This window comes from Dasypus novemcinctus, chromosome 6 (assembly GCF_030445035.2).
Source record: "Dasypus novemcinctus isolate mDasNov1 chromosome 6, mDasNov1.1.hap2, whole genome shotgun sequence".
NCBI classification, from domain to species: domain Eukaryota; kingdom Metazoa; phylum Chordata; class Mammalia; order Cingulata; family Dasypodidae; genus Dasypus; species Dasypus novemcinctus.
This window is the reverse complement of record NC_080678.1, coordinates 60,751,327-60,823,415: the sequence shown is the minus strand read 5'-3', so window position 1 is coordinate 60,823,415 and position 72,089 is coordinate 60,751,327. Positions and strand designations below refer to the sequence as shown.

The 72,089-nt window shown below is 36.1% G+C and overlaps 1 pseudogene; it reads right to left on the bottom strand.

Moving 5' to 3' along the window:
• Positions 1-42,507: 42,507 nt before the first annotated feature.
• On the bottom strand, positions 42,508-58,960 carry LOC101446187 (Y-box-binding protein 1 pseudogene; annotated as a pseudogene).
• Positions 58,961-72,089: the final 13,129 nt, after the last annotated feature.

Below are 72,089 nucleotides of genomic sequence, written 5' to 3'. Positions count from 1 at the left end.
GTTTATATATTAAGAGATTTTATTATAAGGAACTGGCTCATGCAACAGTGGGGGCTGACAAGTCTCACATTTGTAGGGCAAGCTGCAGCTGTAAACTGATAAAACTGATGCTGAAATTGAATTTGAATTCCCCAGGGGAAGCAGGCTGACTGAAGTTGAAGCAGAAATTCTTTCTTCTGATTTCTGAAATCCTAGTTTCTGGCTTTTAAGACCTCCAAATTGATTGGTGAGGAGATCCTCATATTGCTGAGGGCCATCTCCTTTGTTCAGTATAGATGTAAGTAGCCATGGATGTAATCAAATGATTATAGATGCAAATCCACCTATGAAATATCTTCACAATAACAGGCCAGTGTTTACTTGACAAAAACACTGGACACCATAATCTAGCCAAGGGCACACATGAAATTTACCATTAAGGGAGGGAACAACAAAAAAAGCTCATAAATTAATCAATTTCAGAGTGTCTTAAGTGATATGATGAAAATAAAGACAGGGATATAGAGTAAAAGAATTGCAGGAAATGGTATTCTAGTTTATATAGCGAGGCCATCTGTGAAGTTTACCCTTGAGCTGAGTTTTGAAACTGGCTTTGGGAGCATTTAGGATATTTGGAAGAAAAGAACTTTGTAGCAGAAAAGAACACATTGTAATAAAATGTAATTGAGTGTACAGGAAGAAGAGTGTGATGTACTATGGCATTTAAGTTGGATAAGGAAGCAGTGTGGACTGGGCTGGGTGAAGGCTAGTCAAAAATTGGTGCATTGTTTGTTTTCATGTTAAAAGGTTACACCTGGTGTAACCAGATGGTACCTGTGCTAGTGGACTTGAGGGTCAAGGCAAAAGCCCCTTAGACAAAGTCCCTGATATTTACCATCTTCTGAACCATGTTTCAGATGAAAATCTACAAGTACCCAAATTTGAACTAATTTTTGAAGTTAATTAAATTAGTCAATATGCTCTTAGGCAAAAGATTTTTTTAGTAATATCTGTCCAACACATTCTCATTTCATGGTAATGATTAGTAACCAACCTTAGAACAAGATAATAGTCATTTTTAAGCAGAATGAAATAATCCTCTTAGTATACAGAATACCACAAAATTCACAAAAACCAACCACAGCACCTAGGGCAGGGTATGTAAGAGAGATGAACCTTAGTAAGTGCTTGTGACTAAGAAGATTAAAAGCCAATTGTATAAAGCACCACAATGTTTATTAACAGCAAATGCTTTCCTATATGCTTTCTCACATAAAACCATACACCAGGTATTTGGTGTCATCAAATACCTGCAGTTGTTTAAAAATCTGCAGAAGTGCCTGATTTTTCACTTTTCACTTTAATGTTTTGATAGTAAAGGACTGTTAAACTTGAGTCCCTGAGAATTTCAGTTAAAAATATAAAAGCCTACTTTTAGATACTATGCTGAAGGTGGTTCTGAAATATCTGATTATTAATTACACACATAGAAGGGGAGGAGGTGGATGACAAAGTTAAGAACAAGAAAGGCCAGAATGATGACTACTATTCCACATTTTTTTTCATCTCCGTATAATTTCCATTCATTTCTTCAGTGCAAAGTAACTCTACCCATTGTGGAGAAAACTGAAGGAAACTTATGACTTTTAAGACCGGGATATTAAAATAACATTTAGCTGAAAATCTTAAATTAGCACCTCTTCCCCCTCCTAAAAAAGCAATCATACCTCGATTTGCTCTAAAAATGGATATTTATCAAGAATCTATGCTTTCCGAATAATAACATTAAGAAGAGCTTGTCCTCTAAGAGGGAATTCAACGCCTTAATAGGTAAGAACCAAGAAATGATATAGGGCCATGTGTATGAGTGGAGCTTCTAAGAATTTCAAGGAAAGAGAAAGACTCTTTCCAAGCGAGGTGGTCAGAAAAGCTGCTGAGATTAAATGGAATACAAGCTATACCTGGAGTTTTAACTATCTCAGTTATTCTAAGGAGGGACCAGCACACTGGTAAATTTTTTAAGATTTTTAGGTGCTCTTAGGCTGCTAAAGTTAAGAATCACTGAGCTTCAGACAGAAAGAGAGGCAAAGAAAAATCATATGTAAGTGTCTAGAAGATTAATTTGGGGAGCTTGTTTAAATACATATCTATGGACTCTTACTCAAGAGATTCCTAGTAGATCTGGGGTGAGGTCTGGATCTGCATTTTAAGCATGATCTTCAGTTGTTCTGATGCAGTGGAAAATATACTTAAAATATCAGCTGTTCCTACAGGTTTTATAGGAAATTGTTGAGGTATCTGCTGACTTTGATGAAGTATACATAAATCAAGAAATATTTGCTGAATACTGTTATATGTTGGGCATTATTTGAGATGCTGGATATGAAAGTATGAAAAGGTTAAGGGCTTTAACCTCAAGGAACTCTCAGTCTAAAATGGGGAAACTCATATATAATAAAGTAACAACAACAATAGTAGTTACCAGTTATTTTTGGGAGTAACTAATATTTTTGGGTGTTTTCCAGTATATATACCAGGAATTAATGTTAGCACATTTGTATATTGTTATATTATTAATTTATTTATATAATTTTACTTTTTTTTTTTTTTCCTCACAGCAGGATAATAAAGTAGGGACTAATTTTTCCCTCTTATTTCCCTGTAAGAAACATAGGAATCTGATCCCAAAGTTTCTGACTTTGGTTACTAAATGGACTCTGATGCCACTATATAGTAATTGAGGTATGGGAAAGAAAATAATGACTTCATTTAAAAAAAAATGTAGGTTTAAAATTCACTTAGATTAATGGCCTGGAGCTCCATGGAGTATCTGGGCTGAAGATAGTATTTTGTTTAAAAATGCCACTACTAGGCTTTTTTCTATCTATGGAAACACTGGCATGGTTCTTAGAGGATTTAAGTAAATTAGTCAAGCCACTCTTAACTCTCATAATTGTGGGAATTTCCCTATGTTTATTAAATTTTCAAAACTACTGTTTTTGTGTAAATGAAGGCATACAGACTTTTATCGTGGAACACATGATCAGTGGTGGATTTCTGTATGCAGGAAGTGGTGAAAAAATATTTAAATATTGATAAGAACCTTAATTTGACACCTTTACAGCTGACAAATATATTAGCAATGTCAAAAATGCTATCAATCAAGATGAATCTCTTTAGACAGTAGTTATTTTAGTGTGTGCATCCCAATTTTTGGTATTTTATTTCTAATAACTGAGAGATTTTCTTTCATTATAATCTGTCACAAATAAGGTTACCCCCATTTCTCGTGATATCCAGATAATTATACTGCTATACACATTAATGATTAAATTTTTGAAAACCTAAATTATTTCACAAATCAGATGAAATGAGCTGACAGACATTGACTTTAAGAAAAATCATGACAGGAAATAAAGGTCATATGTCAGGTAATTTATTATTAAAGATATAGGACCTTTGAATAACCAAATCAAAATTCTCATTGTATGCAAACTAGAAATTTTACCAGCCTAGGGAAAATTTCCAGCAAAGATGATCAGGAACATACCTGCTATGTTAGGAGATGGTAGAGATAGGTATGGTGAAATGAGTCTAGAAAAGTCAATTTCCTTTTGTAGGGAATTTAAAAGTTTTTAATTAAAAATAGTGTTCCAGAGAGAATAGCAGAAGCTATCCAGGTACTATGAAGTAATTATTTGCCTTAAAAAGAGGAGTGGCCAATATTTTGAGAGTCCACTTAGAAGTAATTTTTAAAATTATGTATTATTAGGTTATCAATAGTTTTAAAAGGGCATATCCTCAATAAAAGAACAGTGTGTCAAGCTGAAAATAAAGTACTAGAAGAAACTGTAGAAAAATTAAAATTTTTTATCACATATTAAATATCCATACTGTCACTATTCTAATTCATATTGCACATGGTGACTTTTTTTAAAACAGTTTTTTTGAGATAAAATAGATACATGAAAACTAAGTATACAATTCAATATGTTTTGATATATTAATACACCCATGAAAGCATTACCACAGTCAAGATAGTAATCATATCCATCACCCCTTGAAAACTCCCTCATGCCCTTTTGAAATCCTATTTCCCACCCTTTGCCTTTTCACCCTTTCCTTTGAATCCTAGGCAACCACTCTTCTCCTTTTATTACTATCAATAATTTGTGTTTTCGAGAAATTCATGTAAGTGGAATCATATAACCCTTCTGGTTGCACTGGCCAGAGTGCATACAATGTTGAATGGAATTGGTGAGACTGTAAATTCTTTTCTTGTCCCTGATCTTAGGAAAAAAGCATTGTTTTTCATCATTAAGTTGATAGCAGCTGTAGGTGTTTATAGTTGTCTTTACTCACATTGAGGAAGTAGTCTTCTAACCTAGTTTGCTGAGAATTTTATCAAGAATGGATATTGAATTTTATGAAATGTTTTGTGTATTTCTATCCAAATGATCATTTGGTTTTCCTTTTTAAATGTATTACTAGGGGTTATAACTGATTCTGAATATTAAACCAACAAAAATTCCTGAGGGGGGTGGATATGGTTGTGGTATTTTATCTTTCCTGTATAGTATTGGATTAAATTTGCTAAATTTGTTTAAAGAATGTTTGCTTCATAAGAGAAACTGATCTGTAGTTTTCTTTCCTTGCAATTGTCTTTGTCTGGTTATAGTATCAAAGCAATTCCGGCTTTATAAAATGGGTTGGGAAGTTTTCCCTCTTCTTCCATTTTCTGAACTTGGTGTATAATTGGTATTATTTCTTCCTTAAATGTTTGGTAGTATTCATTAGGGAACCCATTTGGGATTACATTTTCTTTGTAGGAAAGTTTTAAAGTACATATTCAATATATTTTATAGATATAGGAACATTCACGTTATCTATTTCTTCCTTTTTTTTAATAGCTCAGTTTTGGTTTTATTTTATTTTTAACACTTTTTAAATTAAAGTTAATACATCACAAAGAACATTACATTAAAAAACATTTTAAAAACTTAAAAAACATAAGAGGTTCCCATATACTCAGCTCCCCACCCCATCATTTTTGTAAATTGTATTTTCTGAAGATATACACATCACAAAAAAAGTTACATTAAAAAATATATCAATAAAACAAAAAAACAAAAACAAAACAAAAAACAAAAAAAAACAACAAAAAAATATAAGCGGCTCCTATACACCCCCCCCCCTCTTCCAACACCAACAACCTCCTCCATCATTGTGGCACACTCATTGCACTCAGGGAACACATTCTGGAGCACTGCTGCACCACATAGGATAATAGTTTACCCTGTACTTCACAATATATGGATTAGAGTGAACTTACTGATATTCTACTATAAAATCTTATTTCTTCTTGAGTGAGCTCTGGTTGTTTGTATTTCTCAAGGAATTTGTCCGTTTCATCTAATCTGTTGCTTTTACTAGCAGTGAATTACTCATAGTATTTCTTTGTTTCCTTTTTAATGTATGTATAATCTTTAGTGATATCACCTCTCTCACTCCTAATATTGATAAATGGTGCCTTCCCTTTTTTTCCTAATCTATCAAGCTATACTTTTGTCAATGTTATTGATCCTCTCAAATAATGAGATTGAGGTTTTACCAATTTTTCTCTCTTATTTTTCTGTTTCTATTTCTTTGATATGTGTGGGATTTATATTTTCTCCTTTCTTCTGTTTATTTAGTCTTCTTTTTCTTGTTTCTCAATGTGAATGCTAAGGTAATTGATTTATTTCCCCTCCCAGAAAATGGCTTTTGAGGCATTTACAGATTTTGATATGTTGAGTCTTCATTTGAAATCTTAATTGGGGTTCTCACCTTGAAAACCTAAATGTGTCCTATCCACATGACTTGAGCTTCCTCAGAACATGTCTGAGTTCCATTCATTGACTCTCAGCCAATCAATATTAACATACACTGGGCAAAGAATATCATTAATCATTTTGCTTACCTAGGATCCAAAGGCTTATTCCTGAAAGAATTCTTTGGCAGGAATAAAGATGAAGTTTTCACTGCATGACATTTAATATAGCCCTTTAAATGAAATTTTCAAACAGATGAGATGTCTTCAGGAAACTGCAGAAATCATACTTTTACCTTTGTGCAAACACATAATTTTTGGTTTAATTTATTTACAGTAACAACAGCACACTTATTTTCATTTATTAAAGTGAAAAGTGGCTATCCACTAAGACTTGCATCTTTTTGCCAAAAATCTTTAGTGGGTTTCCTTAAAAATCCTGACACTTATGCTCCTGACCCACTAATTCACTGAGCATTTGCCTAGCTGCATGTATATAACTTCATCTATATTGTTCATTTCCATGATTTTGTTTCTTTTTTCTAGCAGAATGTATGTGGGTGGGAGATTTTTAGCAAAGACAAATCCTTCTTTGACCTCAAATATAATCTATTTGGTAAAATTAGTACCAGTATATGAAAATTACAGCATACCATAAAACAGATATAATATATACAGATATATTTTCCAGTAGTCAAAGGAGTATAAAGATGAAATAAAGACTACTCTGGAAAATATTCACTTCCCTGTCACTACAAGTAGGGTGAAATTACTCTTCTGTTTGCTTAATTAGATTATCTAATCCTAAGGCAACAGTTCTTAAATTTTACCAGTTATGAGACAGATTTTTAAGAAAAATGTACTAGGACCACCACCCAAAGATTCTAATTTAGTAGCTCTGGGTAGGTCTGACCATGCTTATTTTTATAATCTCTATAAAGACTTTGAAGCAATCCAAAATTCTGGAACATTTAAATTAAAAGTAACATAAACTGAAATGCATTTTCAAGTATGCTTAGTGGAGCTTGTCAGAAAATATAGATTTTTTAGTCATTACTTCACATCAACCAAATCAGAACCTCTCAGGGTAAGAGCCCCATATCTCTACTTTGACAGGTAGCCCCAGTTGATTTATTTGTATACTACAGTCATAGAATTTTTGAAAAAAACATTTAAAATTGGCTACTTTACTCTTAATATTTGCCTAAAACTAAAGGATAAATGGATCAAGAAACTGGTATAATTAAATGCTATTCATTTTTATATAGGTTAAATAAATAAAATAATATGTGGTAGTTCTTTATACAGTCCAAGAAATAACTATAATCTTAAAGAGCCAAATTAATAAATTCTTTGAAATTTTTAAAATTCCTGCTGTCACTTCACATCTTTCATCAGTTTGTTTAAAGAAGAGTCATGATGAAAAGGAAATTCTACATGTCTAGAATCACCTCAATATTTATATTGTGTCAAACCAAATCTAGTGCTCTAAAAAGTAATCTTTCAGTTTTACTGAATACCCTAGGGATTGAAGTAGATATAAATCAAATCAAACAAAATAAAATTAAAATAAAATTAAAATCAAATGAAAAGGACTAGAGTGTCTCTATATTATCTTTTACATAACTGCATTTAATTCATGTATGATCAATTCAAAAGTGGTATATATGTCAGAAAATTGAGGTTCTGTTTTAACTCAGATTTTTCCTACCTGTAAGAATGAATATTTTATTGATCTCCTTAAAGGTCTGGATTTGGGTTTTATTGATTTTTCTCTATTATTTTAGTGTTTATGTATTTTTTGATGAACTCATTGCCACAAGTAGAGTGGCTAGCTCTGGAATATCTAATTTTTACTTTCATGAAAGCAGGGGTGGTACTGTTCAAATTCATAAAAACAAGACAATAATGTATTTATAATAATTTTAAATATAATATTAGACTATATAAGCCTCCAAATCCAAATTGTTTATGAATTTTTAAAAAATTTTGACTTCAGTTGTGATGTGTTCGTATATCAAAACTTGAGTACCCATTATGTTAAAGGAGCTGTATTCTTCTCTATCTTTAGAATTAACTTCCTCTAGACAAGGACAGTTCATTTTTAAGGGTCTCAGCTCACTGAGAACAAATTGAGGAGAGGCCAAAGAAATGTAACATCCAGTCACAATTTCATTGCAGAGACAAACAATTGGAAATTGTCCAGATTCTAGAAGTATGTATTGATAATTCCACAGCATCATTTAATGGACCAAAATTTATAGAAGGTCACATTATCTTTTCATTAGAAAAAGAAATGTCTATTATACACTAAGAGAAATATTTAGTCACTGGTGCTGGTATGACATTCAGAATGGTTAAGAATTATTTCACATTATTAAATACAGGATTAAGTGCCTGGAACACAAACTTATGGAGCTAAGTTTAAAGAAATGATTTGAAGATTTAGAGATTACAAGTCCATTTTTGGAGAGATTATTATACCAACTTATAATTCCAAAAAGTCAACTGCATTCCCAGATAGGATTTGCAATACATTGATAGACATACTTCTGTTTATCTTCCTAAGACTTTCCTCTTCCTTTATGTGTAAATAAAAAAACAGATATTATAAAAAGAATTAAAACACCTTTGGAAAAACACACCGTACAACATGATAGGTCTACAAGGTGGAGAATTCTAAAAGAAAAATATATTATTACTAGAAATTGAACTTCATGGTTGACTAATCTGATGAAGAAATGTTTTTCTCTTTACAAAAAGCACATAAAAATGATGAGTAAAAGTAGCCATTTTCAAAAATGAGTAAATAACCCAATTGTATGATTTTTGCAACTCTTCTGAGTCTAAAGTGATTGCAACATGCAAAGTTAAGGATTAAAAAATACTATAATAATAATAATTAATACTTTAAGCATTGTTTCAAAGATATATGTAAAACAGCATAGATGACAAATGGAAAAATTCCTAACAATGTCTGAGTCTCTGATTTAGTTTTTTCTAAGTTCCCTCCATATTTCTGTCTTTCCATCACTTAGGACACTCAGATATTCATCAATGATTTCCACTCATTTCAACATTTTCAAGATAGGTTTCCACTATTTACATCTAAGGATTAAAACTAATGCAAATGAACACATTTGTGTATGAAAAGTAAAATCCATGCTTTTAAAACAAAGTAACACCAAGTTTAAACTACTTTTTCCACCTGATTTTCTATAACTTATTAAAAACAGTCTTTACATGGGACCACAGGTTGAATGCAAATGATAAAATTGGATAATCATTTATTTATTCTATTTTTTTTTTAACTTAAAATTGTAGAGTTAAATTAGCTTAAAGAGAATTGGTCCCATACTTACTTTCTTAGGGATCTTGGAATATTTTGCTAGTAATATTCCACACAGGATTCTGTGTCTTGTGTCAGTCAAGGAAGCAAGAGAGAAATGCTCTAGTATGGCTGAAATTTTGATCAAATTGTGAATAATATATATTAGCATTTGAAGAACTATGTTTAGAAACTCAGTATAAAGACTATATTTACTATTTAATGCTGCCACTGATTTGCTGTAAGATTAGAAGATAATCACTTTACTTCAAACTAAGTCATAAGGAACCCCAAAATGAAAAACAGGAAAAATGGACCTGCATTGTATGACAAACCAAGGGTTATGGGAACTGAACCTCAGACCACTGAGTTTCTCTTCCTGACCATGGCTCCTGAGGCGATTCCATGATGTCATCAGGGCTGCAAAGAGCACAGTTTACAACTACTGAAACTGACTAGCTCTAACTCTATCTGTGAGTTTATATGCAGAAATTAATAGTAATATATAGATAATTAAATAGTGAAAATAAACAGCATTGTAATTTTACTTGTTTGCTTGGTAATCATATTGTTTCTGACCTTGATGGAACAACAAAAAGTAAAGCCAAAGGCTGTAACTCTTATGAGTAAAAGTGCTTTAACTTCCTGAATTAAATATAATAATATTGTCCTAAATTAACTTCCAAGCATTTATCTGAGGGAAGGCCCGACAGTGCAGCCGTCCAAGCCATGAGACTTGCGCTACAAGGCACGGGACTCTGAGTAAACTCTAGCCCCCACATGCCCCTGAGCAAACTCAGGGAGGGTCTTTAAAGCACTGAGTCATGGGGCGAGGACAGTGCAGCATGCGCCGAGCCACCATTTCATCTCCTTCCACCATTTTGTCTAGTAAATCTATAGGTACCATATATAGACATATTGCTGTCCCAACCAATCAGATAATGTTTCCGCGTTCACCATATATAACTCCCATCCGCCACCCCCTCCCTGGACTCGCTCGCAGATCGCGCATCAGCCCGCACGCCCCGGCTCCCCGGCTTCTGCCAATAAAGCTGTCTACTTTTCCTGGCCAGTGGCTGGCGTGAGCTTGCAGCGCTGTCCCCTTGCTGACTAGCAGGCCCGGTCAGCAGTCCCTGGCACATGGCTGGTGAGGTGTGTCGACAGACCACGGCTCATGGAGGTGGTACGAGGAAGGCTTCCAGCAGCCACGGCAGCGGAGAAAGCGAAACCAACATCCATGCCGGCCGCGCGACCTCCCCCCTCCCCCGCCGGCATTTATCAACACAGACTTCCATTATGTACGTAATTAAAATTTTTCTCTATGAACTGGAAGAAATTAAATTTATGTTCTCCTTCTCCCTATAAAAACACAGATAGGGAGCTTGAATGCAAAAAGAAAGGAAATACTGTTACATATGTTTTATTTTATTTTTTCATTTTTTAAAAATTTATTGAAATATAACACTCATACATAAGCAATAAGTGTATAGTAATAGTTGTGAACTTACAAAACAAACATATATAGTATCATACATGACTTAACTCACCACCACCAGTAACTTGCATTGTTATTAACCTTTTTATTTTTTTAAATTAAAAAATTTTTTTTCTTCTTTATTTTCTTTTAAATGTTACATTCAAAAAATATGAGGTCCCCATATACCCCCCACCCTACCCATGCCACCCATCCCACATCTACAAACTCTTCCATCATTATGGCACATCCACTGTCCCTGGCGAACACATTCTGGAGAACCACTGTAGCATATGAACAGTGGTCAGTATTGTAGTCCACACTCTCCCTCAGTCCACCCAGTGGGTCACAACAGGACACACAATATCCAGCATCCATCCCTGCAGCACCACCTAGGACAACTCCAAATCCTGAAAATGCCACCAAACCATACCTTTTCTTCCCTCTCCCAACCATCAGCAGCCACTATGGCCATCCTCTCCACATCACTACTAGTTCCTTCCCTTACTAATCACAATAGTTCCCCAGCAGAACACCAGTAAGTTCACTCTAATCTGTACTCTCTTTCTCCATCTTGTGGATCTGGGATAGCTATATCCAGTCCCCCCTCTACATCAAGAGGGGGTTTAGATTCCACATGGATGATGGATGCAATTCTCCTGCTTGCAGCTGTCTGTAGGCACTCATGGCTCCCTGGTGTCATAGTTGACGCTCTTCACCTCCCTGTCAGCTGGCCAGGGTAAGTCCAAGAAACCAGAAGGTAAGAGCTGCCAGTCTGCTGAGGCCCAGGGCCTGGCTATCATATGGACAATTCAGAGATTCAGGTCTCCTGAGTATATACTAACCCAAATACCAACCACAGGTCCAGTAAAAGTGACAGAAGAGGCATGTGTAGAAAGGTTATATCTGAGTCCAACTCCATCACACTCAGGAAAACAAACTCCAAAGTAGGGCCAACTGATATGGCCCTAAACTCAAGAGCCATCTCCCTTGACCATAGAACCTTTGGTTCCCTCCAGCCCTCAGGAGAACCAGCACCTGGGTTTCCATCTACCTTGGCTGTCTCTGGTACCCTACTGAGGCATGCATAAGCATCACTCCCTGATGACCTCCCGACTCTTTTTTGGAGACTCTTAGCCATATAAACTCACTTGTCCTTTCCATTTCCCCCTTTTTATCCAAAGCCAAAAAGAAGTTTTTAACACTTGATATTACATGTAGGCTGAGATATTCTGCTGGTCTGAGGTGACCCCTTTGTTCATGGTCTTTTTGTAGTTACATCATCAGCTGGTGCTTGGTAATAATCCCTCCATGCCAGGGAGGTTCATCCTCTGGAGTCATGTCCCATGCTGGGGGGAAGGCAATGCATCTATATACTGAGTTTGGCTTAGAGAGTGGCGACATTTAAGCAACATGGAGGCTTTCAGGAGGTAACTCTTAGGCACCCCACAGCTATAGGCCTAGTTCATATTTCAGGCGCATGGGCTCATAATCAGAGCCATCAGTATCAAGGGCTCATTGCTGGATCATCCATCTTTATTGGTCTTTGCCACTGCACTTGGGGGATTGTTGTTGTCCCATTGGGGAATATGATAGAGCTCCCCTGGTCCGGAGATGAGCACTTTCTCATCTGTCATTTCCAACTGAAACCACTATGAAAATATCCAAAACTGTATACATGCCCTGGAGAACTCCCTCCCAAACATGGGCAGCCCACCAATGACACCCCACACAAGTGTTCCTCCCCCACCACAGTTGAACCTCTCTGTACTCCAAAACTTCTTCAAAAAGGAAGCCCAATATATTGCTAGGCTCCCTTAATGGAAAAATGGAATATAGTGATGGGTTTAAAGGTTAGATATAGAATACATAGAAATTTAGAAAAATTAAATAAAGGAAAAATAAATTGGGGTATCAAATGAAAAAATGAAAAAGCTTTGTTTCTGACATTTTGCCTTTTATCACTATTACAGGTGTTGCCCTGTATGTACAGTGGCAAAGAAATTTCTTCCATTTCTTCCTCAGTGTCAACCTCCTTTTTTTCTTTCTTTCTTTTTCCTGATTATTAAGTTTCTCTTGACATAATGTTTAGGTCATAGTAATTCACATATACAATATATGTTACTCCCACATATCCAACATCAAACTCTTTGTCCCTTCATATTATATTTGCTGCAGCTAATGTACAGATATTGAAACTATAGTTTTCAAACATATAAACCTTTTTAAATGAATGATTAAAGAGCACTGTCAAAATATTACTACTAACCAAAGTATTTTTCCCCAACCCACCCTATTATTATTATTTTATATAATTTATATATGAACATACATAAACAATAAGTGTATAGTAAAAGTTGTGAACTTACAAAGCAAACATGCATAACATTATACAAAGGTCTCATACATCAACCCTCCACCAATACTTTGCATTGTCTTGAGACGTTTGCTACAAATTATGGAAGAATATTGTCACAACCTTACTACTAATTGTAGTCCTTATCTTACCTTTTGTATGTTTTTCTTCCAACCCACCCTATTATTATTTTTTCATTAATTAATTTATTTATTTTTAATGTTACATTAAAAAATATGAGGTCCCCATATACCCCCACTCCCCTCACCCCACTCCTCCCATAACCGCCTCTTCCATCATCATGGGACAGTCGTTGCACTTGGTGAATACATCTCTGAGCACTGCTGCACCACATGGCCAATGGTTCACATTACAGTTTACACTCTCCCCCAGTCCACCCAGTGGGCCATGGGAGGACATACAATGTCCAGAAACTGTCCCTGCAGTACCACCCAGGACAACTCCAAGTTCTGAAAATGCCCCCACATCACATCTCTTCTTCCCATTCCCACCTTCAGCAGCTACCATGGCCACTTTCTCCATCTCAGTGCTACATTTACTTTCATTACTAATCACATTATTTCCCAAATAGAGTATCAGTAAGTCTACTCTAATCTATACTCTATTCCTCCATTCTGTGGAGCCTGGAATCATTATGTCCACTCCACCTTTGTATCGAGAGGGTGCTATGATTCCACTTGGATGATGTATGCAATTCTCCTGTTTGCAGTTGTAAGCACTCTTGGCTCCCTGGTGTAGTGGTTGACCTTCTTCACCTCCCTGTTAGCTGGCTGGGGTAAGTCCAATAAACCAGAGGGTAGGAGTTGAAAGTCTGTTGAGGCTCAGGGCCTGGCTATCACATGGAGAGTCCAGAGATTTAGGTCCCCTGAGTATACACTAAACCCCAGCACCAACCACAGGTCTGGTGAAAGTGACAGGAGAGGTTTGTGAACAAATATCACATCTGAGTCCAACTCCATCACACTCAGGACCACAAACTCCAAAGTAGGGCCAACTGACATGGCACTGAAGTCCATCTACCATGACCATAGAACCTGTGGGTCTCTGTAGCCCTCAGAAGAACCAATACCTGGGGTTGTATCAAATTTACCTGTCTCTGGGACTCTGCTGAGGTATGCATAAGGGATAAGGGTGACCCCTCTGATGACCTCCCAGCTCTTTTTTGGAGACTCATAGCCATATAAACTCATTTGTCCTTTCCATTTTCCCCTTTTATTCAGGGTCAAAAAGCATTTTTAACTCCTGATATTACATGTAGGCTGAGATATTCTGCTGGTCTGTGTTGACCCTTTTATTCAATTTTTTAAATATATATTTTTTTATGGTAGAAGTTGTAAACTTATAGAACAATCATGCACATGTGCAGATTTCCCAAACTACACCCTTTATCAACACACTACACTATGGCGGAACATTTGTTACAGGTAAGATAATATCATCTGATTTTTACTATGTCCATGTAACATATGTCCATTTGGCTCACATTTTCCATACTGTCCCATTATCAACACAGTACATCCTTGGCATAGATACAAGAATTTTATATTATTACTGTTAACCACAGTCCATAGGTCACTCCAGCTATATTTTTCTGATGCTTCTCCACATTCCCACCACCATGGAGTAGGGATATACATTTGCTCTAGCTCATAAAGGACACTCTTCCATCCATACCACCAACCACAATTCTGATCCACCTCTTAGTTTATTGTGCTATTCAGTTCCTAGATTATTCTCTAGTATTCTGTCAATACCTAGACTACCATTTTCAGCCATACCCCCATTTATAAAATAGCTGTTACTCACTGTGTGTTACCATCTACTCTCTACATTTTCACACTTTACAGTAAAGATAATTAAAAGTCTATATGTATTAGACATCAGCAGTCCATCTCAGTCCCCCTCTTATCTTCTTTAAGAATCCATCACCTACTGCCAGGTCTTGAAGATATTTTCCTACAATTTCTTCTAGAAACTTTATGGTTCTTGCTTTATTTTTAGTTTTTTTATCTATTTGAGTTAATTTTTGGATAAGGTATGAGATAGGGGTCCTCTTTCCTTCTTTTGGGTATTGATATCCAGTTCTTTCAGCAGCATTTTTTGAATGGACTGTTCTGCTCAAGCTGTGGGGTTTTGGCAGGCTAGTCAAAATCACTTGACCATACATGGGAGGGTCTGTTTCTGAATAATCAATATGGTTCCATTGGTCTATGTGTCTGCATTTATGCCAGTACCATGCTGTTTTTATCACTATGGCTAGGTAATACTATTTAAAGTCTGGAGATGAGGGTTTGCTTTTTCCTTTTTATGATGTTTCTGACTATTCAGAACCCCTTCCCTTCCAAATAAATTTGATACAAGTGTTTTCAATATATTTTTTTTAATGCTGGCAAAATTTTTATCAGGATTGCATTAAATCTATATGTCCATTTGAGTAGAACTGACATCTCAATGATATTTAGTCTTCTAATCCATGAGCATGGAATGTTCTTCCAGGTATTTAGGCCTTTTTTGATTTCTTTTAACATTGAGTTGCAGTTTTCTGAATACAAATGCTTTACATCATTGGTTAAGTTTATTTCTATTTGAGTTTTATCTGTCATATTTTTTTTCACCACTCTTTTGACACTTTTAATTACTTTTATTGATCTAATCTTCATTTCTATACTCTCTTCCAAGCCTCTATCTTCTGTCTTTCCTTTTCAGGCTCTAGCACACCCTTTAGTATTTCCTGAATATCTGGTCTCTTGCTTAGAAATTCTCTCAGTTTCTGTTTATCTGTAAATATTCTAATTTTGCCCTCATTTTTGAAAGATGGTCTTGTTAGATATAAGATTATTAGCTGGAAGCTTTTCTCTTGTAGTGTCTTAAATATATCAGACCACTGTCTTCTTGCCTCCATGTTTTCTGGTGAGAAATCAGCACTTAATCTTACTGGGTATTCCTTATATGTTATGCATTACCTTTCTCTTGCTATTCTCAGAATTCTCTCTTTGTCTTTGACATTTGATATTCTGATGAGTATGTGTCTCAGAGTTTGTCTATTCAGATTTTTTCAGATGGGGGTATGTTGTGCTTCTTGAACATGGGTGTCTATGTCCTTCAATACAGTCAGGAAATTTTTACCCTTATTTCTTCAAATATTCCTTCTGCCCCTTTTTCTTTCTCTTCTCCTTCTGGGACACAATGACACACATGTTTGCACACCTTTTGCTGTCATTTATTTCCCTGAGATCTTGTTCATTTTTTTTTTCCATTTTTTTCTTCATCTGTTCTTTTGTATGTTCACCTTCAGAGGCCAATTCTTCAAGCTCATCAATCCTGTCTTCTGGCTCCTCATATCTGCTATTATATGATTTCAATTTTTTTAAAAATTTCATTGATTGCACCTTTCATTCCCATAAGATCTTCTATTTTTCTATGTACATGCTCAAATTCTTTTTTGTGCTCATCCAATGTCTTCTTAATATCCTTAGTCTCTTTAGCCATCTCACTGAATTTATTAAGGAGATTTGTTTGAACATCTATGATTAGTTGTCTTAACTCTTTATGTTATCTGAAGGCATATCTTGTTCCTTTAATTGGGCTATATCTGCCTGTTTCTTGGTGTAGATTGCAATATTTTGTTGGTGTCTTGGCATCTGGCTTACTAGAGTATTTATTCTGGGTGCAGTTTTTCTTTTTAGTTTAGGGCTCCCTGCTCTTTCTCCCTTGCTAGTTGTGCAGTAGGAGTCAAGGATGTAATTGGTGCTATATGCTGTGGAGGCTGAGGCTGTCTCATCATTGCCCCAGGGACCAAAGAAGCTTTTCCCAACTTTCTCCTTTGCCAGGGTTAGGGACAGAGTCACAGCTGCATGGAATAATCCAAGTCATGCAGCCCTAGATCCTAGGTGCCCAGAGGGACAGATGAGGCTTTACACCCTTTTCTCCCCTGCCTGGAGCAGGGATGGAGTTGCAGGTGTGGGCAGCAATCTGTGCAATGCAGGTCCAAGATGACCACAGTTGCCCTGGTAGACTTTTGGTTATTCAGTTTGTGCCAGTCAAAGTTACCTGCAGTTACTTGGATATGCTGGTGCAGGGCCCGCCAGCCTCCTCCCTGCCAGAGGTAGGGCTGAAACCTAGTCTAGAACTGCAGACCAATCTGGGTGAAAGAAACCAGTTCCTATCATCACTGTGATTTTCTGTCAGCTGGGCTTCCCCTCAGACTGGGGGTGGAGTCAAAATGGTGACCACTGGCCTCTTTCTGACTTGGACAGATTCACACCCCAGCTGTTCCTGGGGTTATATCTTAGCCACTCGAGTCTACCAATCAGTAGCCAGAATCGGTGGCCAACCATCTTCTTCTCTGTTTTTGGGAAATGGAGCTTCCAATTCCAGCCACAGAATAGTTCCCAGGCAGCTTTCACTGCATGTATAGGATAATTACTGGCCTCCATGGCTTGGCCAATAATTTCCAGGAGAAGCTGGCACAGGTTTCCCCAGCTTCCTCCTTCCCAGAAGTGGGGCCAGCACCTAGCAAATACTTACAATCTGATCTGGATGGAAGGAAACCGGTCCCTACCAACACTGATTTTCAATCCTTTCAATTTCCCCTTGTGCCAGGTGCAGAGTTAAGAAGGTGACTACCAGCCTCCTTCTGACTTGGGCTCAAACTTCAGCTGTTGTCAGGATTATACTTTAGCCTGCTGAATTTACTCATCACTAGCTGAAGTTGGTGCTGAACCATCTCTTCCTCCCCCATTTTAAGAAAGTGGAGCTTTCAATCCCAGCCATGGAACAGCTCCCAAGGCTGCCTGTGCCTCCAGTGTAGGATGCGCACTGGCCTCTGTGGCACGGAGCACTCTGCTTACAAGTCTTCTCTGCAGATGGGCAGTCTTCTCCTTCCTTTACTTCAAGGATGTGGCAGGATGTCCTTCTGGTCTACTGGTGCCCCCAAACAGGTGCTTCAGCTAGCTCCAGATAGCTCTGGGTGTTTACTAACTGCCCTGTTACAGGAGCTGACTTTAGGAACTCCTTACTCCACCACCATCTTGCTGGTTGTCCTACTATTACAATTTTATTGAAAATTTATTGGAAGAACATTATTGTGAATTTGAATTGTGGTAAACATTTCTACATAATAGTTTTCAAAGCTGTTTAATATTTTTAGTTTTTTCCCTCAAATGCATTTCCCACAGTTTCAGCTTTAGACAAATTGCAGGCATGTAATTAGTCTGTAGCTAAGGATTCATGCGATATGTTACAGAATAATTGACTATGAAAAAAATTAAAATGAATTCATTTGTAGAAGAAAATAAGAAAAATAATGTTGAGCCACCCAGATATTATTAAACTGTAAGCTTGTAATTTGAAAGTCTTATGAATTATTTCATAACATAAAGATTGCATTAGTGCTGTGAAAAGATTTAAGAGAGAAACTAGTCTTTCATATATCATATTCTTGCTTTAAAAAAAGGTAGGATTATTTAAGATTTATCCTTAGAGCAGACTGACATTCTAACCAAAGAATACTAAATTCCAGTTATTCATGTACCACCATCATAATTTTTGTGATATGTACTACATATCCTAATATTCTATTATTTAATATAATGTTTGAATTGAATCACTGTATTTGCTTAAAGGAGATTTTAGGTAATGCAGAAATCACACGATTGACATGGGCTCTGTATTTTATAATGCAAAAACACATTTATGAATATTAAACATTTGCACACTGTAACATCTAAAATCACTTTTGAATATACAGTACATTTCATAAAACACAATAATACTATTAAAAAGTTAATGTATATAAAAATACCTGATATGTCCTTGAGAATGTACAAAACTATTAAAAACTTTCAGCAGCAGCATATACCTGGAAAAAGTTGTAAGTAATAGATGTTGAGCTCCGGAAGTATAACCAGAGGGTAGATATCATTTAGAAAAGAGAGTGAGAGTACTGGTGACGGAAATAATTTGAGGCTCATACCATCTTCTTAGTAAATATCACAACTTACTGTACAATATTCACTTTTCATTAGTATTTGATAAGCAGCTCTCCAGATTTGTTAGTCACATAACCATGAACCAACCATGGTTCTGTGAATATGATTTAGAGTCATTGTATCTATGTGTATGTTAGTAGTACAGAATATGGGTAGTCATAGGATATAATTTAATGAATATATTGTTATTGTTTTTTAACGGAATGCTTCCAGAATTATCTTGAGCTCTGCTTTGAAATATCCAGGAATATCTCAAACTTTAATAAGATCATTAAAAGAAATACTAATCTATCATTTAATAGGAAAAAAATATCTATGTATAGACTGACTTGAGCCAAGTATTATTTTATTAACAACTTTATTTTGAATTCACAAAAATAAAAGAACAGAAAAAGGCAGCTCAACAAGTTATGGAAACATTACTCCTAAAAATTTGTTTTCCAGACATTTTTATCTCATCTAATTTCAACTGCTGACTCAGTTGTTCCTCTAGTGTTCAGAAAGATACACAAATGAACACAGATTAGATAAATGACAGTCAAGATCTCCTCATTAAAGAAAAAAAGTGAGGAGAAAAAAATATAATTGTCTTTATAACTCACAAAACCCAACCCCATATTGTTTTCTTACCTTTAGAATTAATAAAGTACCAACTTTGCTTTTGCTACAAAAAAAACATTACAATGTTGTTAACTATATTACACAAATTACATTAGTTATATTTTCCCCATGTATCACTACATTCTCATCACCCTGTAGTAGAACATTCCTATATTTGTATTGTTAAACACAGTCCATATCTACTTCCAAAATCGTTGTTATACTTTCCCAATATTATCCTCCAGCTGACTTCCAACTAGCATTAATCTTTCTAGACTACTTGTTTCAGCTGCTATCACATCCATAATTCAAATTTGTTACATTCATTATAATGTATTCCTATCATGTCCAACCATTGCCACATATTTACATTTGACCTTATTAAACATGTTATTAAATATTCTACATACATCCAACATCTTCTCCCCCTTATCATCCCATGTTCCATCTCCCAACAAATGAAACCTCATAGTCCAACACCAAAAGTCTATTCATTGTATTTTGTACCTATCAGTAAGACCATACAATATTTGTCCTTTTGTGTCTAGCTTATTTCATTCAACATAATTCCTCCATATTGTCATGTGCTTCCCCAACTGATTTCTTCTTATAACTGAATAATATTCCATTGTATGACTATAACACATCCTGTTTTTCCATTCATTGGTTGATAGACATTTAAGTTGTATCTTTTAGCAATTGTGAATAATGCTGCTATGAACATTATTGTGCAAATATCTGTTCATGTCCTTGCTTGCAGTTCTTCTGAATATATTCCTAGTATCAGGATTGCTGGATCATATAGTAGCTCTATATTTAGTTTCCTGAGGAACTGCCAATTCATCTTCCACAGACATTGCACCATTTAACATTCTCACCAACAGTGATTAAGTGTTGCCATTTCACCACATCCTCTCCAGCACCTGAAGTTTTCTCTTCTTTTAATAATGGGTATTCTGTATTTTGTGAGATGATATCTCACTGTAGTTTTGATCTGCATTCCCTTAATAGCTAGTGACATTGAATATCTTTTCATGTGTCTTTTAGCCATTTGTATTTCTACTTTGGAAAACTGTTCAATTCTTTTGCCCATTTTTAAATTGTGTGTTTGTCATTTTGTCATTAAGTTTTACAAGCTCCTTATATAAGATGGGAATCAACCCCTTATCAGATCTATGTTCTCCAAAGATTTTTTCCTATTGATTAGGCTGCCTTTTTAATTTCTTGACAAATTCTTTTGAAGAACAAAAACTTTAATTCTGAGGCAGTCCCATTTCTGTATTTTTTTTTTCTTTTTCTGTTTGTGCTTTGGGTTTAAGGTCCAAGAAACCACCACCAAGCACAAGATAAAGAGTTTTATGTTTCTAGTATTTATATTTAGGTCCTTGATCCATTGGGGTTTCATATAAGGTATGAGATAGGGGTTTCCTTCCTCCCTTCCTCCAAGATGCTGTCAGAATAGCTCAGGCAGGGCACAGCTCTCTTGTAAAATAGGGGAGATGGTGAAGATGTGATCAGTGGGAGATATTTTGGGACCCCTGCAGGCAGAAAAGTGCAGCACACATTGTCCAGGAGGTATAGGGAATGCAGGGATGGAGACACCAAAGGGAAAACTGTGAGATGATACCCCTGCAGCTGAGAATGCTGCCCTGGCCCCACCCCTGAGTTAAATAGCCTCAATAAAGCCTGTAGCTAAGCAGCCAACAAAGAAGGAAAGGTGCAGATTCCTCTCAAGGAAGTGGAAGGATGTGATGGAGAGCTAAAAGTGGTTTCTCTTTGTGCCTGTAACTACCACAATTCACTAGCTCAGAAGAAGTAGTGGAACTTGAAGAATTCATCTCCATGGAAGGGTTTGCTGAGGATCATCATTTGATGGCCAGCCAGGAAAGTGAAGGAAGACTGACTGCTCTCTCCTGATCCTTTCCCAGGTACAGTAGACCTGGTTGGGCCTCAATAGTGGCTTCCTGCCACAGTTTTGACTATTTAAATAGTATTAAAGTTTTGGAGAAAATTGAACTAAAAATCAAAGAAGAGCTGTGAAATAAAACCACTAGGTAAGAGAGAGAAATTGATCAACAGAGAAAAGTCATTAATGTAAGCAGATACTTAGGAATACCAAATGATAACAACCCACACAAAGAAACAGGAAGATATGGCCCAGTCAAAGGAACAAGTGAAGAATCTAGATGAGACTCAGGATTTAAGACAACTAATAAATGATGTTCAACCAAATCAAATCCCCTTAATCAATTTTGAAGGATGAAGGAAAATTTGACTAAATAGGTAAAGGATATTAAGGTGACATTGTGTGAGTATAAAGAGCAATTTGAAAGTCTGCAGTAGAAAATACCAGAACTCATGGGAATGAGGAGAAAATGGATGAGATTATAAATGCATTAAAAGCATATAGCAGCAGATTTGAAATGTTAGAAGAATGAATAAGTGAATTAGAAGTTAGGACATTTGAAATTGAAAAGATAGAAGAGACAGGAAAAAAAATGAAAAAATTTAACAGGGTCTCAGGAAATTGAATGACAGCAAAAATGCACAAACATACATGTTATAGGTGTCCCCAAAGGAGAAGAGAATGGAAAAGGGGTAGATAGAATATTTAGGGAAATACTGACTGAAAATATTCCAACCTTTATGAAAGACATGAATATCAACATTCAAGAGGGACAACATATACCAAACAGAATAAATCCTAATAGACCTACTCTGAGATATCTACTATTCAGATTGTCAAAAACCAAAGATAGAGAAGACTTTGAGTGTAGCAAGAGAAATGTATTACAGACAAGGGAGAATTGATGAAGCTAAGTGTCAATCTCTCTTCAGAAACTATGGAAGTAAGAAGACAATGGTACAATATATTTAAGATACTGAAAGAGAAAAACTGCCAGCCAAGAAATCTTTATCTGGCAAAACTATCCTTAAGAAATGAAGGCAAGTTTAAAGTCTTTACAGACAAACAAAATCTGAGGAGTATGTTACCAAGAGACTGAATCTATAAGCGATATTAAAGGTTGTGTTACAGTCTGATAGGAAAAGACAAAGGAAAGAACCCTGTATAAAGGTATAGAAGTGAAGAACATAGATAAGAAAAATTGAAAGGACTAAAAGACAGACAATAATAACATATGACTTCAGAAATCCAAGGGATAAAGTCAACTAAGTAATGCTTTTATAGTAGTAACACTGGATGTTAATGAATGGAACGCCCCATTAAAAGACATAGACCAATAGAATACTGTATTAGTCAGTCAAAGAGGTGCTGATGCAAAGGACCAGAAATCTCTTGGATTTCATAAAGGATATTTATTTTGGAGAGAAGCTTACAATTACAAGGCTGTAAAGAGTCCAACTCAAGGTACCATAAGAAGTACTTCCTCACCCAGGATCTGCTGCCATGAGTTGATGGCAGATGATGTCTGCGAGGGTTCAGCCTTCCTTCTTCCTCATGGGTTCTGTGGTCCCAGCTTCTACCACTTTCAGCTGTAGGCTAGCATAGGGCTCAGCTGCTCTGTTCTCTTAATAAGGTCAGTTGTAAAATAGCAGGCAAATGTCTCATCTCTCCCCAGAGCCACAGGATTGAAGCTGACAACTTCTCTTCTCTTCTGTGTCTATGGAGCTCTATTTTTCCTCTGTGTATCTGCCTCTTTGTATCTACCTGAGTAAAAGTCCATTTATGTAGCCCACCAAGGGTTCAGGGACTCAACCCTGCACACCCTAATGATGTGGTCAAATCAAGTCCTAATCTTAACAAAATCAAGTAAACCTAAAATCTTTGAATTTAATACAATCAAAAGGTATCATTCCAGAGGAACAGATGAGTTTACAAACATAATTAATATATCTTTTTAGAATTCATAAATAATATCAAACAGCCACATTCCACACTCTGATTTCCGAAAAAGAAATTACAATATTAAAAAAAAATCCTTAAATCAGCAGCAATGTTATGTACAAAATCACATCACAATAATTTGAAAGAAACACAGTTTGTCTTGATACAAATTCCCCTATGGCTGTAGACCTGTGACACTTACAAAACAATTTATTTTACTCCAATATACAATGTGACAGATTAAGAATAAACATTTGCACTTCCATAAGGAGAATTTTGGAAGGAAACATGAGTCACTGGTCCCTTACAGTTCCAAAAACCTGTAAGGCATACATCTTTAGATTTCAATGTCTGGAGTCATTCTTAAGATGATTCTTTTTTCTTATCCTTGGGGCCTCATGGGAGCCCACCCTTTTCACAGCTTACCCAATAGCCAGGTCATTTTCTTGGTTTCACCCTCATCAAGTAGCGGAGTGGCAGACATCACCCTCCAAGAATAGGGTGATGGCCAAACTTTATCCAGTCTCTGGAGTAGAGTCTCCAACCCCTTACTACAGTGAGGTGGAGGCAACATTCTTTCTAATCTTTGGCCTACAGGCCCAACCCTCTCAGAGCAATGAGTTGGTGATCTGGCCATCTCTAATTTATCAGGGACAGCCCACCCATCTCAGACCCTTGGGGAATGTGCTCCATTCTCTCTGTAGCCTGGGGTGGCAAAAACTCTCCCTGAAGAGCAGGCTGGAACATCCACCCTCTTCAACTGCAGGGACAAACTCACCCTCTGTACACATAGGTAGGATTCCCTTTTTGGCCCAAGGAGATTCTTAATTCCAGACCTCAGTGACTGGTTTTCCTCTTAGAGCCATTTTCCCTTTCACCTCTTCTCTCCATGTCCTTTCTAGACCAGGCTGACAGTGGTTTTGTTCATATAGCACTCTCAAAAAGCTTGTTGGTTTATCATGCAGGAAGCAGGGATCCAAGCCATCAGACAGTAAAACTTTCCATAAGTCTTTCCTGGATAGCTGCATTTTCAATCCTGACTTACAAGTTCCAAGTTTAGTTAGTTTCTCAAATGGGGCAATATTGCCTGGGGCTCAATTTCCAGAGGTTTGGAATTTCCAGAATCAGATTTTGTCCTAATGATGCCCTAATGATGTGTTCAATCAAAGTCCTAATCTTAATATAATCAAATGTAGAACCTTTGAATTTAATACAATCAAAGGGTATCATGTCCAGAGGAACAGACGAGTTTACAAGCATAATCAATATCTCTTTTTGAATTTCATAAATAATATCAAACTGCCACAAATGGATACAAAAAAAATAGCCATCTATTTGTTGTCTACAAAAGACTCATCTTAGATTCAAGGACACACTTCAGCTGAAAGTGAAAGGCTGGAAAAAATTATTCCATGCTAATAGTAATTCAAAAAGAGAAGGTGTAGCAATAGTAATATCAGATAAATGCAAAATTGTTATAAGAGATGAAGTAAGTTAGTATATATTAATAAAGGACCAATTCACCAAGAAGAAATAGTAATAATAAATATTTATTCACCTATCATAGGTGCCCAAAGATACATGAAACACACTGGCAAAATGGTAGGGAGAAATAAGCAAATCTACAATAATAGTTGGAGACTTCAATACTCCACTTTCAGTATTTGATCAAAGAGCTGGACAGAAGATAATTAAGGAAACAGACAGCTTGAATAATACGATAAATAAAGTAGATCAAATACACATTTATATAGCTTTACACACTAAAACAGCAGGATATACATTCTTCTCAAGTGCTTATGGAATTTTCTCCAGAATAGACTATTCTGAATGCATTGGGATATAAATCAGATCTCAATAAATTTAAAAACATTGAAACTCATACAAAACACTTTCTCTGATCAGAATAGAATTAGGTTGGAAATTAATAAGAGGCAGAAAAGGGAAAATCTATAAATTTGTGGAGATTAAACAATACATTCTTAAATAATCAGTAAGTTAAAGAAGAAATTACAAGGGAAATAAGTAAAAGCTTCAAGACAAGTGAAAACAAGAATATGACATATCAAACCTTAAGGGATACAGCAAAGGAAGTTCTGAGAGGGAAATTTATAGCCCTCAATGCTTTCATTTAAAAAGGAGAGCTAAAATGAAAGACCTTACTGAAAACCTGAAAGAATTAGAAAAAGAATAGCAAGCCAATTCCAAGGGAAGCAGAAATTGATAATAATGATTTGAGCAGAAATATATGTGAAATGGAGACAAAAACCAATAGAGAAAATCAACAAAACTAAAAATTGGCTCTTCAAGAAGATAAACAAAACCAATAAAACTTTAACTAAATTAACAAAGGAGAAGAGAAAGAAGATGAAAATAAATAAAATCAGAAATGAGAAGGGTGACATTACGACTGACCAAGCAGAAATAAAAGGGATCATAAGAGGATACTATGAACCACTGTATGCCAACAAACTAGACAATGTTGATGAAATGGATAAATTTCTGGACATGCATGACAAATAACATTGTCCCTAGAAGAATACAAGACCTCAATAAACCAATCACAAGTGAAAAAATTGAAACAGTCTCCATAAACCTCTCCAAAATGAAAAGTCCAGGGCCAGATGGCTTCCCAGGTAAATTCTACCAATTATTTAAATAAAATCTCTTCCAAAAAACCGAAGAGAAGTAACGGTACCAAATTCATTCTGTGACACCAACATCATCTTAACACCAAAACCATTACTGTTCTTTGAACAAGAGAATGAGATAGGTATTTTAGAAATAAATGAGTACAATCCTAACTTTATTCAAAGAGAAGAGAAAGGATAGAATCAAGTTGTATACTAGGTAGAAAGCTTTGTCTTTGGAAACTAGGTCACATGTCCACTTCATAAACAGACATTACTTAAAAATGTAGATAGTTACAAATTCTTCCCCCCAGGAGGTAAGAGAAAGCCTATTATTATACATTTAGATTAGATGACAAGATTGAACGAGAAAATGAAAATCAGGTGCTAAAATCTCTGCTTTATAGAGACTACATACCAATAATCTTAGCTATACTAGACTCCCACCAATAAAATTTAAAAAAAAGAAAAATAGGGGGGAAAATTAAACAAATACCCAATGGAAATATTCTATTATAAAAATAGGCAATAAAATTAAAAGTTTCATTTTAGGAAATTCTCAGACGATCTAGAGGTGAGAAATCTTAAATTTACATTCTACTTGGATTAATTAAAAATTAGGGAAATGTGCTTTTCAGCTTTCTTACTCACTGTTACATTTTTATTTGCAGTTTTGATGAGTTTTGGTCACTTTTCAACAGTCTGTATATCTTCTAAAAAATAGGTGACAAAATATTAGAGAAGTAAGATTTGAGCAACCTAAGAGAGTTTCTCCTGCTTACCAAATATCCCTGGTAGTTTGATTATTACATTAAGTCATTCTACTCAGTTAATCTGCTGCTGCTTTTCCTGAAGATTTTATGACTATTTGGAAAAGATAAGAATACCTTTGCCTAGTTTATGTCAAAATATTTTGACAATTTTGATTTTTTATTTTATTAAATGATTTTTCTTACAAATATGTAATTTGAAAACATTTTTCATTTTCTCATATTTGATATTATATAATTTTGAGACTTTATTCTTGTCATTCATTCATGGGGGAAAAGTCATTTCATGCAAAGATCAATAACTGTATTTTCCTTCCAGAAACTCCAATAAAATATGGGCAAACTCTATGATAAGGTGAAAGGATGTGATTGGGCAGTGGTTGGGGATGACATTGGTGCAGTGATGTGATTGGTTCTACAGTGCAAGATGTGAGGGGGAATAGAGTGGGGATGTTGGGTTGGATTATCCATGGACCTGGGGGGAGAGTTGGAGGAAGCTATGGATTTGCAGATATGTGGTTAAAACTACAATGTTGGGAATGTTCTTTGGCAAATATGGCAGGGGAGGGTATTTGGTGTAGGGTGTCAAAGGTGGGGTACATGTAGGATAGGGCATACCTGGGGCATGCCTCTATGGAATACAGAAGTGTTCATCATGTCATAGTGTGTTGTCTTAGTAGGTATGACCCACACAATAAACCAGAAAATATTAAATTCTCATCCTGGGGAGCCCTGTTATGTTCTCAATTAGAGAGGCAAGAATCTGTCAAGAACAGAGGCAAGCCCTTAATATTATTGCATGTAACTATGAACTTATTCTTCAAAAATTGAAATTTAGTAATTATCGTAGGTTCTGAGGGGATGGGGAGGGAGGAATAGAATACATGAAACACAGCCTTGACCAACAGGGGGAAATATTAAGTACAAATGAATTTTTATGACTGGAGATTTCAAAGTGATTTGGGAGGTCATTCCAAAGGTAACACTTATGCATATCTCAGCAGGATCTCATTGACTGTCATAGTAAACAGTGCTTCAAGCAGTGGGACTCCTGAGGGCTCTAGAGACATCTAGGCACTATAAGAAGGGCAGACAAGCTTAGGAATTCAGCACTCTGTCAGTGAATCTTATTTTGGAATTTATGCTCTCCAATGTAACAGAGCTAGACTCATTAATAATTTCCCTACACATGGCTCTTCTGTCGCATTTATTTGAACCTATAATTAGCACTATACTCATTAAATAAATGTCACAGAAACTTAAATCTTCAGTCTGTTCATATGCCAGTTGAGCCTTGAATCTCAGCAGAGTTACAACACATGTTCTCCAGTTCATGAGAACAACTAATGAGGGGATGATGATCGGTAATGGTAATGCCCATCCCAAAGAACAGAGAGTGTTTGCAACTGCAAGGAAGACAGTTCCATTTATGTGCCCAAGGGATATAAGCCACCTCTCAAACAGAATCATAGTAGTCCTCACCATCCCCAAGTCCTCACAACTGGGGAAGGAACAATGGGCTAAAGTAGATTTACTATTATTCTAGCAATGAAAGAACTTCTATCATTGATAAAGGCAGTGGCCACCAGAGGTTTTGATGGGAGGGAGAGGGAAGAAGAGGTATAACATGGGACATTTTTTGCGACATTGGAATTGTCCTGAATGACATTGCAATGATGGAAACAGGCCATTAGACTTTTTTTCAAAACCTATAAAATTGTGCAGGACAAAGTGTAAACTATAATGTAAACTATAGCTCATGGTTAGTAGCAATGCTTTAATATGAGTTCATCAATTGTAACAAATGTACCACATTAATAACAGATGTTGTGAATGTGGGAAAGTATGGGAGGGGGAGTGGGTGAGACATATGGGAAGGTAACATTTATGTAATCTAAAGCTTCTTTAAAAATAAAACAAATGTTAAAATGAAACCAAACAAAACCAAAACCGAAATTCATTTCTTTATATTCTCATTTTTGTTTAGTTTGTTATAAGGATAATTTAGTAAATTAATAATACTTTATATTCTCATTAAATAGTTTTTTGACAGCATACAAAACTGGATGATGAGTACACAGACAGCTGACAGATCACACACTTATAAAATATTTAAGGAGCACCCATTAGATGAAAGATACCATATGTGTTAGTGATGAGCAGACACAGACAATATTCTCAACAAGTTTACCATCATGTACGGAAGGTAAGTACACAAAACATACAAGGAATACTATAGATGTAATATACCATTACTTTTCTGCTTAAACTAGGTGTAAGATGATAATGTACTTGAATCTGAAAAGAAAATCAGGTGTGGCTAGAAGAGTTTTTCTCTTTTGCATTTGATGAGAATGCATTCTTACCCCATGGGTGTAGTTCAGAAGTGGTTGAGGAAAGTTTTGAAAGAAGAGGTAAAATATAAGCAGAGCAATTAGTGTAATATTTAAAATTTAGAAAAAAAAATAGATAAAATCAATGGAAGTCAAAGTTAGTTCTCTGAAAAGATTTAAATAAACTAAACCTCTAGCCAGCCTAATCAGAGAAAGAGAGAGAGAGTGAGAGAGAGAGAGAGAGAGAGAGAGAGAGAGAAGTTACTAATACCAGAAATGAAAAAAAGGCCATCACTACTTATCACAAGGATATTAAAAAGAAAATAAAGGAATATTATGAACAACTCTCTGCCCACAAATTTGACAACTTAGATGAAATGGACCAATTCCTTGCAAGACAAACTACCAAAACAAACACAAGGAGAAATAGGTAATCTGAATGGGCTTGTATGTATTAAAGAATTTGAAACAATAATTAATAACCTTTCAAAACAGGAAGTACAAGGTCCAAATGGTTTCAGCGGTGAATACTATCAAACATTTAAGGGAGAAATGATACCAATTCTTTATAATCTCTTCCAAATAGTATAAGTAGAGGGAATACTTCCAAACTCAGTAAAATGCAACAAAATCTTAGCAAGTAGAATCCAACACTGTAGAAAAATAATTATACAAACTGACAAAGTGGAACTTATTCCAAGTATGCAAGGTTGGTTTAACAATGTAAACTCAATTAGCATAATCAATCTCATCACCAGACTAAACAAAAAATTATATGATCATGTCAATTGATAAAGAAAATGCATCTGACAAAATCCAACACCCATTTAAGACAAAAAATCAACAACCCAGGAATGGAAAGGATATCTACAAAACATCTACAAAAAATCTGCAGGCAACATCACATAAAATGGTAAGAAACTAATTCTTTTCCTTCAAGATCAGGAAGAAGGCAAGTCCTCTCCCACCACTCCTATTCAACAACTCATTGGATGTCCTAGTTAATGCAATAAGACAAGAAGAGAAATAAAAATATACAGATGGAGAAAGTAGAAATAAAATTGTATTTGTTAGCAGATCACATTTTTGTGTCTACAGATAATGTAGAAACATAAAGAAACTCCCAGAATAGTAAGAAATTATAACAAGGTCATGAGATATAAAATTAGTATACAAATCCCAATTGCTGTCTTATATATCAGAAATTATTTACTGGAATTTTAAATTTAAAAAAACAATACCATTTACATTAGCACCAAAAAAAAAAAAAAAGAAATAATAAGGCAGAATTTAGCAAATATATGCAGGAAAGAAATCAAAGAAAATCTAAATAAAAGGAGAGAAGGCCTATGTTCATTAATAGGAAGATTCAATGATGTTAAGATGTGAATTCTCCCCAACTTGATTTATAGATTCAATGCAATTCCAGTCAAAATCCCCAAAAATTATTTTGTGGATATCAACACACTGATTCTAAAATTTATATTGAAAAGACTCAGAATAGCCACCACTATACTGAAGAAGAAAATAATCAGAAGACTGACACTACAAAACTTTAAGACCTACTGTAAAACTTCCATAACTAAGACAGTATGGTGTTGGCAAAAGAACAGAAAACTTGATCAACAGAACAGAATGAAGAGACCAGAAATAGAACTGCACAGATTCAGCCAACTGAATGTTTCACAAGGGGGTGAAGGCAATTCAATGGAGAAAGGATAGTGTTTATTACAGGTTAAACATTTGTACATTCATATAAACAAAATAATCTAGATACAATCCTTATACCTTTCAAAAAAACGTAGCTCAAAATGGATTTTAGACTTATAAGTAAAACACAAAACTATAAAAGTTCAAGAAAATAACATAATATAATATCTAGGTTATCTTGGCTTTGGCAGTGAGTTTTTGAAGAAAACACCAAAATCATGATCTATGAAGCGAAAAATTGATAAGATGGATTTTGTTAAAATTAAAAATCTCTGGTCTGTGAATTACCATACCAAGATAATGAAGAGACAAGCCACAGAATGGGAGGACACATTTGTGAAATGCATATCTGACAAAATGCTAGTATCCAAAACATATACAAAAATTCTTAAAACTCAGCAAAAAGAACACAAACCTATTTAAAAAATAACAAAAAGTTCTGAGAAAATACCTCAACAAATAAAATATACAGATGGAATATGAAACAATGCTCAATATCATATGTCATTAGGGAATTGCAAAGCAAAACAACAATGAGATACCACTATGCACATACTGGAATGTTTAACATTCCAAAATCCTGACAATAACAAATGCTGGTGAGGATAAGAAGCAACAGAAACTCCCATTCATTGCTGAAAGGAATGCAAAATGGTACAGCCACTTGGGAAAACTGTGACAGCTTCTGACAAAGCTAAATGTAATCTTAGTGTATCATCAATCACACTCTTAGGTAATTACTCAATTGTGTTGAAAACTTCTCCATACCAAAACCTGCACACAAATGTTATAGAAGTTTTATTCAAAGTCATTAAAAACTGGAAAAAAACAAACAAACTGAAGATGCCATTCAAAAGGAGAATGGATAAACAAAGTGTGTTTCAACTATATAATGGAATATTAATCATTGTTAGAAAGACATGAGATATCAAGCCACAGAAAGGCAAGGAGGAATGTTAAGTGCATATATGAGGAAGCCAGTCTAAAAGGGTACAGACTGTATGACTGCAGCTGTATGAAAATTTGAAGCATGAAAAAATACAGAGCCAGTAGAAAAGACCAGTTGTGGCTAGGGGTTCATGGGGAGAGAATGGAGGGATGAACAAATGAAGCATAGGTGACAGTATTTTTATGTAATTTTAATGGTGAATATATTTCATTATGCATTTGTTGAAACCCATAGATCTGTACAACATTAAAAGCGAATCTTAATATAAACCATGGAAAATAGTTAAAATAATTTTCATTAATTGAAACAAATGGACTACACTAATGCACAATATTAGGGAAACTGTACCTGGGGAGTAGGAGGTGGAGGCTTATGGAACATTATGTACTGTCAGCTCAATTATGTTGTAAATCTAAAAAAAATAAACTATATTAATTATTTAAAATCTCCATAGATTTTTCCATACTTTATTTAATTAATGTTCTCTTTCATATAGAATATTATAATTATGCATTTTTATCTTTCAAACCCTGAGGAAATTTGTTACTATCAAACCAATATCTGAGAAAGGATACATAGGAATAAAAATGTATCTTTACTTAGCAAGATAGAGAAAAATGGACTGCACAAAGGCATTGTAAATGTCTTTTCATTCGTTCATTTAAACAAGGTAAAGCTTTTCTTGACCACCATTGAGAAAAGATAACATGGTTGTATTTGTTTCCTATTGCTGATGTAACAAATTATACAAATTTAGTGGCTTATAAAAACACAAGTTTATTATCTTTCATTTCTGATGGTCACAAAACCAAAATGGGTTTCACTGGGCTAAACTCAGGTGCATTCTGGAAGGTCTAGAGGAAAAGCCATTCCTTGCCCTTTCAAACTTCTAGAGGTTGCCCACAGGCCTAGACTCATGGCTACATCCTCCTGACCTCTGCTTCCATTGTGCTATAACCATCTCTATCTCTGCTTCTTCCACCTCCCTCTTGTTAAAACTTTTCTAATTACTTTGGGCCCAACAGATAATTCAGAATAATCTCTCATCTCAAGGTCCTTAACTTGATCTGATCTGCAAAGTCCCTCTTCTATGTAAAGTAACATATTTACAAGTTCTGGGATTAGGATGTCGACATCTTTGGGAGAGAGGGACATTTGTTCTGTCTACTGCAGTGGTGCAGAAGCTTTAGGAAGAAGTAGGCAGTTTTAAAGGCCTGTAAAGACCTAAATGTAGTGTAAAAAGGATGGTCTCTTCTAATGTCTTCTGATTTCCATCTTGCAGAAGCGACTTTCACACCTGCACTATAGTACCAGTTCTAGCACTTGCAAGAACTGTATTAAGCTTTCTCCAATCAAAATTTTATTTACTTGCCTGGCTCTTAGAGTTTCTGTTTCCTCTTATCTACTTGGCCATAATTAGCAGTTTACACCCAAGATTTTAAAATATTATAATAAAAGTGAATAGATGTTACTAGAATATATATTTTTTAAACTCCAGAGAACTGCATAACACAAACAGTGAACCCTAAGTTAAATCATGAAATATAATTAATATCACAATTACAGAAATGTGCTTTCATCAATTGTGAAAAATGTGCCACCCCAATGCAAGGTGTTAATAGTAGGGTGGTATGTGGGAATCTCCTATATTTTATCCATGATTGTTCTGTAAACCCACAGCCTCTCTAATATAAAAAAAATTTTAATCATGACTCGCTATTTATTATTTATTCATCTTTTTCTTTTTCTTTTGGCTGTCTAACTCCTCACCTGGTTTGAAAAGAGACACTATCTAACCCTCAGCCTTAGTTTTACATGCCTGAATTCCAGAATTTCTCACTTTTTCCTAAATTCCAGTAACCAGCTCAAGGGCCTCAGACTTCCAGGCTTCAGTGCTCTGTCATTGCCCTGCACTCATTCCATTATACTATTTCTGAATAATTTGGGACTTGGATTGATTCACTCTATCTGCTGTCAGATCTACCTGGAAATATGTAGTCTTGAAATATTTATGCTTAAAAAGGATCTATAAGTAATTTAACAGTTATCTTATTCTGTGTTAACTTGTAATTTTTAATGGGCTCATTAATAAAGTCTAGTTTATAGTCTACTTTCTATTTTGGATTTTTGTGCCTATGCTTTATTATGAAATTTTATCATTTCAGTGAATGAAAAGAAAATGCAAATACAGCAATAAATGGCTGTGGATGACTACCTGCCTGGTTTTAATTACCACAAATTTAATGTCATCTTTTATAAGCTGAATACTAATATTCAGCAGTATGTATACATATGCATGTGTATGTGAAATTTACATCTTCTCAGCTACAACGTAGATAAAGTAATTGCTGAGCAAGCAATAAGGGAAGTGGTATTGGGAAAGATGTATATGTTTCCCATCAGACTTTATAAAATCTTTCTTAACAAATCTTTCCAATGCCATTGATGGTTTTCTTGGCTACCAAATAAATGGTACACAAATATTTGTGGTTATTGCTATGTTTGTATTTAAGAAGATAGTATTGTCTGTTCAAGACAGGGAGATTGTAAAATCTATGATCCAGAAAGATATGCATATTTAAAGTCAGAATAATATAGGACCAGCCTTTTGTTTGGGGGAAATTTTTACCCAAACACACACATAAACACATGCAAACATGTAATTACATGGAAAATAGATTTAAAAGGACTATTAGGAAGTTGTCACTGCTTACTGCCCCAATCCACTAATTTAAAATTTATGTCCTAAAAATTTCAAAACAGAGACTACATGTAGTCACAAGGTACCATCGGTGGAAAGTGACATAGCCAGTTAATAGCATTACAATAAAATTTAGAACAGTAGTACAAACAAATTAATATGTATGAAATAAAAACAAAAGGGAAATTATATAAAAATATACTTAACAAATATTTCCATACTTTTGATATCAAATTTCTATTGAATTAAAACTTTAAATTTTATTCAACTGTAAGTTGAATTTCTCCTTTGGGGTAAAAGACCTAGTTTTTCTTACTATGTTCAAGCCATACCCTTAAAGGAAAAGTACATTCCAACCTTCCTTTTTCTTCTTCACATATACCAATCTCCTCACCTCAATTGCTTTGCAAGTGCTTTTCTTTGTACTTGCTTTTCTCTGACTTAAGCTGTCAGCAAATCTTCACCTGTTTGCTCTTTTTCATCCTTTATGGCTCAGCTCAAATATCACCTCCTCAGAGAGCTGACCTTCATTGCCCTATGTGATGGTTAATTTCAGGTAGCAATCTGGCTGGGTTATGGTGTCCAGTTAGTTTGGTCAAGCTAACACTGATCTGATTGTGAAGGTAGTTTGTAGATGGATTAGGTTCCATAGTCAGTGAGTTCCATTTTCAGCTGATTTCCTCTTTAGCAAACAAAGGAGATTGCCCTCAGCAATGAAGGATGTCTCCTCATCCAATCAGTTGGAGGTCTTAAAGCCAGAACTTAGAATTTCAGAAGTCAGAAAGAAGAATCCCTGCCACCACTTCAGCCAGCTAGTTCCTGGGGAATTCAACCTCACCTTTATGGGCCTTCCAACTTGCCGTCCGCCCTACAGAATACAGACCTGGCCACTCCCACTGTCACTTGAACCAATTTCTATAATAAACTTCTTAATATTTACACACACACATATATATCTTCTGTCAGTTCTTTTTCTCTGGAAAACTCTAACATGCCCTACCTAGAGTTATCACATTCTTTCCCTAATTATCATTTGGAAGTAGAGCATCCTTTCATTACTAGCTCAATAATTTGATTGGTTTTCTTCCTAGCATTGAACATTTATTCCTTGTTTATCCCCTCAGAGAATTTAAACTTGATAAGAAGATAGAGCTTATCTGTCTTGTTTATGCAGCAGTGTCTGGTACATAAACAGTTCACCCTCAATAGCTGTTGTTGCATGAATTGAATGAATATTCCATAGGTCACTGAAGGTTAATGGTTACCTTCACCTTCCAGAATATTATTCTAAAACTAAAAAATAAAGGATTGAGAAAGACAGAAAAAGTATCTATAAAGGTGCTCTGTTAGCCCTTTTAACGCTCCCTGGGTTCAAGTAAAGGACTCATGTGTTTATGAAGAGGATTATCACTGCACAGGCTAATGTAGACATGCTGCTTATTTTGGAGTAAGTCATAGTAGCTTATGAGAAGGATGACTGATTTTAGACACTAAAACTGAAACACAAGAGCTGCTTGACCCGCAAAAGTGGTGCCTCATTTTATAGACTATTGGGAAATGTGTCTAACAATAAGGAAAGCATTACCCAAACTCACTCAACCTTTACATAATTTTCTGCTTGGAAGCAGAGGTGGAATTTTATTTACTGGTTAGTAAACCATAAAGTCAACCAAAAGAAAAAGGGCTGTCCTGATGATAAAATATTATTTTGTAGCATACATCACTTTTTTTCCTTTCATTTTTTTTCTCTACATAATATATCATGTGAGCCTAAAACAATATTTTGAAGTTGATAAAATTTCTCTTTTGTTCTTTTTTGAGAAAATATATGATTCAATCAGGGAAGAAAGCTATGGAACTGATGGGAAAATCTCAGTGAATTCAAGGGCCAGATAATAAAGCCAGGATTTTTATTAAACAAAAGGAATGGAAACCGGAAATTTAGGGATTAAAGCTACTTTCTTACTAGCTACCTAGTTTCATCCTCACTTTTTCTTTTTTTCTTTCTCAGGGTTTTTCTTCATACACCTATATTTTTCTACCTCTCCAAGCCAGATTGCTTCTTATTCTAGATCAGAAATGGTTATTGGCTAATTCAGAATTAGCTATGTTCATGTAAGTGTTGCTATTTGCATTAATTTACAAATTTTTGAGAGTTGAGATAGCACTTAAACTGTCAAATAATTCATTTTGTGCTGCTTTGTGTACTCCTTCATATATTCCTATGAGATGATACATATTTAATTATTAATTTTTATTGGAATTCCTGTAAGTCCTTTATACAGATCTATTATTATGTCTTCTTGGTTTTGTCTCTTTAACTTTTTTTGTTTAGATATTAATTTTATTTAATGTACTCCCTCCTACATGGACCCACTTAACTTGCAGAGCAAGAAAGTCTATTTAAATGCACTGGAGTGCATGAGTGTGAAATAATAATGACCCTTTAGTGCTTTCCAATTAATATTGAACATTTAAATTAGTTATAACATCTGCTGTCAAAGATCAGTACAGTCATGATATACATCAAATGAAGTTCTGATTTTCACATTTTCACCTTAGCTCCTAAATGACTCTTCCAGTCATGCCAATATCTGTCTCAGACTCTACTGTGTGGGCATCCAGAACTATGAAAACCCTGAACTTACTACAGCAAGCTTTTATTTTCATCAAAGGAGATGAAAAGTCAGAAACTAACAAAAATTTAGAATGTAAGGGCCTAGAGATAATAAATGGCAAAACCAATATGAGAAACTAAGTCCCTTCTTTATTCAGGACTAGAGTTTACAAAAAGATGCTCTCTCTGAAACAGCTCTCTCTGAGGAAATCTAATACATTTCTTTTGGAAATCAGCTAAAAAGAATAGACATGAGCAATGTGGCACTGTCTATACTTTTAATCTTGATATAAAGGCTGTCACATGAAGTCAAGCAGAACCTCTGACTGACTTGAGAGAGAAAAGGAAATGCATCCTCCCATTATTGCTGCTGCATTAGGGGTATTAGAGAGACAGAAGAAAGAAGCAGGGGAAAGGCAAGAGATCATCTGTGTGGGGGAACCAGATTGAGAGGGAATGAGGAACCAATAAATGCCTCTAATATCTCTGAGAAAACAAAAAGTGAAGGCTTGCATAGAGACCTGCTAGCTTCAAAATACCTGTGGTACTTGCTTCAAAACTTGGTTATACTTTTACCACCTTCCTCCTGAGGATGTTTTACTACTGTGAGTGTACTACAAATTCTTTTCATAGCAGGATGACATCACATCAAAAACATTTAAGTATTATTTGCATTTATGATTTGTTCAACTTCCAGTTGTTTTTAAAGATTTTAATAGCAAGATATAAAAGGAAAAATGTAATGATGAGTGTTAGACTTCATCAAAAACAGTTTGTTAAATCAAGCTAAAAAAATCCCTACCACAGCAATGATTAACATTTTGAAAAGACATTCTTAAGGCACCCCATATTTCCTGGCACGGTTTGTATTAACTTTGTATTGCTGCATAACAAATTACCAAAAACCTGTGACTTACAACAGCACAAAGTTATTATCTTGTGGTTTTGTAGGTCAGAAGTCTGGCATGGCAAGTCTAGGTCCTCTGCCTGGGGTATTGCAAAACTGAAGTCTGAATTTAGAGACACTGGAAAAAATTTTTAAAAATCTGCTTCCATGTTAATTTTTACTATTGACAGAATCTAAGTCCTTGTGGTTGTAACATTGTGATCCCTGCTTAAGGAGCAGCAAATCATGACAAGTAGACCTTTCTGTTATTTATTTATTTATTTTACATAAACTCATCCCTAGTAAACAACTCTCGATGGCTCCTGAGATCTTAAATTTATCATAAATTCATTTATTATCCATTACATAAAATGTCAAATTTTCCACTGCAGATATCAATTGTATATTCCATTTTATATATACATATAACCATATTGGCCTTCTTACATGAACTATATTAAAATAGTAATCTTTAAATCTGCCATTGTTACATTTCCTATGACCCAAAATAGCATTAATGTGAATCAAAATAGAGATGATTGACAATCCCTGGAATTTTCATTCAAACTTAAATTCTTACCAAAGTCCTTGAAAAATAGTATTTGATATAAAACTACAAGTAATAGAGGGAAAACATCACAAACTAATTGAAGCCCACAAAAGACAAAAATCAGCATTTCAGTTGAGTCCTAAAAAGTAATAGTTTCCCAAGGTATATTTAAAATCTCACTAAGTATATTTTTACCCACATGCAACCCAAAAGCAGTTTTCTCATCACTTGTTAGATGGTTTACATTAAATTACATATTCATTTTAATGTTAAACACTCAAGGCCCCATTATGCTTGCTGGCTCTGCTACAGGTATCACATACATTAATGCCCTCCATTACATTTTGAGTAAGTCATTTTATTGAAAGACTTTTGTGATAGGAAATTCTCTCTCTCACTGTAGCAGTTTGATAGAGTTATGAATTCCAAAAATAGGTATTGAATTATGTTTGTAAACTGGTCTGTACCTGAGTGTAATTAAGTTATGATTAGGGCTTTGATTGGGCCACATCAGTAGGGTGTTGAGTCCCCACCACCAAGGGGACAGAGGTGGAGTTTTCTGTTGGAATTTTGATGCTGCAGTCTTGAGCTGGAGTCACACAGAGGAGCTTGATTGTGAGGAAAGAAGAGCAAACCCAACGAAGAGAGGAACCCTGAGCCCAGAGGGAAGCAAGCCCTGGAAAGAAAGGAAGGAACTCTGAGCCTGGAGAGAAGCAAATCTGGGGAAGAGAGGAACCCAGGAAGGCTGAATCCAAGCAAACATCGCCAGCCATCTTGATGCAACACGTGGCAGAACACTTTGGTGAGGGAAATAACTTATGCTTTATGGCCTGGTAACTGTAAGCTTCTACCCCCAAATAAATACCCGTTATAAAAATCAACTAATTTCTGGTATTTTGCATCAACACCTCTTTTACTGACTAATACACTCACTGAAGTCATCTAACTCCATTTTAAATAGACCAAATTTTCAAAAGTTCTTAGTGCTATTGCTTTGCTCTACATCCACGTACTTTGGTGTCAATAGAGACTACCAATAATTTAAAACAGCTTATACATCCAAAACTTTCTCATCACCACTTCCACTAAAGTTCTCTCACACTTGAGATTAAATATTCCCAGGCTTCAACCATGAGTTTTTTATGTGACATGTTTTCCTAAATTAAGATATAATTCATATAGCATGAAATTCATCATTTTCCTGAGTACAATTCAGTGGTGCTTCATAAACTTACAATGTGTTGGGCAACCATTATGATTCTGTACTTCAAGAATATTTTCATCACCCCAGAATGAAAACCCATAACTGTTAGCAATCACTTCTCAGTTCCCCCTGCTTATTTATCAATTTTTAATGGGTTATTTGTATATTATTTTTGAGTTCACTATACAGTCTGGGTGACACCCTTATCTGATATATGATTTGTAAATACTTTTTTCCATTTTGTAGGTTATCCTCTCATTTTTTAATAGTGTTCTTTGGCATATAAATGTATTTAATTTTTTTGAACTCAGATTTTATACTTTTTCCTTTGGTTGCTTGGGATTTTGGTTCATATCTAAGAAATCATTGCCTAGTCCAATGTCATGAAGTTTTATGCCAATTATTTTTTCTAATAGTTCTATAGTTTTAGCTGTTACATTTATTTTTTTAATCCATTTTGATTTAGTTTTTCTACATGCTATGAGGATGGAGTATAAATTCATTCATTTGCATGTAAATATCCAGTTATTCCAGAATCAGATTTTGAAAAACAATTATTTGCCCATTTAATATATTTGAAAGCCTTCTCAGAAATCAATTGAACTTGGATATAATGAATTATTTCTAGACTCTCAATTCTATTCCATTGATATATGTCTGTCCTTACGTCAGTATCACACTGTACTGATTAGTTTTATTAAATTTTGAAATCAGTAAGCATTAATCTTCCAGTTTTGTTCTTTTTCAAATTTGTTTTGACTATTTTGGGGTTCTTGAATATCTATATAAACTTTAGAATCAGCTTGTCCATTTCTGGGGAAGAAAAGCAGTTGGAATTTTAATAGGGATCACATTGAATCAATAGATCCTGGGGATATTACCATCTTAACAATAAGTCTTCCAGTGAAATAAACATGGAAAAATGTCCATGCTCAGGTCTTCTTTACTTTGATTCAGTGATATTTTATCTTTTTTCACACTATAAGTAATGTTTTCATGTCCTTCCTTCTTTAAATTTTCTTACTTATTTAATCTTTTTTGATGCTACTGAAAATGGATTTTCTCCTTAAATTTATTTTTGAATTGTTTGTTGAAAGTGTATAAAAACACAACTTAATTATGTGTATTGATCTTGTATCCTGCAATCTTCTGAACTTGATTATTAGTTCTAATTGTATTTTTATGGAGTCTTAAAGTTTTTCTCTATATAAGATCTTAAAATCTGCAAATAGAGATAGCTTTACATCTTCCTTTATAATTTCATGCCTTTAACTTCATTTTAGTGCTTAATTGTCTTGGTTGGTGGAACCTCCAATATAATGTTAAATACAATTGGCAAGAGAAGATATCCTTGTTCTTGATGTAAGAAGAAAAGCTTTCAGTCTTTCACATTAAGTATGAAGTTAATTGTGGCTTTTCATAGATGTTTATTAGATTGAAGATGTTGCCTTCTATTCCTATCATGTATTAGTGTCGGAGTTTGTCAAGTTCTTTTATGCATCTATTGAAATGATCATGTGTTCTTTCTCTATTTTATGAATATGGCATATTAGAGAACTGATTTTAATATGCTGAGCCACCCTTACATTCCTGTGGTAAATCCCGCTTGCTCATGAACTTTAATCTTTTGATATGCTACTGATTTTGGTTAGCTTGTATTTTGTTAAGGATTTTTGCATCTATGTTATTAAGAGATATTGATTAATCTATAGTTTTCTTTTCTTTTGATATCCCTGTCTGATTTGGTATTAGGAAAACAATCACCTCATAGAACAAGGTAGGAATTATTCCCTCTCTTCAATTTTTCTGGAAGACTTTGTGAAGAATTGATGTTAACTCTACTTTAAAACTTTTGTAGAATTCACCACGAAACTGTCTGGGCCTAGGAATTTCTTTGTGGAAAGTTTTGATTATTAACACAATCTGTGTCTTTGTTTACTTGTAATAAGTCTATTTTGATTTTATATGGAAAGGCAAAAGTGGTAAAATAGCCAACACAATACTGAAAAAGAACGAAGTCAAAGGACTGATATGACCCAACTTCAAAACTTGCTATAAAGATACAGTGATCAAGACAGTATGTTAAAATGAAAGAAGAGACAGATAGAGAAATATAACATAACAGACAGCTTAAAAATAGACCTACCCAAATAGAGTAAACTATTCTTTGAAAAATGGACAAAGGCAATTCAAAGGAGAAAGGATAGACTTTTCCACCAATGGTACTGGAACAACTGGAAATTAATATGCAAAAAAAAATGAATCCAGACATGGACCTTACTTCATAAATATTAATTCAAAATGGATCATAGGCTTAATTGTAAAATATAAAATTATAAACTTCTAAAAGGTAACACAGGAGAAAATACAGGTGACGGGTTTGAAAATGACTTTTTTTAACTTTTTTGGAAAAATCAAGTTGTAAACTTTTATTACAAATTAAAAATGAGGTTCTTAAATATCTCAAGTTGACCAGAAATGAAACAACTTAAAAACCTTTAAAGGTATATTGAGAAAAACCAGGGTTTTTAGAAAACAAGTTTGTCATTACTAAAAAGAGACGTCTTTAGGTAAAAATAATAAAAAAACCATGCTGCATAGATAATACAGATAGTTCTAGTTAACGGGTAAAAAGCAAGTACTTAAGCTTTTTAGCTTAAATCTTTTCTTCATATCTTACTGCTGGAATTTCATATTCATTTCTTCTTGTTGGATGACTAAACGCGACGATGGCAGAGATGGTAAGCGGGCGTTTACTTACTAGCCCCACCCTGCTCAGCCTCGGGAGTGGACACATTCTCAGCTGGTGGATCGGCTACTTCTGTCTCTTTGCCATCTTGTGGTTTAAGGTTTTTTGGGCATCTGCCACATTAATTGAAGTTACAGCAGTACCGACGCTGAGGTGACTGCTGACCTTGAGTCTTATCTCCTTGATTTTCCTTATCATCTTCATTGGCATCCTCTCTAGGCTGTCTTTGGCGAGGAGGACCCCTGCGGAATCGTGGTCTATAACCCCCACACATAGTCTGTCTCACTGGTCTACCATGTTCTCCTTCACCCTGGTTGTCAGCACCCTCCATCACTTCTCCATGAGCAGGAGGGTTGGAATACTGCGGTTGACACCCATAGGGTCTCTGCATATAGTAAGGTGGGAATCGTCTCCTGCAGTAGGGTTGGCGTTGTTGGGCCTGGCTTTTCAGAGCACTCTCCGATGATTCTCATTCTTTTCCCCACTCTCACTATTCTGGTAATTTTGCTGGTAATTGCGTGGAGGACCCCGACAACATGGATAACATCTAAATGGTTAAAGTCTGCTGCATACTTACTGCCTTGCAGGGCCCGTGATGTTTGCTGCCTCTAGCCCCCTTTTTCTCCGTCAACAACATCAAATCCTCAGTCTCTCCATCTCCCACACTGAGAAGGTACTTCCTGGGGTTATTCTTCTCTATGGCAGTCTGGTGTACAAACACACTTGGCATTCCTGTTAATGGAACCATATCCATTTCTTACATTGAACCGTTTTACTGTTCCCAAAACCTTCACTGCTGTGACCCTCTTGTCCCCGGCGGCATGCGCCGCAATGTGAGGCCTCCCGGTCGCCACTCCCCGCGCCCCTGCAGGTGGTGCCGGGCTTGGTGCCCACACTGCTGAGCGCGGGGAGGCGGCGGGTGCTGGCCCTCGGCCTCGCTGCTCAGGGTTGCGGTGATGGTGACCACGGCCGGCTGTGGCAGCTGCGGCTCCTCCTGGGGTGTGTGATGGTAACTGGGCTGGCACAGCAGAGGGGCTGCTCAGGGCTGTCTGGGGTCCGCTCTCTGTTCCTGCTAGCGATCGACCTCTTAAAATGACTTTTACTTTGCTTAAACAATAGGAATTTATTGACTCATGTTTTTGAGGCTAGGATCAGCTAAAAATCAAGGTGTCAGCATGGTGATGCTTTCTCCCAGAAAACTGTTATGTTCTGGTGCAGGTTGCTGGCCATCCTTGAGGATCCTTGGCTCACAACACATTGTAATGTTCTCTCCTTTCTCTTTGGGTTCCATTGACTTCGGTTTCCAGTTCTTCCCCTTGTCTTCTTTTGGAGATAATACTTTAGATAAAACCATACAGGCACTATCCAGGAAAAGAAAAGAATTGATAATTTGATATTTATCAAATTTTAAAACTTCTGCTTTGTTAAAAACTGTTAAGAGAATTAAAAGAAAAGCCACAGACTGAGAGAAAATATTATCAAAATTTATATCCGATAAAGGACCTGCATACAAAATATAAAAATATAAAAATAACTCATAATATTCAACAATAAGAAACTATCAATTCAAGTTTTAAAAATGGGCAAAAAACCCACACACCTCACCAAAGAAGATGTGTAGATAGCAAATAAAAACATGAAAAGGTGTTCATTCAACATTATATGTCATTAAGGAATTGTAAAGGAAAACAACCAGATAGTGTTTACACCTATTTAAATGAATAATAAAAAAAAAAAAAAACAACCACCACCAACAACAAAAATAGAATGAGGAACTCTCACTCAGTGTTGTTGGGGATGAAAAATGGTACAGCGACTTTGGAAAACAATTTGGCAGTTTCTCATAAAGTTTAACATAGGCCTTACCATATGATTCAGTAACTTTTCTCCTTGGTATTTACACAATTGAGTTAAACACTGATGTCTACAAGAACCTGCATATCAATAATTATAGTGAGCTTATTCATAATTGCCAAATATTGGAAGCAAGAAAAATGACCTTCAATCGGTTAGTGGATAAATAAACTAGTTCATCCATACAATGGAATTTTAAAAATATATATGCTTTCTATTTTTTTTAAAGATACTTAGATTACATAAATGTTACATTAAAAATATAAGGGATTCCCATATACCCCATTCCCTACCCCTCCCACATCTTCCCACATTAACAACGTTCTTCATTAGTGTGGTACATTTGGTAAAATTGATGAACTCATTTTGGAGAACTGCTTCTAAGCATTGATTATAGTTTATATTGTAGTTTACATTCTCTTCCGCACATCTTTGTAAGTTATTACAAGGTATATAATGGCCTGTATCTGTCATTGAAATGTCACTAAGGACAATTTCCAAGTTCCAAAAATGCCCCCAAATTACAGCTATTTTCCCTCTCCCTCCCATCAGAACCTCCAGTGTCCACAACCTCAACATCAATGAAAGCGATTCTTTCATTGCTAGAATCTGATAAGTCTATAGTAGAATGACAGTAAGTCATTCTAGTCTGTTGTTCATTCCCCAATCCTGATGTTTCTGGAATGGTGATGCCACTCTGCCTCTAACTGAGAGGGGGCTCAGATCCCATGGGGCAGATGGATGGGACAATCTTGCTTGCAGTTGCAGCCTCTCTGTTCCTTGAGATGGTCATTGTCAGTCATCACCTCTTATTAGTTGTTCTGGGTGAGTTGAATGAACTGAAGAGTAGGCGTTGCAAATCTGTTGAGATTCAGGGTCAAACTGGTACATGAAGAGCCTGAAGATTCAAGTCTCTTGAACATACACCTATCAAGTATATTATTAACTATAGGTTCGTATAGAAGGGGCAGAAGAGCCTTGTGCAGGGAAACCACAATTGAGTCCAACTCTGCCACTCTGGGGAGCATAAATTTCAAAGTAGGGTCCACTGACAGGGTACCAAACTCCTGATCTGTCTGCCCTGCCTATAGTGTTGGATGTCTCCAGAACTGTCACAAGTCCCATATTTGAGATGCAATATTTCCTTTGGCAGTTAATGAGATCCTGCTGAAACATGCATAAGCATAACCTCTGGAATGACCTCCCAATTCACTTTGAAGTTTCTTAGCCATATAAACTCATTTGTCTTTATATTTTCCCTCTTTTGGTCAAGGTCTTTTTCCAGTTGCATTGCTAGTTGGTGCTTGGTAGCAATCCTTCTGTGCCAGGGAGGCTCATCCCTGGGAGTCATGTCCAATGGGATAGTAATCAGTAATAAAAAGATCAATAAAATGTGGTATATACACACAATGGAATACTACTCGGCTGTAAGAACAAACACACTACAAACACATGTGATAACATGGATGAATCTTGAGAACCTTATGTTGAGTGAAGCAACCCAGACATTGAAGGACAAATACTACATGACCTCAATGATATGAAATAAACAAGCTGCCCTAGATAGCAAGAGACTGAACGATAGGCTTACAGGAAATCGGAGGGTGGAGGAAGGATATGAGCCGATGTCTGCAGGGGTGGAACTTAAGACGAGATGGTGGTAAGTATGAACACAAAGAAGAGATAAAATGGGGGCAAGGGGTTGCCTTTGGTTGGGGCTTTACGGGTTTGAGGGTGGCTGGGGAGGGACGGTTGGGTAATGTTGCCCAAAAGTGGGGGGAGGGAGGGGTAGCATACGAACACAGGAGAGGGTTAGGAGGTGGTGGAGAGTAAAATGCCGAGAAAATAATATCAAAATATAATAAAGAGGGTTACCTGTTTAGAATGCTCGGAGGGGAGGGTCTGATGCAGGACGGGCTCCTGGGGAATGTATAAATGCTCATTCTGCTAGAGTGGGTGACACCATGGGGTAGAATCCCAAGTAGTGAGAGTGGGGGTGGACCCACATCCTGGGGAGGACTAATGCCACCAAATAGAGGGAACTCTATCCCTCGAGAGAAAGGGTGGCTCCCAGGGCATTGGGGCAGATGAGCAAGTTAGGCCCTAAACACTATTCCATCTATCTCTGGAAGTGGCTCCTCAGGAAACGGAGGTTGACTGTCACTGTGGGCACCAAGGTGGAAGGGAAAATGGACGTTAAATGTGTGGAACCAAAGTAAATGGGGGGCAAGGGAGGAGTTTCTTGAGAGTACACAAGGATGGACATAAAACATGTAATATTACACCATAACATATAGGAGACGACAGACTGATAATGTAAACCATAATGTAAAACATAGGAGAACTAAAAATGTAAAAAACTGTGTATCCTAAAGTATGCACCATAATGTAAGCACAGATATTACCATGTTAGAAAGCTAATATCTCAGACTCTGTACATCACCTTAAGTATATATGATGTGAATAGGGTGTAAGAGTATCGCTGTGGAAGGAAAAGGTGTTGTGGTGGGTGTATGGGAGTGCTGTATATTATATATATGCATTGCTGTGGTCTAGGACTCCTACGAAGAAACGCTGAATAATTAGGGGGGGGGAGGAAAGGATAGGATGTGGAATTTTTTCAAGTCAACATTCTTTATCTAAGTTCTTTATCTAACTTTATCCAAGTTCTTTAGCTATCCTTTAAACCCATTGCTATATGCCATTCCCTAGTAAGGGACCATGACATTATATTGGGCTTCAAATTTCGGGGAGTTCTGGATCACAGAGTGTTTCTACAATGGCAATGGAGGGATACTGGTATGGGATACCAATGACAGGTGATATATGGCTGACAGGGAGCTGTACAGAACATATGTCCAGGGTGCATGGTAATGATTGGATATACTCATAGTGGCAACAATTAAAAACCCAGCAGGGGGGGTACTGGGTTCCTGGCCAGTGGTGCTCTGTCGTGGTCCCTAGGGGAGCAGCGATAGTCTCCCAGGTACAGCGGCGGGGACCGGGAGGGAGTGAGGGTTCAACAGTGAGCCCCTGATGCTAATGACTATGCTTGTGAGCTGATAAACCTAAAACAAGAACAAGGCCTAGAGCAACATTGTGCCTGGGAATTTCCTCCTGTCAGCCTTCATGTTACTCAAATGTGGCCAGTCTCAAAGCCAAACTCAGCATGTAAATGCAATGCCTTCCCTCCAGCGTGGGACATGACACCCGGGGACGAGCCTCCCTGGCAACGAGGGACCACTATCAAATACCAACTGATGATGCAACTGGAAAAGGACCTTATACGGAAGGTTCAATGCGGATCAGCAGAATATCCATGTCTACATAAAACAACATGACTTTAAAATGCTGTTTGACCTAAAGTAAGGGGGAAATGGAAAGGAGAAATGAGTTTATATGGCTACGAGTTTCTAAAAAAGAGTCTGGAGGCTGGCAGAAGGATTGCCCTCATGCACAACTGAGCAGAGTCAGAGAGACAGATAAAGCAGATACAACCCCCAGATGTTGGTTCCTTTGAAGGCTAAAGAGACCCATGAGAGTTATGGCCATGGCTGATGGGGTTAACTACCAGGGCAGATGGCCCCTCTCTGGAAATGGTGTTTATGTGTGATGAATCTGGACTCAGATGGGATCTCCCTTCATAAGACTTTCATGCTAATGTGCTGGAGGTGCAGTTAACGTTGGGATTTAAGATATATTTAGGGGATTTGAATCTCTGGACTGACAATGTGATAGCCAGGTCCTGAGCCTCAACAGACTCCAGCACCTACAATCTGATTTATTGGACTTACCACACTCAGCTAAGATGGAGTTGAAGAAGGACAATCACCACACCATGGAGCCTAGAGTGATTACAACTGAAAATGGGAGGATTGCATCCAGCATCCATGTGGAATCTGAGCCTCCTCTCGACATAGAGGTGCAATGGACACAACCAATCCAATGTCCACATAGAAGAGGTGGCATTGGATTGGGAAAAGTGGACATGGTGGACGATGGGTATGGGGAAGGGCAGGAAGAGATGAGAGGTGGGGGCGTATTTGGGACGTGGAGCTGCCCTGGATGGCGCCTCGGGGGTGATCACCAGACATCGTGGATCCTCACAGGGCTCACTGGATGGAATGGAGGAGAGTATGGGCCATGATGTGGACCATTGTCTTTGTGGTGCAGACTTGTCCAAAGATGTACTTACCAAATCCAATGGATGTGTCATGATGATGGGAATGAGTGTTGTTGGGGGGGGAGAGGGGGGGTGGGGGGGTGGGGTTGAATGGGACCTCACATATATATTTTTAATGTAATATTATTACAAAGTCAATAAAAAAAAAAAAAAAAAGAAAAAAGAAATGAGCTACCAAGCAGGAAAAGCCATGGAGGAACTTTAAAAGAATATTGTGAAAGACTTTCATATAAGTAAAAAAGACTGATCTGAAAATGCTACATGTAGTATGATTTCAGCTATATTACATTCTGGAAAACACAAATTTATGGAGACAGTAAAATCATCAGTGATTGTCAAGCATTCACATGGAAGTGGAATTAGAATAGGTTGAACATGGGACATTTTTTTAGGGCAGTGAAATTACTCTGTATGATAATATAATGTTAGACACATGGCATTAGGCATTTGTCAAAACCCATAGAACTGTACAATAGGAAGGGTTAGCCCTAATGTAAACTATGAACTTCAGTTAATAATAAGGTATCAATATTGGTTCACCAATTGTAACACATATACCACACTAATTCATAACAATACAATAAACTGTGAATGGAAGTATGGGTGGACAGAGTATATGGGAACTCTGTAATTTGTTCAGTTTTCCTATAAATCTAATACTCTCTCAAAAATAAGAACAAGGCCTAGAGCAACATTGTGCCTGGGAATTTCCTCCTGTCAGCCTTCATGTTACTCAAATGTGGCCAGTCTCGAAGCCAAACTCAGCATGTAAATGCAATGCCTTCCCTCCAGCGTGGGACATGACACCCGGGGACGAGCCTCCCTGGCAACGAGGGACCACTATCAAATACCAACTGATGATGCAACTGGAAAAGGACCTTATACGGAAGGTTCAATGCGGATCAGCAGAATATCCATGTCTACATAAAATAACATGACTTTAAAATGCTGTTTGACCTAAAGTAAGGGGGAAATGGAAAGGAGAAATGAGTTTATATGGCTACGAGTTTCTAAAAAAGAGTCTGGAGGCTGGCAGAAGGATTGCCCTCATGCACAACTGAGCAGAGTCAGAGAGACAGATAAAGCAGATACAACCCCCAGATGTTGGTTCCTTTGAAGGCTAAAGAGACCCATGAGAGTTATGGCCATGGCCGATGGGGTTAACTACCAGGGCAGATGGCCCCTCTCTGGAAATGGTGTTTATGTGTGATGAATCTGGACTCAGATGGGATCTCCCTTCATAAGACTTTCATGCTAATGTGCTGGAGGTGCAGTTAACGTTGGGATTTAAGATATATTTAGGGGATTTGAATCTCTGGACTGACAATGTGATAGCCAGGTCCTGAGCCTCAACAGACTCCAGCACCTACAATCTGATTTATTGGACTTACCACACTCAGCTAAGATGGAGTTGAAGAAGGACAATCACCACACCATGGAGCCTAGAGTGATTACAACTGAAAATGGGAGGATTGCATCCAGCATCCATGTGGAATTTGAGCCTCCTCTTGATATAGAGGTGCAATGGACACAACCAATCCAATGTCCACATAGAAGAGGTGGTATTGGATTGAGAAAAGTGGACATGGTGGAAGATGGGTATGGGGAAAGGCAGGAAGAGATGAGAGGTGGAGGTGTCTTTGGGACATGGAGCTGCCCTGGATGGTGCTTCAGAGGCAATCACCGGACATTGTAAATCCTCACAGGGCCCACTGGATGGAATGGAGGAGAGTATGGGCCATGATGTGGACCATTGACTATGAGGTGCAGAGGTGCCCAAAGATGTACTTACCAAATCCAATGGATGTGTCATGATGATGGGAACGAGTGTTGTTGGGGGGGGAGAGGGGGGGGTGGGGGAGCGGGGTTGAATGGGACCTCACATATATATTTTTGATGTAATATTATTACAAAGTCAATAAAAAAAAAAAAAGAAAAAAAAAAAAGAAAGATTAAAAAAATACTGACCAGGGTCAATATCAACCTCATGGTCCATGTTTTCTGGAAGTCAACTATATATCTCTCTCTGAAAAAAAAAGGAAAAAAAAAAAAAAAAAGATAATTTTGTAACTCTAGTTGTATCACATTGAATGTTTTTCCCTGAAGAAAATAGAAGATCCAACCAAAGAAGTTTAAACAATAGCAGAATTGTCATTGAAATTAAAAAAAAAAAATCTAGAGACAGGATAGTTCCACAGTTTATGAATTCAGTAGCCCAGGGACCCTATCTCTTCATAGCTATTATAACTATAGAAGGTATTATTTCTTCATAGTACCAGATGCCTGTGGCAATTTTAGTGATATGCTTAAAAAGTTATGCTTCATTTGAATAGAAGTAAGTTTCATCCTTCAGGTCTCTTTATTAAAGAAGGCAACCTTTTTGCAGAGGTTCCTAAGAGATTTGATCTTACATCTATGGCTTATCAAAATGATAATTTACACAGACTATTTTAATTACCATGGATGGTAGGCTGGTCTGTATGCCTCAATGGTTAAGGAGGGTTATGCTGCTGAGTAGGTGACAAATTACATGTGCTAAATTATTCTTAAGAATAATTTCTTAGTTTCCTCAAATACAGTCATCTCAGCAAAAATGTTTCTTAACCTGGATATATTTAGAATACTATATCCTTTCTTTTAATTACCACATGTATTTGTGATTCTGATTCTCTCATAGTTGTAATTACTGTTATATAAACTTTAAAGCAATGTCTTTAGAAGTAAAGATGATAACAAAATATGAATTAAGCAACCTCATTTTATCTTACCACCTTTGAGGGGCCAAGCACTCCATCCTTTCTACCTCACTGATGTGGACTGAATTGTGTAGCCCAGTTCGGACATATTCTTTGTCTTGGTCCACATTCTGGTGGGTGTGGGTCTATTGTAATTAAGGTCACTTTGAGATTTACTTCACTTAAAATATGGCCCAGCTAAATCAGGTTAGGCTTTAATCTGGAAATACTGGCATCCTTCATAAGCAGAATAAAAGTCAGAAGAAGAGAGAAGCCACAGGGAGCATCTGGAAGCCATAAATCATTGGAACTGGAGGAGAAAGGAAAAGACATGGCCATATGCACTGTCATGTGATGGAAAAGTCAAGGAGTAAGGATTGCCAGCAGCCAGATTGTCACAGTTTTCTGGGAGAAAGTATTGTCTTGCTGACACCTCAGTTTTAGACTTTATCCTGGCCTCAGAACCATGAGCCAATAAATTCTGCTGTTTGAACCAACCCATTGTATTGTGTATGCTTTAGCAGTTGGAAAACTAAGACACCATTTCCATTTTATTTCATTCTCCAGGTATTCTCAAATAATTTGGTACTCATTTCCAGATATTGTATTACTGATTTTTCTTAAATAACAACATAGATGATATCTCATTTTCTGTAACTGAATGATCATGATAGTTTTATTTTTAATAGTCAACAACTGGAGACATATTAACCATCCATCAACAGGAAAATGAACAAATAACTATATAATAGAGTACTACTCAGAAATGAAATAGGATAAACATGATATACTCACAAGAAAGTGGTTGATTCTCATTATAATTATGCACAGCGAAGGAACCATCCTGGTACATATTAAGTGATTTAATTGGCACGAAGTTCTAAAATCTATGAAAGAAATTAAAAAAAATGATTATCTCTGGTTAGGGAGAAGAGGTGAGGGACTGGTTTAAGTTGGAAAGAGCAGGAGAGAACTTTCTGGAGTGCTATAAATAATATATCTTCACAAGTCAAACCTTAAACTATATACTAAAGATCTGTGAGTGTCACTGTATGGAATATACACATCAATAGTTTTTAAAACATTAATAGAGATACAAAGGAAAAATGAAGTGAACAAAAGGAAATCAGGCAGTGAAGAAAACATCTTTGATAACCATTAAAATATATTTCATGATATTCTCTTTACATGTGTCCTACATACAATAAAGTAAACTCACAGTAAAGTTAACACTAATTATGATGATAAAGTATATAAAGGGTAGACCCAGGCAGCACTGAGAATTCAGGGAAAGGAATGGGGCTTAGTCATGGAAACCCCACTGAGAGAGTGACATTTAAGCTCAGGCCTGAAGGACAGGAGGGAATTACAGAGATATGGGAGAAGTAGACATTCTGAGCAGAGGAAACAGCATGTTCAAATGCCCTGAGGCCAAGAAGAGCCCCGCTGGCTGTGAACCAAGAGAAAGTCATTGAAGCTAAGGGTATGTTCTTAACCAGTGACCAAGGAGGTCAGCAGCCAGGACCAAGGATGGATAGAGGTCATGGGGAAGACTAAGATTTCCTTCAAAGAGCAATGTGGAATAACTGATGTATTTGAAATCAGGGATTCCCTCTTTCCCTCTGTTGGCTTCATTGTGGGTGTTTGTCTGTGGATCCAAGTTTTAATTCTGGACGTTTATGTAACCTTGAGTTTTAATCTTCCCATCTCTCTCTGCCCAACTCTCTATGGGTCCCTCCATCTGCCTCTCTAAGGTTTTTCTTAAAAAAAAAGAATTTTTTATGTTGTGTTCTTGACTTTTCTTAAATCACAATTTAAATGATTTCTTAAATTCCATTCTGTTCCTAGTACGTTATTTTCAAACTAAACATTTTCACTTTATCTTGAATTCATAACTAGATGGTTAAATATTCAGGATTTGCGCCTGAGATAGTGTGAAGAGCCAACCAAACAAGAAGGCAGTGTTCTTATCTGAGGAAACTATCCTACTAGGCCAGTAATGTCAACAGAAAATTTGGAAAATAATATTTTTACATATTTCTGTATCTTGATGTTTAAAACAACACTGAGGGAGAAATAGTGACAAACTTCAGATGATTTTAATGTCATACCTGAAACAAAATTGCTTTCTAAATTAAAGGAAATTCTAAATATTTTAACCTGAATAGAAAAAAAGATTCCCCTTTAAACCTGCCACTAAGATAAAAGTGATAAAGCATTAAAGCTCTCTAGATCAAAGTTTGCCAAATGTCAATGTGAGGAGGACTACATCTTAATTACCTAGAATTATTAGTTAATTTGCAGATTTGGGGTAAAAGTCCAGACTTATTGAGACTAAATTTCTGGATGAAGGGTCAAAGAATCTAAGCTTTTAATGAACTCTCCTAATTATTTTTGCAATGGGTCAACAGACTTGGTAATCAGGGTTATAGCTCACTACTCTGAATTCAGTTAGCAGAGACATTATGGGAAAAACTGAATTTCCTGAAAAAGTAAAGAAACTTTTATCTCTAATTTTCGACTGAAATGTAGTCTAGTCACAGTAAGATAATAATGAAGTATCTTGACTTGAATTAGGTTAATAAACCTAAATGGGCTCCTAAACATTTGTTAGAACCTTAGAAACTTTCAGTTTAATAATCCATTCTAATATTTTTCAGAAAACAGCATCAATCTCACTACTCTTATCATATCTTAATTCTGTATAACTCTGAAAAAAAGAGCATTGATCAGTAGATCAATATGGACCTGGAATGAGGGCAATGGAATTAGAATGTTAATTAATCAGTTAATGTATCCATTCAACAATTATGTATTGAGTTATTTCTGTATGCCAGTTAGACACAGGGGTTATGATGATAAATAAGACAGGGTTCCTGTCCTTAAGTCCTTTATCATCTTTTTATGGGAACCGACCAAAAAACTATCAATTATAATTTTTAAATATTACTAAGGGGTTATTAAATGGTGTTCAGATAAACATATAATTAACCACTAATATTTTAGGGGCATCAAGGGAGACGTCAACTGAGAGTGAAGGTTTAGCATTTCAAGTGACCTGGGATGTTTCATCTTTTGTTGATTTGGATGATATAGCTATATGTAAGAATTCCTGACTTAGGAAATAGTGAAGCTCATCGTCATGAAGCCTTGTTTTGAAAGAGCTTATGTTACTATCAAATGTGAAAGCTTGGTTGTTTCCCTGCCCCTTTCTGAGTTAAGGAAAGCTGGAACTGACTGAGAGAGATTACAATAATTATGAAGAAAGTATTTGAAGAAATCCATAAAAGCTTAAAGGATTCTTAGGGGATATATGATGGACATTTTTGAACATTATAGAATAATCTTTATATTTAGTCTTATTTCTCCAGAATTTAGAACAAACCAAGGGGGAATGTTATGAAAAGTATAATATTTCAGATAAATGTTGGAGTTAATTTTTATTACTTTAGTAATTCAATAACACAGTTGGCTGCTTTGATGTATTTATACATCTCCCTAACACTGAAGTCATTAATCAGAAATAGAATAGTGCTTTATTGAATGCTGTGCAGAGAATTTCTCCTTTGGACTGTCAGTTATTATCAACTCATGGTAAAACCCCTACAAGTACCACAAAATGATTCTAAGTGTATTTTTCTCATAATGAAAAAAAAATTTATACGAGTTAATGAGTAAATAAATAGATTTAAAATAACTAATTCAGCAATTAAGGCTCACAATAAATCTACCTGTTTTCTATGAATATATTGCAAAGGGGCCTGGCTTCATTATTTGAAATAAAGGCATACTCCCCTTCCTCAATTTAAATGTTTTTTTTTTTTTTTTAATAGAGAGAAATGGAAGAATATAATACTGTGGTAACCACAAGGATAACTGAGAAAAAGAAAAGACAGATGCACTAAATTAATCAAGTTAGCAAAGCAATTATTTCAGAAAGAATCGAGCACAGACCACAGAAAAAATAACTGTTTATCAAAATTGCATCTTTTTCACTTAAAGGAACAGAAATAATTTCTTACATAAAACAAAACACTCAAGGACTTAATTTCCTAGCTGCTGAAACAAATACCATACAGTGGGCTGATTTAACAAAGGAATTTATTGTCTCACAGTTTTGAGGTTAAGAAAAATCCAAAATTGAGGCATCAGCAAGGTGATACTTTCTGCCTGAAGACTAGCATTCTGGGACTGGCTGCCAGCAATCTTTGGGTTCTTTGGCTTTCCTGTCAAATGGCAATGTACATGACAATGTTTTCTCCTTCCTCCTCTGGGTTCTGTTGACTTATAGCTTCTGACTGCTCCCCATATTTTCTCTCTCTCCAGTGTGGGGTACATAATTCCAAGCCACCAGAGGATTCTATTAGTAAAGATGTTAATTTTTTTCCTTCAATAATTATTTATTAAACAGTTTTATTGAGATATATCCACATACCATATAATCTATCCAAAGTGTATAATCAATGACTTTTAGTATAACCACAATGTTGTATATTCATCATCTCAAAAATTTTAGAACAATTTTATTACTCCAAAAAGAAAAACTTCACCCCCATTTAGCACTTTCCCCAGTCCTGCATAACCACTAATCTAATTTCAGCTTCACAAACTAAACTGATTTATATTTACATTTTATATGAATGGAATCAAAGAATATATACTACTCTGTGTCTGGTTTCCTTCAATTAGTATAATTTCTTTGTCTGATATTAATATTTTGTAGCATTACCCTACATTTGTTCTGCTTTAAAGAAAAACAGTCTTGTGTATGCAATTTTACCTATATTTGTATTTCACATAATATATTTATATTTCAAACAATATATTTAGTTCCTAATAGCACAATATTTGTCCTTTGGTGTCTGGCTTGCTTCACTCAACATAATGCCCTCCAGGTTCATCCATGTTGTTACATTTTTCACAACTTCATTTCTTCTTACCACTGCATAATATTCATACATATGCATACACCATCACGTGTATGCACCACAATTTGCTTATCCATTCATCAGTTGATGAACACCTGGGTTTTATCCAACTTTTGTTTACTATTAATAATGCTGCTATGAACATCAGTGTGCAGATGTCTATTTGTGTCACCACACTCTTCTGGCAGTATACCTAGCAATGGTATTGCTGGGTCCCATGGCAAGTCTATATTGAATTTCCTTAGGAACTGCCAAACAGTCCTCCACAGTGGCTGTACCATTCTACATTCCCACCAACAGTGATTAAGTGTTCCTATCTCACCACATCCTCACCAACATTTAGTTACCAACTTTTTAACAGCAGCCAGTCTAATAGGTATGAAATGATATCTCATTGTAGTGTTGATTTTCATTTCCCTAATTGCTAGTGATCTTGAACATTTTTTCATGTGTTTCTTCACCATTTGCATTTATTCTTTGGAAAATCTTCTTTCAAAGTCCTTTGCCCATTTTTTAAAATAGTTCATTTTATTCATTCATTCATTCATTTATTCATTCATTCATTTATCCCCCCCTCCCCTTGCTGCTTGTTTGCTATCTGCTCTCTGTGTCCATTCGCTATGCATTCTTCTGTGTCTGCTTGTCTCCCTTTGTTCATCTTGCTGCACTAGCTCTCCGTGGGCATGGGTGGTCAGCTCTCCGTGCAGTGCAGGCAGTCAATTCTCCACAGGGCCCAGGCCAGCTTGCCTTCACAGCAGGTCCTGTGATGTGAACTCAGGGCCTCCCATATGGTGCCCATATGGTAGATGGGAGCCCAATCGATTGAGCCACAGTTGCTTCCTCTTTTGCCCATTTTTTAATTGGAGAATTGTCTTTTGTTAAGTTGTATGATCTCCTTATATGTCATGGATATTAAAGCCTTATCAGATAAGTGATTGCCAAATATTTTCTCCCATTGAGCTGGCTGCCTTTTCACCCTTTTGACAAAGTCCTTTGAGGCGCAAATGTGATGAATTTTAAGGAGGTCTCATTTATCTACTTTTTCTTTTGTTGCTGGTGCTTTGGGTGTAAGGTTTAAGAAACTGCTGCCTACCACAAGATCTTGAAGATGATTTCCTACATTTTCTTCTAGGAGTTTTATGATTGTTATTATTTATTTAGGTCCTTGAGTTAATCCACTTTGAGTTAATTTTTGTATAAGGTGTGAGATAAGGGTCTTTTTTTTTTCTTTTGGATATGTCTGTCCAGTTCTCCCAGTGCTATCTGCTGAATAGACTATTCTGTCCCAGATAGGTGGGCTTAACAGCTTTGTCAAAATTCAGTTGACTGTAGATGTGAGGGTCAATTTCTGAATTCTTGATTCTTTGGCCAATTAGTCCATCCTTATGCTAGTACTATGCTGTTCTTACCACTGGAGCAAAACACTATGTTTTAAATTCAGGGAGTGGGAATCCTTCAACTTTGTTCTTCTTTCTTAAGACATTTTTGCTATTTTGGGTCCCATTAACCTTCTAAATAAATTGATTATTGGCTTTTTTGATTTCTGCAAAAAAGGCTGTTGGGATTTTTATTGGGATTGTGTTGAGTCTGTAAATCATTTTGGGTAGAATTGATACCTTAACAATATTTAGTCTTCCAATCCATGAGCATTTATTTAAATCTTCTTTGGTTTCTTTTAGCAATGTTTTGCAGTTTTCTGAATACAGGTCTTTTATATCTTTGGATAAATTTAATCCTAAATATTTTATTGTTTTAGTTGCTGTTTATAAATGGAATGTTTTTCTGAAATCCTCCTCAGATTGCACATCAGTAGTGTACAGAAATGCTGTTGATTTTTGAGTGTTAAACTTGTCTCCAGCCACTTTGCTGAACTTGTCTATTAATTCTAAAAATTTTGCTGTGGATTTTTCAGAATTTTCTAGATATAGGATCATGTCATTAGCAAATAGGGAAAATGTTACTTCTTTCCTTCCTATTTGGGTGCCTTTTATTTTTTTGTTTAGCCTAATTGCTCTACCTAAAACTTCTACCACAATATTGAACAATAATGGTGAAAATGAGCATCCTTGTCTTGTTCCTGATCTCATTGGGAAAGCTTTCAGTTTTTCACTGTTGAGTACAGTGCTAGTTGTAGGTTTTTCATATATGAACTTTACCATTTTGAGAAAGCTTCCTTCTATTCCTATCTTTCAGAGTGTTTTTATCAAGAAAAGGTGCTATATTTTGTCAAATGTTTTCACTGCCTCAATAGAGAGGTACATATGATTTTCCTTCTTCAGTTTATTAATGTGGTTTATTACACTAATTGATTTTCTTGTGTTGAACCACTCTTGCATACCTGGGATAGAACCCACTTGATTGTGGTGTATAATTCTTTGAATGTGCTTTTGGATTCTGTTTGCTAGCATTTTGTTGAGGATTCTTGCATCTATATTTATTAGAGATATCCATCTATAATTTTCTTATTTCATGGTATCTTTATCTAGTTTTGGTATTAGGGTGATGTTGGCTTCATAGAATGAATTTGATAACACTCTTTCCTGTACAATTTTTTGGAAGAGCTAGAGCAAGCTTGGTATTAGATCGTCTTTGAATGATTGGTAGAATTTACCTGTGAAGCCATCTGGTCTTGGGCTTCTCATCTTTGGAGGTTTTAATGACTATTTTGATCTCTTCACTTTTGATTGGTTTGTTGAGATCTTGTATTTCTTCTAGGGTCAGTGTAGGTGGTTTGTGTGTTTCTAGGAATTTGTCCATCTCATCTATATTTTCTAGGTTTTGGCATACAGTTATTCACAGTATCCTCCTATGATCTCTTGTTTTTGTGGGATCAGTGGTAATGTATCCCCTCTCATTTCTGATTTTATTTGTATCTCTCTCTGTTTTTCTTTGTCAGTCTAACAAAGTGTTTGTCAATTTTGTTGATATTATAAAAGAACCAATTTTTGGTTTTTTGATTCTCTCTATTGTTTTTTTTCCCCCAATTTTATTTATTTCTTCTCTGATCTTTACTAAGTCTTTCTTTCAGTTTTTTTTTGGAATTAGTTTGCTGTTCTTTTTCTAGTTCCTCCAGGTGTGCAGTTAGGTCTTCACTTTTAGCTCTTACTTATTTTTTAATGTAAGAATTTACATTAATGTAAGAATGTATAAATTTCCCTCTCAGCACTGACTTTGTGGTGTCCCACAGGTTTTGATATGTTGTGTTCTCATTTTAATTCATATCAAGATATTTGCTGAATTCTCTTGCAATTTCTTCTTTGACCCACTGATTATTTTAGAGTGTGTTGTTTAATTTCCAAATAGTTGGGAATTTTCCCTTTTTACTGTCCATTGTTGCTTTCTAGCTTCATTCTGTTATGATCAGAGAAAGTGTTTTGTATAATTTCAATCTTTTAAAATTTATTTAGACTTGTCTTGTTGTCCATCATATGGTCTATCTTAGAGAAGGATCCATGGGCACTTGAAAAAAAAAAGTATATTCTGCAAGTTTTGGGGAGAAATGCTCTATAGATATCTGTTAGGTCTAGTTCATTTATTATATTACTCAATTCTCTTTTTCTTTATTTATCTTCTTTCCAGATGTTCTATCCAATACTGAGAGTGGTGTATTGAAGTGTCCAGCTATTATTGAAGAGAAATCTATTTTTCCCTTCAGTTTGCCAGTGTGTGCCCCATGTATCTTGGGACACTGATGTTAGGTGCATAAATATTTTGTATGTTTATTTCTTCTTGGTGAATTATCCCTTTTATTAATATATAATGACCTTCTTCATCTTATATATTATATAACATCTTTGCTTTTAAAATCTATACTGTCTAATATTAGAGTTGCAACTTCAGCTGTTTTTTTAATTACTATTTGTATGGAATATCTTTCTTCAACCTTTCACTTTTAAACTGGTTGTGTCCTTATGTCTGATGGCTCATATTTTTTAATCCATTCTATCAGTCTATGTCTTTTGATTTGGGTGTTCAAGCAATTAACATTCAATGTTATTACTGTAAAGGCATTACTTACTTTATCCATTTTGGTTTTGGCTCTCTGTTTTCATATCCTACTATTGTCTATCTTTTTTGCCCTTTAATTTACCCTTTCTAGTAATCATCATTTCTACTCTCTTCTCCACATCTCTCCTTGTTTTTCCCTTTCTGGCTGCAGCAGTCCCTTTAGTATCCCTTGCAAAACTGAACTTTTCCTAGTATATTCTATCAGGTTTTGTTTGTCAGTGAAGAGCTTGAACTCACGCTGATTTCTGAAGGACAGTTTTGCTATATACAGAATTACTGACTGGCAGTTTTTTCTCTTTCAGTACCTTAAATACAGCATACCACTTTCTTCTCACCTCCATAGTTTCTGATGTGAGGTTAACACTTAATCTTATCAAGTTTCCTTTGTATGTTTTGATGCTTTGCTTTTCTCTTGCTGCTTTCAGAATCTTCTCTTTGTCTCTGATATAGTCATTCTGAATACTAGGTATTTTGGGGTAGGTCTCCAGATTTATTCTGTTTGGGTACATTGTCCTTTTTGGATTTTGATATTTATATCTTTCATAATGGTTGAGAAGTTTTCAGTCATTATTTCCTCAAATATTTCTTCTGCCCCCTTTCCATTTTCTTCTCCTTCTGGGACATCAATAATGTGTATGGATTTGCATTTCACATTGCATTCAATTCCCTGAGACCCTGTTCCACTTTTTCCATTCTCTTCTCTTTCTGTTCTCCTGTCTTTTCCAGTTCAGATGTTCTGTCTTTGAAATCACTAATTCTATCTTAAAGCAATTCAAATCTGCTCTTATATGCCTCTAATATATTTTTAATCTCATCCATCATGACTTTCATTCCCATAAAGTCTGGCACTTTTCTTTGCAGGCTTTCAAATTGTTCTTTATGCTCACCCACTTTCTTCTTAATATCCTTTATCTCTTTAGACTTATTTTCTTTCAATTCTTTAAATTGGTTTAGGAGAATCATTTGATTATCACTGATTAATTGTCTTAAATCCTGTATCTCTTCAGGATATTTGATTTGCTTCTTTGGCTGGGTCATCTTGTCCTGTTTCTTAGTATGACTTGTAACTTTTTACTGATGTCTATGCATCTGAATGTGTTGGTGAATTTACTCTGATGGCCAATTTCTCTCACTTGCCTATTGTTATTTTTTCACAGTTCTTCTTTGATATGTGTTTCAACTTATCCTAAGTCTTTAAAATTGCTCAGCTTAAGTTATCATAATTGTGCCAGGGACTCATTAATGGGCACAGATTTTCTCTCAGAAATTAGAGAACAGAGAGACCCAAGTGCAGTTTTTGTCCATGCAATTTACAGACTAGCCAGCAGATGGTACTCATTGGCACACCTGTCCACAGAGGCATATCTCTCTCTGTTTTCTTTTGTTTTGGTCTTGCAGACCCAAGATTCAAAGTAGGCTCTGATAACTCTGGTTTCTCTTCAGAATTGCATAAATCTTTCGCCTTTTACAAAGTGAGCACTGATGGCCAAATTCACTGAAGAAATACCCCTGACTCCCCATCCTGTTTCCCTTGTAACAGCTGACTGAAAAGACACTGTCTGCTCCCTTCTCAGTCAGCTGCAATGAGCCAGGGGTTTTAACCCAGCTTAATATTATGGGGGTGGGGGAGATGAGCCCTTTCCAGCCCCTGTGGGACTTGGAAACTCACGTTTGTTGTTTTGGCTTCTTCATCTTTGTCCCTCAACCTCTTGCGAATTGTGGAAGTACTGTCCTGAAAGAACAAACACAGACAACAAGCAAAATAAATGAGGATGCCAACTCAGGGAAACTGGCTCAGTGCTTGAGTGCTGCCTTCCCACATACAAGGTCCTGGGTTCAAGTCCTAGCCCCTGGCACCTCAAAAAAAAAAATAGTTTTAGAAGAAATTTCAAAATATTTTGAACTATAAGAAAATGAAATGCAACTTAACAAAATTTGTGGATTGCAGTAAAAGCAATGCTTAGAGAAAAAAACATAGTTTTAAATGCATATCTTAAAGAAGAATGGTCTAAAATCAATAATTTAAACTTCTACTTCAGAGAAAGAAGAGCAATTTAGGATTACAGCAAGCAGAAGAAAATAAATAATCAAAGCTAGAACAATAAGCAATAATATTGAAAACAGAAAAATGGTCAAAATTAACAAATCTAAAAACTGGTTCTTGAAAAGATCAATAAACTTATTAAACATTTACTCAGGTGATAAAAGAAGAGAGAAGACACAAATTATGGATATAAGAAATGAATGAGGTTCCATAACTACTGATTCCAAGTACATTAAAATAAAAATAAAGAAATACTATGAACTCTATGCTCACAACTTTAATAACTTAGATTAATTGGACCAATTCCTTAAGCAACTCAAACTACCAAAATTCTCAGAAGAAGAAATAGATAATCTGCAAAGGCCTATATCTAGTAAAGAGATGGAGTCAATAATGGATAACCTTACAAAAAGAAAGTACCAAACTTCATGAAATTCACCAAACAAGACTGTAATAAAATTCTCTATAGTTTCTTTCAGGAAATAGAAGCAGTGAGAACACTCCTAATTCATTCTATGAGGCCGGCATCCCCCAATACCAACCCCACACAAAGGCATTTCATAAAAGGAAAACTACTGGTTAATATCTCTCATGAACATTGATGCAAATATCATCGACACAATATTAGCACATAAAATCCAAAACTGTTTAAAAATATACTCTAGGACCAAGTGGTATGCAATGTTGGTTAAATATTTGAAAATCAGTTAATTACTCTATCAGAACCCAGTTACTTGGAAACAACATAACCACAAGGGAATCTGGAAAATATTATTTTCTGTGTGTCCAGAAAAATGTAATTACAGAATTGAGCATACAATATTGTTTCTGATAAGACATTTCAGCTCAATGCTAAATTTTAATACCTTTTCTGATAAATGATTTGTAATATGTACCTTTGGATGATTAGTGCTTCTTATTCCCACAATCATGTTCCTGCTGGGTTTTTCTGTGGTACGACAATTCTCTTGAACCTGTGCTGCCAATGATAGGCAGAAATATTTCTAATGGAGAAGTTAAATTTATATTTGAAATGTAAATATCACCCCATTTTACTCTTAATTTAGACAAGTAAAATCAATCACTTAAAGGAAAAAAAGAGAAGAATTTATTGTTTAAGAAAAGGAGATAGCTTGTGGCATAAATAATAATCTGTACAAAAGTAGTTTATTTTCACTACTGATCTATAAATAACCTGGTCCAAGACATTATAATTCATAATGTTTTAAAGCCCTCTTAGGTTGAGTATAGCAAGTGTTATACAAATTTGGTTCTTTTGCAACATGCCTTTAACTATTTCCAGTAGTGAATTAGTCATTGATTATTCTGGCTGAAATGTCTGAGGAAGAACAACTTTTAAAGAATTTGTGACAGTATGATCATTGCCCTTTATCAAACAGATTAACAACATCTTTCTCTACAGAATAATCTGGGCAAAGGTTGGAAAATATTTACTTTCTAATATATTATTTTTCTAAAAAGAATTGCTTATCAAGTCTGAAATAAACCTATTTTTTGACACCAAAGCACATGATTAAAATGTAAAAAAAATAGCCAATCAACCAACTGTAAACTTGCTTTAAATAAAAGCACTTATAAAAAAATTAAGTTGAGAGTATTAGCCTAAATATACAAGGATGACGAACACAACAATGATATAGTTCAAATCTTAAGTTGTTTTTTAATCCATTTATAATACCTCTTACCTGATCACCTCATATCTTATATTCATCTCCTCTATGCTATTCAACCCACATACCACTCTCTGATTAATCTTAAGTGATAAATATGTTGATATCAATTCCATTGCTCAAAATGTCGAATGGCCTCCAATGTACATGGAATAAAGTCCAATATTTACTTGTATGTAATTTACAATTGTATCTGGTCCAAATATATCTTTCCACTTTTATTTTCCATAATTATTTTACCATTTCCAAATTTTTGCTCTTACTGTGTCATTTTCATGTCCATTCCTACCCATCTTTCAAAAAATCTGATATTTTCTGCCTTATGAAATCTTCTCTGATAGCTCAAACTTAAGGTAACATTTTCTTTTGAAAAACTTTCAGTCAAATTTAATTCAACAAACATACTTTGAGGTAATGTATCATAGAGGAAAAAATGTTTTCCACACTAAAGTGTAAAATCATGGTTCTTTATGTCTATATTATTCAAGATTAATCTTGTTTCTTGAACTCTCTGATCCTCTGTTTTGTCATTTATAAATTTTAGTGATAATATTTAAATGTTGGAATTTTTATAATTTTAAATGAGATTCTGTTTAAAAATTGTCTATAATAGTGCCTGGCACAATGAAAACAGCTATAGAATGGACTACTTAATATTGCTTATTAACAGTATTATTTTTTTTTTAAATTTTTTTATTTTTTATTGACTTTGTAATAATATTACATTAAAAATATATATGTGAGGTCCCATTCAACCCCACCCCCCCACCCCCCCTCTCCGCCCCCCCAACAACACTCGTTCCCATCATCATGACACATCCATTGGATTTGGTAAGTACATCTTTGGGCACCTCTGCACCTCATATACATTGGTTCACATCATGGCCCATACTCTCCTCTATTCCATCATGTAGGCCCTGTGAGGATTTACAATGTCCGGTGATTACCTCTGAAGCACCATCCAGGGCAGCTCCATGTCCCGAAGACGCCTCCACCTCTCATCTCTTCCTGCCTTTCCCCATACACTTTGTCCATTATGTCCACTTTTCCCAATCCAATGCCACCTCTTCTATGTGGACACTGGATTGGTTGTGTCCATTGCACCTTTATGTCAAGAGGAGGCTCAGATTCCACCTGGATGCTGGATGCAATCCTCCCATTTTCAGTTGTAATCACTCTAGGCTCCATGGTGTGGTGGTTGTCCTTCTTCACCTCCATCTTAGCTGAGTGTGGTAAGTCCAATAAATCAGATTGTAGGTGCTGGAGTCTGTTGAGGCTCAGGATCTGGCTATCACATTGTCAGTCCAGAGATTCAAATCCCCTAAATATATCTTAAACCCCAACATTAACTGCACCTCCAGCACATTAGCATGAAAGTCTTATGAAGGGAGATCCCATCTGAGTCCAGATTCATCACACATAAACACCATTTCCAAAGAGGGGCCATCTGCCCTGGTAGTTAACCCCAGCGGCCATGACCATAACTCCCATGGGTCTCTTTAGCCCTCAAAGGAACCAATATCTGGGGGTTGTATCTGCTTTATCTGTCTCTCTGACTCTGCGCAGTTGTGCATGAGGGCAAACCTTCTGCCAGCCTCCAGACTCTTTTTTAGAAACTCGTAGCCATATAAACTCATTTCTCCTTTCCATTTCCCCCTTACTTTAGGTTAAACAGCATTTTAAAGTCATGGTATTTTATGTAGACATGGATATTCTGCTGATCCGCATTGAACCTTCCGTATAAGGTCATTTTCCAGTTGCATCATCAGTTGGTAGTTGATAGTGGTCCCTCGTTGCCAGGGAGGCTCATCCCCGGGTGTCATGTCCCACGCTGGGGGGAAGGCATTGCATTTACATGCTGAGTTTGGCTTCGAGACTGGCCACATTTGAGTAACATGAAGGCTGACAGAAGGAAATTCCCAGGCACAAAGTTGCTCTAGGCCTTGTTCTTATTTTGGGTTTATCAGCTCACAAGCATAGTCATTAGTATCAGGGGCTCACTGTTGAACCCTCACTCCCTCCCGGTCCCCACCACTGTACCTGGGAGACTGTCGCTGCTCCCCTAGGGACCACGACAGAGCACCACTGGCCAGGAACCCAGTACCCCCCCTACTGTGGTTTTTAATTGTTGCCACTATGAGTATATCCAAACATTACCATGCACCCTGGACATATGTTCTGTACAGCTCCCTGTCAGTCATATATCACCTGTCATTGGTATCCCATACCAGTATCCCTCCACTGCCATTGTTGAAACACTCTGTGATCCAGAACTCCCCGAAATTTGAAGCCCAATATAATGTCATGGTCCCTTACTAGGGAATGGCATATAGCGATGAGTTTAAAGGATAGATAAAGAACTTGGATAAAGTTAGATAAAGAACTTAGATAAAGAATGTTGACTTGAAAAAATTCCACATCCTATTTTCCCCCCCCCCCCCCCCTAATTATTCAGCTTTTCTTCACAGGAGTCCTAGACCACAGCAATGTATATATATAATATACAGCACTCCCACACATCCACCAGAAAACCTTTTCCCTTCCACAGTGATACTCTTACGCCCTATTCATATCATATTTACTTAAAGTGATGTACAGAGTCTGAGACATTAGCTTTCTAACAAGGTGACATCTGTGTTTACATTATGGTGCATACTTTAGGATACACAGTTCTTTACATTTTTAGTTATCCTATGTTTTACATTATGGTTTACATTATCAGTCTGTCATCTCCTATATGTTATGCTGTAATATTACATGTTTTATATCCATCCTTGTGTACTCTCAAGAAACTCCTCTCTTACCCCCCATTTACTTTGGGCCACACATTTAACGTCCATTTTCCCTTCCACCTTGGTGCCCTCAGTGATAGCCAACCTCCGTTTCCTGAGGAGCCACTTCCAGAGATAGATGGAATAGTGTTCAGGGCCTAACTTGCTCAACTGCCCCAATGCCCTGGGAGCCACCCTTTCTCTCGAGGGATACAGTTCCCTCTATTGGATGGCATTAGTCCTCCCCAGGATGTGGGTCCACCCCCACTCTCACTACTTGGGTTTCTACCCCATGGTGTCACCCACTCTGGCAGAATGAGCATTTAGACATTCCCCAGGAGCCCGTCCTGCATCAGACCCTCCCCTCCGAGCATTCTAAACAGGTAACCCTCTTTATTATATTTTGATATGATTTTCTCGGCATTTTACTCTCCACCAACACCTGACCCTCTCCTGGTTCGTATGCTACCCCTCCCTCCCCCCACTTTTGGGCAACGTTACCCACCCATCCCTCCCCAGCCACCCTCAAACCCGCAAAGCCCCAAGCAAAGGCAACCCCTTGCCCCCCTTTTATCTCTTCTTTGTGTTCATACTTACCACCATCTCGTCTTAAATTCCACCCCTGCAGACATCGGCTCATATCCTTCCTCCACCCTCCGATTTCCTGCAAGCCTATCGTTCAGTCTCTTGCTATCTAGGGCAGCTTGTTTATTTCATATCATTGAGGTCATGTAGTATTTGTCCTTCAATGTCTGGGTTGCTTCACTCAACATAAGGTTCTCAAGATTCATCCATGTTATCACATGTGTTTGTAGTGTGTTTGTTCTTAAAGCCGAGTAGTATTCCATTGTGTGTATATACCACATTTTATTGATCCACTCGTCTGTTGATGGGCATTTGGGTTGATTCCAACTTTTGGCAATAGTGAACAATGCTGCTATGAACATTGGTGTACATATATTGGTTTGTGTTTTTGTTTTCAGTTCTGCTGGGTATATTCCCAGCAGTGGTATTGCTGGGTCATATGGCAAATCTATGGCTAGTTTTTTGAGAAACCGCCATACTGTTCTCCAGAATGGTTGGATCCTTCTGCATTCCCACCAGCAGTGGATGAGTGTTCCCCTTCCTTCACATCCTCTCCAGCACTTGTATTCTTCTGTTTTTTTCATAGCTGCCAATCTTATGGGTGTAAGATGGTATCTCATTGTGGTTTTGATTTGCATTTCCCTGATAGCTAGAGATTTGGAACATTTTTTCATGTGCTTTCTTGCCATTTGTATTTCTTCTTCGGAGAAGTGTCTGTTTAAGTCTTTTTCCCATTTTTTAAATGGATTGTTTATCTTTTTATTTTCAAGATGTAGGAGTTCTTTATATATGCAAGTTATAAGTTTCTTATCAGATATATGATTGCCAAATATTTTCTCCCACTGTGTGGGCTCCCTTTTTACTTTCTTGACAAACTCCTTTGAGGTGCAGAAGGCTTTAATTTTGAGGAAGTCCCATTTATCTATTAGTTCTTTTGCTGCTCGTGCTTTTGGTGAGATATTCATAAATCCATTACCTATTACAAGGTCCTGTAGATGTTTCCCTACACTGCTTTCTAAGGTTTTTATGGTCTTGGCTCTTATATTTAGGTCTTTGATCCATCTTGAGTTGATCTTTGTATAAGGTGTGAGATGGTAATCCTCTTTCATTCTTCTACATATGGCTATCCAGTTCTCCAGACACCATTTGTTGAATAGGCCACTCTCTCCCAGTTGAGAGGGTTTGGTGGCTTTATCGAATATTATGTGGTTGTATATGTGAGGTTCTATATCAGAGCTTTCAATTCGATTCCATTGGTCTATATGTCTCTCCTTATGCCAATACCATGCTGTTTTCACCACCGTAGCTTTATAGTATGTTTTGAAGTCAGGTAGTGTGATTCCTCCAATTTCGTTTTTCTTTTTCAGTATGTCTTTGGCTATTCGGGGTCTCTTTCCTTTCCAAATAAATTTCATAGTTAGTTTTTCTAGTTCCTTAAAGAATGCTGCGTTGATTTTTATTGGGATTGCATTGAATGTGTAGATCAGTTTTGGTAGGATAGACATCTTAATAATGTTCAGTCTTCCTATCCATGAACAAGGAATAGTCTTCCATTTATTTAGGTCTTCTTTGATTTCCTTGAACAATCTTGTATAGTTCTCAGTGTATAAGTTCTTTACCTCTTTAGTTAAATTTATTCCTAAGTATTTGATTTTTTTATTTACTATTGTGAATGGTATTTGTTTCTTGATTTCCTCCTGATCTTGCTCATTATTGGTGTACAGAAATGCTACTGATTTTTGCGCATTGATCTTATAACCTGCGACTTTACTAAACTCATTTATGAGTTCTAGAATCTTTGTTGTAGATCTCTCAGGGTTTTCTATGTATAGGATCATGTCATCTGCAAATAATGAAATTTTGACTTCTTCCTTTCCAATTTGAATGCCTTTTATTTCTGGTTCTTGCCTCAGTGCTCGAGCAAGTACTTCTAAGACAATGTTAAATAGGAGCGGCGACAGTGGGCATCCTTGTCTTGTTCCTGAGTTTAGAGGGAAGGAGTCTAGGATTTCTCCATTGTAAACAATATTGGCTTTAGGTTTTTCATATATACTCTTTATCATGTTCAAAAAATTTCCTTGTATTCCAATCATTTGGAGTGTTTTTATCAAGAAGGGTGCTGTATTTTGTCAAATGCTTTTTCTGCATCAATAGATATAATCATGTGATTTTTTTCCTTCAATCTGTTTATATGGTGTATTACGTTGATTGATTTTCTTATGTTGAACCATCCTTGCATACCTGGGATGAATCCCACTTGGTCGTGGTGTATAATTCGTTTAATGTGTTGTTGAATACGATTAGCAAGTATTTTGTTAAGTATTTTTGCGTCTAGGTTCATTAGAGAAATTGGTCTGTAATTTTCCTTTCTTGTGATGTCTTTGTTTGGCTTTGGTACTAGGGTAATGTTGGCATCATAGAAGGAGTTGGGTAATGCTCTTTCTGTTTCGATGGTTTGGAATAGTTTCAGCAGGATTGGTGTCAGTTCTTTCCGGAATGTTTTATAGAATTCACCTGTGAAGCCATCTGGCCCTGGGCTCTTCTTAGTTGGGAGATTTTTAATAACTGATTCTATCTCTCTGCTTGTGATTGGTTTGTTAAGATCATCAATTTCTTCTTTTGTCAATATGGGCTGTTTATGTGTTTCTAGGAATTTGTCCATTTCCTCTAGATTGTCATTTTTGTTGGAATATAGTTTTTCAAAATATCCTCTTATGATAGTCTTTATTTCTGTGGGGTCAGTGGTGATATCGCCTTTCTCATTTCTTATTTTGTGTATTTGCATCTTCTCTCTTTTTTTCTTTGTTAGTGTTGCTAAAGGTTTGTCAATTTTGTTAATCTTCTCAAAAAACCAGCTCTTGGTCTTGTTTATCTGTTCAAGTGCTTTCTTATTTTCTATTTCATTTAGTTCTGCTCTTATCTTTGTTATTTCCTTCCTTCTTCTTCCTGTTGGGTTACTTTGTTGTTGTTTTTCTAATTCCTTCAAATGTGCAGTTAGTTCTTCAATTTTTGCTCTTTCTTCTTTTTTGATATATGAATTTATGGCTATAAACTTCCCTCTCAGTACTGCTTTTGCTGCATCCCATAAATTTTGGTATGTTGTGTTATCATTATCATTTGTTTCAAGGTAGTCATTGATTTCTTTTGAGATTTCCTCTTTGACACACTGTTTTTCTAAGAGTGTGTTGTTTAATTTCCAAATCGTGGTGTGAAATCTGGGCTTCTTTCCCTTGCAAATCTCCAGCTTGACTCCACTGTGGTCAGAGATAATGTTTTGTATGATTTCAATCTTTCTGAATTCGTTCAGCCTTTCTTTGTGGCCTAGCATATGATCTATCTTGGAGAATGATCCATGTGCGCTTGAGAAAAATGTATATCCTGCTGTGTTTGGGTGTAGCGATCTATATATGTCTATTAGATCGAGCTCCTCTAATATACTATTCAGATGTTTTGTTTCTTTGGTGATTCTCTTTTGAGATGTTCTGTCCAGAGTTGATAGTGGTGTATTAAAATCCCCCACTATAATTGTAGATGTATCTATTCTTTCACTTAGTTTTTCCAGCGTTTGCCTGACGTATTTAGAGGCACCCTTGTTAGGGGCATAGATATTTATGATTGTTCGATCTTCTTGACAGATTTTCCCTTTGACTAAAATGTAGTATCCTTCTTTGTCTCTCACAATTGTTTCACATTTAAAGTCTATTTTGTCTGATATTAATATAGCTACTCCTGCCTTTTTTTGGTTATTGTTAGCTTGTATGATTGTTTTCCAGCCTTTCACTTTCAATCTTCATGCGTCTCTGGGTCTAAGATGTGTCTCTTGTAGACAGCATATGGATGGGTCATATTTCCTTATCCAGTGTCCCAGTCTGAATCTTTTGATAGGTGAGTTTAATCCATTGACATTCAGTGTTATTACTATCAAGGAATTATTTGTGTTAGCCATATTTTGATTGGATTTGTGTTTGTCATATTTTGTTTGTATATATTTTTTTGTCTTTTTTGTTGTTGTTGTTGGTCTTATACTCTCCTCCAACTTTGCCTTTCCTGTTTTTTCCTTTCTTCCTGCAGAACTCCCTTTAGAATTTCTTGAAGGGGAGGTTTCTTGTTGGTATACTCTTTCAGTTTCTGTTTGTCTGCGAATATTTTGAACTCTCCATCATGTTTGAATGCTAGTTTAGCTGGATAGAGTATTCTTGGTTGGAAATTTTTTTCCTTTAGTACCTTGACTATATCATACCACTGTCTTCTTGCCTCCATGGTTTCAGAAGAGAAATCAGCACTTAATCTAATTGAGCTTCCCTTGTATGTGATGGTTTTCTTTTCTCTTGCTGCTTTTAGGATTTTCTCTTTGTCTTGAGCATTGGATAATTTGACAAGTATATGTCTTGGGGTGGGCCTGTTGGGGTTTATGACTTGTGGAGTGCGCTGTGCTTCTTGGATATGTACATCTGTCTCTTTCAGTAGATTTGGGAAGTTTTCAGCCATTATTTCCTGCAACACTCTTTCTGACCCCTTTCCCTTCTCTTCACCTTCTGGAATGCCTATAATACGTATGTTTGAGCGTTTTGCATTGTCATTCAGGTCCCTAAATCCTAATTGGATTTTTTCTATCTTCTTATTGACCCCTTCTACTATCTGTTTGATTTCTGATGTACTGTCTTCCACATCACTAATTCTCTGCTCTGTCTCTTCTAGTCTGCTGATATTTGCTGCAAGTGTATTTTTGATTTCTTGAACTGTGGTGTTCATTCCCATCATATCTGTTATGTTTTTGCGTATGTCTG